The sequence below is a fragment of the Mytilus edulis genome, chromosome 1 (assembly GCF_963676685.1).
Source record: "Mytilus edulis chromosome 1, xbMytEdul2.2, whole genome shotgun sequence".
NCBI classification, from domain to species: Eukaryota; Metazoa; Mollusca; class Bivalvia; order Mytilida; family Mytilidae; genus Mytilus; species Mytilus edulis.
The window spans coordinates 69,391,997-69,464,085 of record NC_092344.1 but is presented as its reverse complement, the minus strand read 5'-3'; the positions used below and the strand labels follow the sequence as shown (position 1 = coordinate 69,464,085).

The following is a 72,089-nucleotide window of genomic DNA, read 5'->3' as shown; positions in this document are numbered from 1 at the left end:
TTTTCGTTCATTTTGTGTACAAATGATAATCTAGGCCATTAGTTTTCTCATCTGAATTATTTTACATTTGTCATTTCGGGACTTTTATAGCTGACTATATGCGGTATGGACTTTGCTCATTGTTAAAGGCTGTACGGTGACCTATAATTGTTAATTTCTGTGTCATTTTGTCTTTTGATGAGAGTTATCTCATTGGCAATCACACCACATATTCTTTTTTATGTGCCATGTTGATTTTCTAATAGGAATATTTTTTTTGTGTAAAAATAGACCCCTATCATCTTTTCTGATCCCGACAATCAATAGTCATCGGCTATTGTTGATTTCCTTACTTGACGGTATGTATAAGGTCTATATTCATATTTTTGTTTGTGTGGTGTGATTTGCTGTTACATCAATGTCCAAGGTTATATTGTTGTAAAATTCTTGTCAGAACCTTTTAGAGCCGACTTTACGGTGTTGTTTTTTTTTCATTTAAGAATTGAATGCTCTTTTTTTGTAAATTTATTGGGATGTAAAAGCGTTGACCGAAGTACATTTTGTATACTAAAAATGTGCACACTGTCAACTCTTTTACAACCCTATAAAGTTACAAAAAAAAGCATTCAATACTTATAATTACATTTTTTTACCTATAGGATCATGAAAACACGCCTTTTAGGTATCAAGTTTTTATTTCATTTACCTGTGCACTTTATTGTGGAACCTCCTGTCATCATGAATGAAAAGTTGCATTGTGTAATGCAATTGATTAAGGAATATCACGAGATTGCTAGTTATAGCCAATCAGAATAACGTATTATAATGAAACATACATCTAATGTAATTATTGCATGTTGAAGACCATACGGTGACCTATACATGCTGATATATCTTTGTCATAAGAACCATGGTCGATATTTGTCTCATTGGCAATCATACCACATATCCGTAATTCCATACGCTATTCAAACACTGTCAATGTTAGTGCTGCTTTATTTTTTGTACTACTTTTAAATTACCATTTAAATTCATAGACTTTTGTATTTGATTTAATACTTTAAGTTTTTTTTAACTTGTTTACTTTTTATAATATATTAGTAAATTTAGAAACTTCTAAGTACTCAATAACTTAAACTAATATTTTATTTTGATTTCACATCAATCTTATTCGAACTTAAAAACCTGTAAGACCTATTAATAATAACCTTATAATAAATATGTATGGTTTACCTTTATTTAATTAGGAACAACATGTACTTAATATTGAGACACATATTGATGAATTATTTCTTATAATGAAATTACATAAAATACAACATTTGAATATTTTTTCCGCTAACAAGCATGATACAAAATAATTGTTAATGCTTTTTGGACATTTTATATTTTTCTTTATCCAATCATTCCGATTGGTTCTTGTTAATTTGTTTTAACTTTGTGTGTGACCTCAGTGAAACTAAAGCTATCGAGCTGCATTTAAATTCCCTTGCACAAATTTGTGCATATATCGTATTAGATAATTTTACTGATCTTTACTATTTGATGAATTATCAACCCAAGGTAGTCAACCACTCTATAAAAATGAGGTAAAAGTCCTCGGAGAATCAAAACTGCCCCGGATTGGAAAGCAGGTCCTGCTCCAAATTAACATCATTGTTTTTTGTTCCAGAAAGACCTGATGGATGTTTTTTAAGCCTCGGTCACACCTTACCGGATAGCACGAACGGACGCCTAACGGATGAAAATAAAAGTTGTCCGTTGAAAATTGTTATCCGTTGGGAGTCAGTTGATGTACTGACCGAATAAAACGGACGTGTAACGGATACATAACGGACATACACCGGATATTCAACGTACGAGAAACGGACAGGTACCGGACAGAACGGATGTCAAACGTACATCCAACGGACGAGTACCGCATAAAACGGACACCTAACGGAAGCGTACCGGATAAAACGGATAAACAAGATATACGGAAAAATCAAAGGCGACAATAATAATACATGTAAATCGCATATATATTCAAAATGTTTCTGTGTAACTGGTTTTGGTTTATTATTCAAAATTCCGCCAAAGGGCAGTGTCTGGACTTAATAAGAACTGCTTGATTGTGAAGACGTGCCTATACTCTAAGATCGATTATGAATAACAAGAATTCATGAACCTTCATCATCCGTTTTATCCGTTATACGTCCGGTAGAAGTCCGTTTCTCATCCGTTTTATCCTTTAAACGTCCGGTAGAAGTCCGTTGGTGAATTTATCTTCCAGACCTCCAACGGGTGTATAACGGACACGTAACGGATACAAAACGGAAACGAAACGGACGAGTACCGTACAAAACGGACGCCTAACGTCCGTTCAACGGACATTTTATCCGTTGGACGTCCGTTCAAAGTTTTGAACATGATCAAAATTTTCCACCGGACAGAACGGACGCCGACGGATAAAACGTACGCCTAACGGACATGCAACGGATATGGACGGACGTCTAACGGATAAGAACGGACGTCTAACGGACATGAACGGATTGAAAAAAAGTTATCCGTCAGGCGTCCGTTCGAGCTATCCGGTAAGGTGTGACCGAAGCTTATACAATATAAAAAAGAAGATATGATATGATTGTCAATGAGACAACTGCCCCCAAGAGAACACAATGACACAGACATTAACAACTATAGGTCACCGTACGGCCTTCAACAATGAGCAAAGCCCATACCGCATATATATATATATAGTCAGCTATAAAAGGCCCCGATATGACTATGTAAAACAATTCAAACGAGAAAACTAACGGCCTTATTTATATAAAAAAAAAAACTAAAAAAAAAACAAATATGTAACACATACACAAACGACAACCACTGAATTACAGGCTCCTGACTTGGGACAGGCACATACATAAATAATGTGGCGGGGTTAAACATGTTAGCGGGATCCCAACCCTCCTCCTAACCTGGGACAGTGGTATAACAGAACAACATAAGAACGAACTATAAAAATCAGTTGAAAAAGGCTGAACTCATCAGATGGACACAAATACAAATGGACGTGGCTGGGTACTTATACATCCCGACAACAAAAAGCCACTAGGAACAGATCTGAGAGTACTCGCGGTTATATGACAGCTAGTTCAAAGCCACTGTCAGCATTTATTACTAAAATAAAGAAATGCACTACTTTATTAACTGTAGCCTCTGACCAATGGTGTTCCGGTCAAAATAAAGGTTAAGGGGGGGGGGGGGGGGGGGGGGGGGTATAATGGAGGTATAATGCCCTAATGATTAAAACAAGCAAAAAAAAAAAAAAAACACTAATTGTTCATAAAAAGACATAGTAAATTTCATTATGCTTAATGAATTTTCAATTATGGTCTCTTTGTAGACATAAATAAAATGAAATTAAACTGTGTCATATTTGATGAATTACTTGACATAATTTGAGACTTTAGTCTGGGTTTTTTATTCATTATATTGTTTATAATGCTTAATTATTTCCAGCTCAAAGCAGAATTAACTAAAATATCTGTTCTTTCAGTTGTACTAAATTGATGTCCAATAAATCAATTTCCGGTACGATTTTTTGTTTGTTTTTTCTTTTTAAATTATACCAGTTGCTCTAATTTAAACCGGTAGTTTGGTTGATGACACTATATTCCTATAAATCTTAAATCGTTGTCAGTTCAAGGTCAAGGTAGAGTAAATGGGCTATGTCATGTATTTTGGTAACATTTTGCATACAACTTTGGCTCGTTGAGCTATACAAATGTTACTGAAAAATGTTTGTTTATCTCTTTTGCCCTCAGAAATATATGATTGAATTCTTTCGAAGCGGATAGCAAGCACATACATTTGACGAAAAACATACTCAAATTTATTACTGTGTTTTTGTTAATCTTACATTGACTAAATGTATAGGGCAGGGTTGAGGTCCCACAAAACATACAACCCCCGCTGCATTGATGCGCATATCCAAAGTCAGGAACCTTTAGCCTTTGTTAGACTTGTATTAATCTTAGTGTATATGTTTCGGTAAGGCTTGTATGAGTTTTAGTCTTAGTGTATGTTTCGGAGTTTAGTGTGGCGTTCATTTCTCTGAACAAGCTTAGGTATTATACATTATTGTTTATGGGCCAGCTGTAGCTCGCCTCCGGTTTTCGAAATTTTCTCACTGTATTGAAAACCCATTAAAGGCTTTATGCTATTTTCTGCTCTTCAGTCGCGTTGTTGTCTCTTTGACACATTCTGCATTTTCATTCTCAATTTGATCATAAACGCTTAATACGCTATGAGTTCACAGGAATGTAGAAACGAGGTAATTTCTGGACTTTTCTAATGTTATGGGTGGTTGTATGTATTGTTTTTTCGATGTTGAGAATACCCAGGATAGACTGGTCAGAATTTGAACGTTAAATCAGATGCATTAAGGCATCTGTAGATGAAAATCAAACTTTTTTTAGTTAAGACTTTTTTGATAGGTTGCTTGATTACAAGGTAAATCTTCTGCTCCTTTCAAAAATACCCTAAGTTTTAATGGCAAGCTAAATATCCTCCTGGTTTACCTACTTTGCAGAACCAGCCATTTTGTTTATAATTTAGTTTCGTTCAACATGTGCATGAAATATTTGCTCCTGTACTTTTGTCAAACAACAAACCAATCATCAGTAACATTTATCTCCGTCAAGTGCTGTCCCCTCAGGGCTGTATGTATCGAAAACTACTAAACAAAATCATATAATTACTAGCAGGAAGAAACACAAAGTACACGACAACTTCAGTAAATAGTATATATTATACAGGCATTCATTTTTAAAGCAGTTTCCCTCTTTTTTTCCATGAGCAACCACCTGCTAATAGAATGAATCGCAATTATTATAGTACTATATTGTTTGTCAAAACAATAACAGAGTATGACTAAGTCAATCAATCATTATACAAATAAAAATGATCAACATTGCTGTAAACTATTTTTATCTTGTTTATTGTTAATTTGTTTGTTTTATTATGTTCATGATTATTCATGAGGACAATGATTGAGGTGTACTTTCATATATTTATTTTTAATGTAGCCAACATCTAGCTTCATAGCGATGGCTTTGATGATTGCGTCATCAGTTTTTTCTTATAGTGAAAAAAAAAAACCAGAAAGAAGCTTTGTTGTTTTCTTTCTGTTTTATTGAAACAACCTGTGCTTCGTTATAGACAGGATTACATTGGATCATGTTGTCTGTACTTCCTGTTCATTCAAATATTTAGTTGTGCATCGGCTAAGATTGAAATTCTCTCTCTCAAATTTGACTAAAATGATGTTTATTGCTTCCCAAGTTATTTTACTGACTTTTTTTCAATGCATCGATGGTATATGATAAAGACTTCTCCAAAAACATGTGTTGAGTATGTAGAAATCTACGACGGTTAATCAAGACAACCTTCATATAAACAATGTTTTATTCAGGGGCTGATCCAGGATTTTGAAAAACGTGGCCTCCCGACATAAGCCAATATTTGGAGTGATAATTGTAAAAAGTCTATGGATTTATCAAATGATACAAATGATGATATGTAGCGATATGAGGGAGGCGGTCTATTAGTACTCCATTAAATCAGCCTGTTAGCTTAAAGCACAAACTTGAACTGTCAATTTTGCGACAGTATTGTGAATATAATGGACTTTTCTTGTAGTAAATAAATTATAAATCATTAAATGGACAAATCATAGTGCCAGTAAGAGGCGAAAGATACCAAATAGATAGTCGTAGAAAAACTGACAAAACCAAGCGTGACAAATATTAAGAATAGCGACTGGTACTGACTGATAATTTAGTCTGAAATGCATGATTTTGTTTATTAGTTGTTGGTGGCTTTGAACTAGCTGTCAGTAACTTCGAGTACTCTCAGATCAGTACTTAGTGTCTTTTTGTTGTTGGCATATACAAGTACCCGGCCACGTCCACTTTGTGTTTTTGTTAGATGTATTTCTATTTGTATTCATCTGACGAGTTTAGCCTTTTTCCACTGATTTTTATAGTTCGTTCTTATGTTGTACTGTTACACCAGTTTCCCAGTTTCCTAGGAGAGGTTTGGATCCCGCTAACATGTTTAACCCTGTATGCATGTGCCTGTCCCAAGTCAGGAGCCTGTAATTCAGTGGTTGTCGTTTGTTGATGTGTTACATATTTGTTTTTCGTTCATTTATTGTACATAAATTAGGCCGATAGTTTTCTCGTTTGAATTGTTTTACATTTGTCATTTCGGGGCCTTTCAGAACTGATTTTGCTGTATGAACTTTGCTCAATTGTTGAAAGCCGTACAGTGACCTAAAGTTGTCAATGTCTGTGTCATTTGGTCTCTTGTGGAGAGTTGTCTCATTGGCAATCATACCCCGTTTCTTTTTTATATAGAGGATAAGCAGCAGAACGACAAAACACTACACAGAGAACCAATGGTTGAGCCACACGATTGACACGAACACACCAAAAAAAGGGGGGATGCAAAATCTTAGGAAGACAAGAAAGCCCAGCTCTACATGAGATAACATTCCTTCGTGCAACTCAATAAGTATATCAGGACGTTAGTTTTCTCTTTTGAATTGTTAACAAATGTCATTTCGGTGCCTTTTATAGGTTCCTATGCACATTCATTTGTTAAAAGCCTATGGTCCATAGGCTTTTAACAAATGAATGTGCATAGGATTGGTGATCTATTATAACAATAGTAACAGTTGTTAATTTCTGTGTCATTTGGTCACTAGCTTGTGGAGAGTTGTCCCATTGCAATCATACAACATCTTCTTATTTTATATTCACTGAGACCTATAGTAGTTTATCTTTACCGTCGTTTGGTCTCTGGCAAAGAGCTGTTGAATTCGCCATTTATTCACTTCTTCTTATTTTTATATATAATATTCAAAATAAAAGTTATTGACAAAAAAGTTAAAAGACCTATCACATGCTTAACTATTTGTATAGATATACACTATAAAAGGATTGTTTACTGGATTGGTAAGTTGACTTTTAAATCCAATCTTTGTTCACAACATATTTCATATAGATTGATGAATGATATCAAATAAAAAATCCAATTTATAATGGGTCATTATGGTCCATTTAATTACAATGAACCGTCATATTGATAATTTTGATATAGAAGCCACATGGAGTGCTTTTTAAATACTTCTTTTCCGTAAAACATTTTGGATCCTATCATACCATGTCAGTTATGTTTTAAAAAAAATCAAGAAGAGTGTAATTTTTTAAGCTATTCATAATGACCTTAATGAGTTGCTGAAACTCAAAACTAGAAATGGAAGCTGAATCCTTACCTCATCCCCAAAAATAAGAATACATTGATTCTAGTTACCATAGTTACTTTCTGAAAAAGCAGGATATAAAAAAATCGAAAATTCGCTTATCAAAAAACATATAGCTCATTTAAAAGTTTCCGAACTCGCATGAAATGATTGGTCAATTCATTTGTTTATGTTTAATGCCACTTTCAGCACTATAAGCTATTCTGTTGTGGTTAAGTTTTATTGTGGAGGAAGCCGGAGAAAGCTTACGCACTTTGACAGGAAAAATGACTATCTTAGTAAATTAAGATGGGAGTTGAAAGCACCTCCAGCATGCAAGATTAGAACTTATAATATCAGTATTGACAGTCTAGTGACATACGTGATACTGAAATTGAACTATTTTTGTTTCTTTTGACCACTCGAGCACAGAGGCTCCAGCACGAATTGAAACTATGTGTATCACGGTGAAGTACCTATAGGAAATGTAATGTTGAACTTGAATTCAACTTTTGGAATTTCAATTAATCATGAAAAATTAAAAAAAATAACTTAATCTTGAAAAATAAGTCGATCAAAAATGACTTAATTTATGCCATAATTTGTTCTAATTTCTGGCAAATACGACTTATTCACCGAGAAGTTTACATAGCGGTTACAGCATTGACTAAATATCCTAAGCCTCGACTTAGAAACATTCACTGGAGCGAAAGAAAAAGAGGTCAGTACACAAATATTTCAATCAGGCCAAATAAAATAAAAAAAGATGTGTTTCCTATTACGATACCCATCCTATGTTTAAAGCTAAAAATAACGTACCCCTTAAGTTTATTTTTGTCAATTTTCAATGAGCACTGTTAAAGTCGGAATGTCCCTTTCAAAGACTCAATGTGAAAAAAAAAGGGTAAAACAAAAACAAATTCTTACCTACCTACTCTATTTTTTATATATGTAATAAGGAACACACACATATTATATATATACAGTTTCTATGACTGTCAACAATTAACAACCCAGGTGCAAGATGCAATTAAAGAAACGGAGATAGAAAGTAAATAATTGAGATACAAGTATTATAAAAGAGAGAGTTGAAATAATTCAAACTCATAACTTGAAAATAGTCTGATATATTAAGGCCGTTAGTTTTCTTATTTGATTTTTTTTAACATTATCATTTCGAGGCCTTTTATAGCTGACTATGCGGTATGTGCTTTGCTCATTGTTGAAGGCCGTAAGGCGACCTATAGTTGTTAATATCTGTGTCATTTTGGTCACTTGTGGACAGTTGTCTCAATGGCAATTATACAACATCTTCAAATTTTATATTGACAACGCCATTGCAGAAAAGAAAAAAGACCAATGTCAAACAACAGTACACAAAACAGAGGTGATCTCCGGTGCTCCGGGAGGATAAGCAAAAAACTGCTTCACATGCGACATCCTTTGTATTCTCGTGCAAGTACAAACCCGGAAACAAGTCTAATTCGGTACGTCACATTCGGCAAAGAGTTCGGTATTGTAGTTACATGTAGTACGACAATCATACAATATTCTTCGTTATCTATTCCATTAAGGTAAACCAACTCGTGATGGTGTTGATAAAATTAACAAGGAATGAAACTTCTCCACTTGAAACTCTTGCATTAATAGATTCTTTTGAGAGCAGCAACCCTCTATCAAGGAAATTTTCCTGTCAAATGTAGAGCTGTAGTGACAGTATCAAAATTGTCTTCAACAACAATATATATAATGTTGAATTACATTTGAATTTCATAGAATTAAGTAAAATTATTGAAAGATCTTTAATTTATTATACTTAGACTTATTAGTCGTCAAATTAGGGGGTTTAAACAGCTGTAAATGATTATGACACGGCAAGCAGAAAAACATATGCAAGTAGTACTGTAAAAATACCGTTAATATTCGTATTTAATATTAAATATGTGCATGGTGCCAAATAGGACTCGAGACTATTGGTAGTTATAGATTATCGTTGATCATCTCAACGAGATTGATATTCTCGCTTGAGCCGGGACGGCGAAAGCGAGAAAGGCAATCGAGTTGAGATGATCAATGATAATCTATTTATCGTTATTTTACCTATGACGACGATGTCAATTTCATGTCAATTTCATGTCAATTTCATGTCAATTTCGTTAGCAACGCCACGTGCATGCTTATAGTTTCTAGCGATAACTTTCCATCTCAAGCGAGTAGCATGATATGAAAATTATCACAAAAAAAAAGATCACAGGAAAATGCACAAAATAGCGATAAATAAAAATACAGGAGATAAACCTTTATTATGACACTGGTTGAAATAACTGAATGATACTTGATATGTCGAATGTACATGTATATACTGATGACAAATTAATGGAATCCTGCTATTGAATGAGTTTGATATATAATACACCTGTACAGAAAAGCGAAAGATTACTGTATTCTAAAGATGCTTATGGATTTCTTATCATTAATTATCATCAGTTCGGATTTTTTTTGACTAATTGCCATTCCAGACGGCAATTTTAGTCCGTTGCTTTCTTTCAACACAATTTTATCTGTATTTCCATCATGTGTAATTTTATGAACGTTATTTGATTTATGTCCAATAACGAACACATCACCTTTTTTGTCAACTGAGACTCCCACGGGATCTTGTAAATCGGGACTTGCGAAAAAGAATCTCTCTGTTCCCATGGGATCTATATAATGTACTTCATCATTGTCCCAAGTAGTCCAGTATATGAACCCGTCTTGACTACCCGTCATTGTTAATGGACTGTGTGTTGTATTGAAACTTTTAACTGTTTCTCCATTTATTGTTAAGTAAGTAAGCTTGCAGTAGTCGTTAGCAACAACAATATTGTCCTTAGTACAGGCAACGGCTGTACAAATTCCACCTGGTTTAACAAGAGGCCCCGCTTTCAGTGTTTCAATGTCAATAATCTGGTACCCCTTTTCACCTGATACTACGGCGCGTTTCTCATCGAAAAGAGCAATGTCTGACGGAGTAAACTGAACTGAAATTCTATTTGACCGTTTTCCATCCGCATTACAAATGTACACATAATTGTCAACTCCACAAAGTATTAGTTTGTCATCGTGTAAAATGCATCCTCTTTTCACTTCAACATCCCTACCGAATAAAACTGTATCAAACTTGTTAACTAATGTCACTTTTTTCTTCAGTTGTAATCTGGGAGGTCCCGAACTTCTGCGTGCTGTTCCCGTAGTTAATGGCACTACAGGCGCCGAATGTCGCCGTCTACCCGAACTTATGCTCGCCATAATACTTTACTAACGTTTCATAATTCAGTTAGTAAAGTGAATGGGTTTTAAATTTTTCCAAAAGGTCGTATTGCAGAATATATGCAAAAAACAGTCTGAAATAAAACAAAAATTACAATGTTAAAGTTTATAAGTCAAAAATTGGTGTAGTGAAATGGTGGTAAAAACAACATACAATTACCTTAGGCTTCAAATATTTTGGCTCACAGTCATGCTTAAATAGCCTCAACAAAATCTCCCTATACAAAGTTACAGGAGTTCTGTATAATGTGTTTCAGATTTCAAATTTATCTATTACATAACGTTTGACAGAAAAAATGCATAAAGTGGAAACAATAGCTACTTACTCAAGTGTAAGGCTAAGTTATATATAACGATGCTATTTTCTAGTCAAGTGGCATTATGCTTATATCTACAATATCTTTCAAAATACTTCTATATAACCATCTTTCTATAGTGTTATAAAAAATAATAGTTATTCAAACTCTATTCTAACTATGCGAACTATTTCCGCGAATGATATTTCTCAACACTTCATTAGGTTCCTTAAAACTTTTGAAGCTGTACAGGAAATAAAAATGTATCTTACCACTTATGATGGTCACGCCTAACTAGTACTGTTGTTTGTTCAGTTGTATGAGCAAAATAACGTACAAGAAGACTGTGGAGAGGATGCCGTGGATTTAAAATAAAAAAAGATAAGTGGAAGACAAAAAGCACCATGGCAACCAACCACCCATTCGACGAAAAGGCAACAGTCCATGAAAAATGCATGTATTCAATTGAATCTTTACAGAGATCGTATAGTATCATATATTTATGTAGACATGTTTTTTTTATATATATTTCACATGTTTTGTACACTGCTAGTTATCTAGAAGATGGTTGATTGATTGCTAGTTACTTAACGTCCAGTGGTATCTAGTTGATGACCGATACACTGTTATATTTTTATACCACTTATACTAGTTTTAATACCAGCTGTCTTTTCTTTACTTATATATAATGTTTATTAATTTTGAATTAAAATTTAACAAATTTGTGATTTCAATTAACTTTTTATGCCCCACCTACGATAGTAGAGGGGCATTATGTTTTCTGGTCTGTGCCTCCGTTCGTCCGTCCGTTCGTTCGTCGTACCGTCTGTGCGTCCGTTCGTCCATCCGCTTCAGGTTAAAGTTTTTGGTCAAGGTAGTTTTTGAAGAAGTTGAAGTCTAATCAACTTGAAACTTAGTACACCTGTTCCCTATGATATGATCTTTCTAATTTTAATTCCAAATTAAAGTTTTGACCCTAATTTCACGGTCCACTGAACATAGAAAATGATAGTGCGAGTGGGGCATCCGTGTACTTGGGACACATTCTTGTTAGTCATATTTGTGTTTCGTTCTTTATTTCGTACATAAGTTAGATCGTTAGTTTTTTCGATTGAAATGCTTAAGATTTGTTATTTCGGAGCCTTTTAAGACTGACTATGTGGTATGGGTTTTATTCGTTGTTGAAGGCCGTATGGTGGCCTATAGTTGTTAACTTCTGTGTCATTACATATCTTCTTATTTTTATCTTAAGTTTTTACACACGTAAGAAACTCATCAGTGTTGTACACTATTTTGTTTAACACAGTAAGGTACACCATACCCACCTGTATCTATTTACTAAACAATTTAACAAAATTAGAACTTATTTCTACAATAGTCAATTTTGAAACGTGAAGATGACGTGCAAATAACTCAGAAGAGATGCAAGTAGGATTGCCTATCGGAGTTTACTTTAACCACCTGAGTCAGAAGGACGTTGATGTAAGCAACTATAGGCCACCTTCCGGCCTTCAAAAATGAGTAAAACCGTATAATAAGTAATAAAAGGCTCAGAAAAGACACAATGTGAAACAATTTAAACGAGAAAAACAATGGCCTATAAATTTAAGAAAACAAATTTGATACACAGCAACCCCCAATTAACATTGAATGACAGACTCTTTACTTAAGAAATAGAAATAAGAAGATGTGGTATGAGTGTCAATGAGACATCTCTCCATCCAAGTCACAATGTGTAAAAAGTAAACAATACGGTCTCCAACATTAAGCATTGTCTCACACCGAATATCAAGCTATAAATTGATTGGTGTAAAATAATTCAAACAGGAAAACTAACGGTCTAATCTATATAAAAACCGAGAATGACAAACAATTATGAACCACACCAACAAACGACAACCACAGAATAACAGGTTCCTCACTTAATAAGCGCAAACGGATCAAACATGTTTGTGAGCGCGCAATGCTTTACATAACCTATGTAGCTATTCATCTCATAAACACACTTTAAAATCAGTTTCAAATTGCTTGACTTTTCGGATCTGCAAGAAGTATTAAAAATAACTAACATAAACAAATGAGGTCCAAAGAAACGACATAAGAGTACTCGTAGACAAAAGTATCAATCGGTACACGTCCAACAGGTTTCATATATACCAAGACGTCATTAGCAGTATGGAAATTTCAAAATATAAGTATATACAGTATCAACAGGACATAGAACCATTAATTTGCACAATTGTATGATAACATTTTTTTTCAATTTATAAAAAAACTAAATCAATGTTAGCGCAGATAAAAACAACATTAATCTTGCTATGGTGTTAATTTGATAATCTTGTTATAAGAAGTTCATTCAAGGACCAATGAAATGAGAGGGATTGTTTCTAAATTTACGGGCTTTCATATGTATTTATACAGTTTGAAATAATATCGCCGTAAGACTTGGTTTAATATTCTGCGTGTTACAAGAATTTTCAGTCAGGTTAGAATATCCTGCCTCTGATATAACATACATTCAGGTTTACCTCAAACTTCTAGAAAATTCTTAACATGTTTTATTACAATAAATCTTGAGGCAAATTTGAAGACAAAAATCATATGTATTTATACAATTTGAGTATACCGACTTTTTGTTAGAACATAATCGTTTTTTTATTTCTGATTTTCAATTAGTATTAGAGAATAATGCATGTTCTTCTTTTAAAAACAGGCGCAACAATTTACCGGAAATCAAAGTTGCTTTATATGTTTCATGTGAAAAAAGAAATTTAACGAAAATCCAGAAGAGATGCGCTAACTGTTACAATAAACAAGCATGAATGAAAAGATAATTAGAACATAAATATAGAAAAGGTTATCTATTTGTATATCATTAAACTTTCGAATAAGAAGGTTAGATTGTATCAGATTTTAAGTTCAACGTTTTTAATTTAAAGTTTCACAGTGTACATATAAAACTTACATTTACCGAAATTTAATCCGCAAGAGTTCCAACCTTCACTGATATCAACAATAACTTTGTGTCATAAAAACTCGTCAATACAAATACAAGTAATACAAATTCATGATCTGTTTCAGTGATTTTCAGAAACAATGGGTGTAAAATGGCTGGATAACAACTATGGAAAGATTATTAATTTAATAAGCCCTATTGTTATTCAACGAGGCGATAGGAACGATTTTAGATCTTTAATTGATTGTTTGAATAGGAATTGTATTTACAACTTAATAAAAGATAATCCGCTGAAATAGTACTGCCTAAAATTTAAAATAAAACAAGTCAAGAACTGTTTTTAATTCGGCTAGTAAGAGAACCACTATAAGTAAATTTAAAAGAAAAACATGACCGGTCAAGTGTACAGGTGCCAACTATATACATTGTCTATATTATAAACAAGAACGTGTTGATGTATGTGTTTATAAAAAAAGGTTTTGAATAACCATAATAGGTCACATATATATATAAAGATAAAGAGTCTAATTACATAATTTAGTTAATATCAAACATATATAACCTTTCTTGATTCGATAAAAATCCAATTAAAATTGTTATCTAGAATCGGTCCCATAACAAAACTTGAGGTGTCAACTACACAATGTACCTCTTACAAGGTACCATGTACGGCATACTAATATCGGTCAAACATTTTAAATAAATAATAAATACGGGGGAAACATTGTATACATCCTTGCCCGACTTTGGCTTTATTTTTTGTTCCTTTTGATTTTATTAGTTCTCAATATTCCTTTAATAAGTGTTGATTTTTAAAAATTTTGGCATCGAACAACACTACAAAGTCAGACTTTAGTTGTTGAAATCTGGTGCGTTTTGAATTATTTACATATGAGTGTCATAGCCAAAATTTCAGATTTCGGCAATTGAACCATAAAAAGACAGACCGTACTGTAAGTAGTTATCAAATACCAGGATTATAATTTAGTACGCCAGACGCGCGTTTCGTCTACATAGATAGATACTTTATTATCTAAAAAACTAAATACAAGTTTGCAGAGAAACATACAATATAATTACAGATACAATAGTTGAGGTAAACAAAATTACACTTTAAAAACGTAAGGTTTGAAAACTTCTATTATGTTCAAAAACGCCCCCCCCCCCCCTCCCCCCCCCTTCAGAAGGCTCTGGATCCGCGCCTGTAACAGTTTACTAATATATTTTAAAAGTACAAAATTATGATGGCATACATGTTTAGTAACATGTATAATTAAAGGTTGAACTTAATAGAAAGGAAAACAAGATCAGTAAGATGCTTTTGCGATTAATACATCTACATGGAGGGACAAACTTTGTTATTAATACACTTAATAAATAAACACAGTTTTCTTTATACATGATTGTTTTTTACTATTAAATAGTGAGCAAAATGAAATTATAGTTGGGCTATTTGAAAATTTAGTTTGTAGAAATAATTGTCTTTCGTTCTTCAAATGCGAATAGCAAAACAAGTAATGAAATGCGTCGCCTATCAGGGCCGTAACTACCTATGAGGCAGGGGAGGCAACTGCCCTAAATTTTCTACACCAAATTTTTGTTTTGAAGTAATAAAATGAAAAGTTGACAATATGTTCACGAAGAACTTAAATTTATATTATAAACAACACAAAGGAGTAGGTCCGGTAAGGGCCGATTTTGGCCTCAATTTTCAAGTTCATCAACGAAATATTCAATTAGACACTTTTTAAACACTTAAGTGTCTATTTTATTTAAATTGATTCAATTAGTTTTAAGTCAATAAAAACGCTACAATTCAAGCTTAAATATGAAAAATCTATCGAATATGCCAAAAATCGTCACTTTTCAGATGGTTTTTGTCAAAAATGAAAGTGGCCGCAACCGTGTTCATCCACAACCTTTATATATATTATGTATTATCATCAAATACAATTTATATTTCAATATTATGAATGAACACGAATGCGGCCACTTTCATTTTTGACAAAAACCATCTGAAAAGTGACGATTTTTGGCATATTCGATAGATCGGAAACCGTCTAAAATTTAACTTAAATGCTAAAATTGTGAAGATTTCAGTAATTTAGCATAACTAAATACCCGATATATGTGCATTGTATTGTCAAAACAGCCCATTTCTATGTAGCAGAATCATTCTACTTTCCAATAAATAGCATAACGATTACATTTTCAAAATTTTGTAAAACTGCTATATTTTGAGGCCAAAAAGGGATCTTATTGAACCTACTCCTTTACAATTTTAACAGTGTTATCATGATACGTGATATATGTCATTTTCCGGATTTTGATCGATAGTGAAACGTTTCAGTATTTTTTTTAATTTTTTTTTCGTGTGGCCGTCCGTCTGTTATTCAGTATTCGTGCGTCAAGAACACATATGAAACTTTGCTTTCGACAATTTTGAATAAAACTTAAACTGTTCACATTTATTTAGGGGCTCAATTAAGCAGAGGAAGTTTCTTTGTATTGTGAATCTTTAATGATATCGGAAATTCGTTACCGGCTGAATCAGCTGTTGGATCATTTTTTTAACGTCTCCCGATCGTACGAGAACATTTTGATCAATGCCTTAGTAGTTAAACACTCCCATTCGTTGTAGCAGGGACTTTCTATACTAAGTATATACTAGTATAGAAACTTTAAAAGTCCCTGGTTGTAGTTATATATATGTTACAGTAAATAGGTGAAATTAGGAATTACATGTAACTACTAAAATTTAGGAATTACATGTAATTACTAAAATTTAGGAATTACATGTAATTACTAAAATTTAGGAATTACATGTAATTCCCGATGCACTTAGTAAATACATGTAATTCCTGAATCTGCCCAGTTATTACCAGTAATTATAATTTTTTAAATGAATTTTTACAGCTATTTACTAACTGTTAATACAATGTTGTAATATGGTCAGCGGAGATAAAAGATCAGTGAATATTATCAAAAAGTGATCATCCTAAAATATTACATACCTTTTTGCTATATTAAACATGTTAATGGGGCTTGCAGGTATCAAACCATATTTCTTTTTTAAATATAGGATTTCGCTATTTTTTTCTATAAATAAACTTTATCCTAGTACACTTTATAGATTTTGTTTTGTTAAAGTACTTTTTTTCTGTTGAACTAATAGGAGAAATAGAGGTAATATCGAAAAATAAAAAGATTTCCAATTTTGTAAATTTCTAAATTTTAGAATTATAAGTTTCAGTACAGCTTATTTGACAAATATTATAAAAGATATATGTCACTGAGGAGTTAACAAAGATATTTCAATTTTAATGCCAAAAAAATAAACATTTTTGAACCAAAAGGAGGTAAATACGATATTTGTTTGATGTGTTTGAGATTTTGATTGTCCAATTTGATTAGGACTTGTGCTTTGTCCTTAGTTTTCGATGCTGTGTCTCTTTACTAGACCAGACCAATTTGTATTGGACTATGGCCAATGTCAGGCGTACGTAGGAATGACTAATTTTGAGAGCTTTGTTTTGGTGGAGACTTCGTAGCAGCATCCTGTTACAAATATTACTTATATAAAGTTGGGTTTTTTTTAAGTAGGAAAAAAAGTTAACCACGCAATCTACACATTTATAATCTATTTGAAAAATTACAAATCTACCGTTGCAAACTTTCCACAGGTGCTATCCAGCACTTTGATTACAATTCTATTGATGAAGAATGTCAGCTTCATAGTAAAAGTCTGACAAGAGAAGTCGGAGTTAAACCTTATTTTACAGAGGAATTTAATCATTTCATATATAAGGTTGGTCTGATTGATATGCAAAGAATGCCTTAAATACAGAATTTAATTTTTCATTATGAAAAATCAAGATCTTTCAATCAAATTTGGCATAATAGAATGTCTATAATCAAAAAGAACTGGCGAAGTTGACTTTAAACTTCTTGCAAATGTATTTCTCATATTTGGATTATATCATTGCCTTGCAATGTGCTAATGATTTTTTATCGAGTTTCAAAAATTATAAAACAACCGTTTTCCAATCTCAATTCATAAACAAAACTATATAGAACATAAAGTCTTTGATTCCTTTAACTTTAAGTAATCCCTACAATCCCTAACCCGTTACTTTCTTACTTGGTTTCTTGAATTAGTCTCAAATTTAATACAAAATATCAAGTTAGTAAATAGCTGTAAATATGACCAAAAAAACCAGTAAATACCTGTAATTACTGAAACAATCAGTAAATACATGTAATTCCTAAATTGATAAGTAATTACAGGTATCTACTGAATTGTTTAGTAATTACGTGTAATTCCTAATTTCACCTATTTACTGTGACATATACATGTCTGTTCAGCTTTCAACAATATCGAAATTCAAGGTCCTCGATAAAAAAATATCTTGCATTCTATGATCTTGATATGTTTTTTTTAAACTTACCAGTTTGATTTTTAACAAAAATATCTTTAAAATAAAATACAGATAATAATTGTTTGCATAAAAATTGCTTCCAGGATCCAGCAATACTGATGTTTCTTAAAGTAAGGAAATCGAAGGAAAACGGGTCATTTTTAGCCACTGATTTTACTGATTGAGAGAAAAAAATCCGCGGTCACAATGTATTTAATGTTAATAATTATAGGTCAAAGTACGGCCTTCAAGACGGAGCGAAGTCGATGAAAGCGCAGTACAGTTCCCCCCCCCCCCCGATTTTTCATCATTTTAAAAAGACAATGTAATATGAATAAATTATGAGTGGTGGTGTATTTTTTCCTAAATCCGCTCTGGTTATTATGAAGAAGAGAAAAAGATTCAATAAAAGTGGATAATCTTTCACATAAGACTCATCAGTGACGCTCATATCAAAATATTTATAAAGCCAAACAAGTACAAAGTTGAAGAGCATTAAGGATATAAGCCATAAAAAAGCAGCGATTATGAAAACAGACACAATTAAGATTTCATTCCAAAAATAAACATCTTCCCAAAGTGTCACTGTATCTTGAAAATATGAGATAATGTCACTTTTTCTGTTTTTAAGAAATAACAAGGGAAAAAATTATATCTTAGGGAACAACAAAATCTATTACCAATCTAATTAAAATATTGATCTCTGATTACGTTATACTAATCATATGCAGTATATAACGTAATCAGAGATCAATTATTATATTTTGATTAGATTGAATTTATTACTTCTGTATGTAAATCAGATGAGTCGTATCTACGGTGGCAGAATGCGGCCATGAAAGAAAAAAAAATTATGTTGTTCCCTCAAGATACTATGTCGTTCCTTCAAGATGCTATGTTGTTCCCACAAGATAGTTATCTCGTTCCCTCAAGATACTATGTCGTTCCCTCAAGATAGTTATCTCGTTCCCTCAAGATAGTTATCTCGTTCCCTCAAGATACTATGTCGTTCCCTCAAGATGTTATGTTGTTCCCTCAAGATAGTTATCTCGTTCCCTCAAGATACTATGTCGTTCCCTCAAGATGTTATGTTGTTCCCTCAAGATAGTTATCTCGTTCCTTCAAGATACGATGTCGTTCCCTCAAGATGTTATGTTGTTCCCTCAAGATGCTATGTCGTTCCCTCAAGATACTATGTTGTTCTCTCAAGATAGTTATCTCGTTCCCTCAAGATTTTAAAATTGTATTGATATATGATTCATTTCGCCCTTCGAAGCGGAACTGTAGACGTGGCCAGATCCCAAAAGTAGAATATTTGCATAATAATAATGATATAATAATTCTGTATTTAAAGAGAATAACTGAGAGGGGATAGGAGAGGTCCTGATCCAGAAATCCCGGGCTTAAAAACACGAACTCTCGAAATCCCGAATTTAAATAAAGTAAATCCCTACGTCCCGTAATCCGAAAAAAAGAATTCCCGGATCCGAAAGGGTCAATCCCGAAATCCCAAGCTTAAAAATACCCGATCCCGGAGTCCCAGTAAAAGTAGCACTCCACAGTTAGATGTGTAGTTTCGCATTTTGGCCCCTGAGGATTTTTCAAATATAAGAGCTAGTGTGCAATAAAATTCATTTTTGGATAGCTGAGTATTAAAATAGCCTTCGTATTGGGTTTATATGAACATCAAGATCATATAATGTATGTAATATAGGCTGTTTTCTGTATGACAGTCCGTATTTGTATGTCCATACCATACATTGGTCCGGCAATTTTTGTAATGTTTTTTTCCAACTTTTTGTCGCACGAACTTTGTGATTAGATTTTCCGAAAAAAATTAGGCGAAAGACAGCCATTTTTTATTTGATCATTTGGAAGATTTATGAAAACTGTTTCTAAAAAGGTATCAATCAAAGGCATTGGAATTCTAGTTTGATCCAAATTTTGGGTGGGATATGTGACATGCATGTTTACCCCCTTTTTGCAATATTTTATGGTAAATAAATGCAGAATGTTGCCATGGATACACAGAAAAGGAATTATAATTTTTCACCCTTTTAACATTTGAAAATTAAATCTAAGGAAGATACTGATTACATACATATGCACATGTACAACACAAACAGTTAGGTTAATGTATTAGAAATCCAGGAATAGGAGATGATAAAACATTTTGTGGCTCATTTTTAATTTTATTTTCTAAGAGGGTGGTAAAGGGTTATTTTCGTGCAACGTTTTCGGCCTTTTCATTTTACGTGTTTTCGTGATTTGGTGTTTTATTTCTCGTTTTCTCGTGTTTGGTTCGATGTGCGTGCTTCGTATTTCCCCTTATTTATTTTCCGTGTTTCGTGTCGGTGGTCTAAATTTCTCGTTCTTGCTTTGTTCTGCATTTGATTAAAAAGTGAATTGGAAGTAACTCCACGTCTTTACTCCACCGTTTCGAAGTTGGAAATAAAGAATAAATCAATATAATTGTATTGCTATGTTGAGGGAACGAGATAACTATCTTGAGGGAACGACATAGTATCTTGAGGGAACGACATAGTATCTTGAGGGAACGAGATAACTATCTTGTGGGTACGACATATCATCTTGAGGGAACGACATAGTATCTTGAGGGAACAACATAACATCTTGAGGGCACGACATAGTATCTTGAGGGAACGAGATAATTATTTTGAGGAAACGACATAGTATCTTGAGGGAACGAGATAACTATCTTGAGGGAACGACATAGTATCTTGAGGGAACGAGATAACTATCTTGTGGGAACGACATAGCATTTTGAGGGAACGACATAGTATCTTGAGGGAACAACATAACATCTTGAGGGAACGACATAATATCTTGAGGGAACGAGATAATTATCTTGAGGGAACGACATAGTATCTTGAGGGAACGAGATAACTATCTTGAGGGAACGACATAGTATCTTGAGGGAACGAGATAACTATCTTGTGGGTACGACATATCATCTTGAGGGAACGACATAGTATCTTGAGGGAACGACATAGTATCTTGAGGGAACGAGATAATTATTTTGAGGAAACGACATAGTATCTTGAGGGAACGAGATAACTATCTTGAGGGAACGACATAGTATCTTGAGGGAACGAGATAACTTATAATCTTGTGGGAACGACATAGCATTTTGAGGGAACGACATAGTATCTTAAGGGAACAACATAACATCTTGAGGGAACGACATAATATCTTGAGGGAACGAGATAATTATCTTGAGGGAACGACATAGTATCTTGAGGGAACGAGATAACTATCTTGAGGGAACGACATAGTATCTTGAGGGAACGAGATAACTATCTTGTGGGTACGACATATCATCTTGAGGGAACGACATAGTATCTTGAGGGAACGACATAGTATCTTGAGGGAACAACATAACATCTTGAGGGCACGACATAGTATCTTGAGGGAACGAGATAATTATTTTGAGGAAACGACATAGTATCTTGAGGGAACGAGATAACTATCTTGAGGGAACGAGATAACTATCTTGAGGGAACGACATAGTATCTTGAGGGAACGAGATAACTATCTTGTGGGAACGACATAGCATTTTGAGGGAACGACATAGTATCTTGAGGGAACAACATAACATCTTGAGGGAACGACATAATATCTTGAGGGAACGAGATAATATCTTGAGGGAACGAGATAATTATCTTGAGGGAACGAGATAACTATCTTGAGGGAACGACATAGTATCTTGAGGGAACGATATAACTATCTTGAGGGAACGACATAGTATCTTGAGGGAACGAGATAACTATCTTGTGGGAACGACATAGTATCTTGAGGGAACAACATCTTTCATGGCCGCATTCTGCCACCGTAAGTGCCTGTGATTTATTACGAGAAATAGTCTTTTAAGTCTTTTAATTTCTGTTTCCATTTACACTTTTTTTTAGATGAACTGATCATTGTCATTTTACGATTGGATCAAGGATTTATCTAGTAAGATACAAATCCTAATTGGATGATGTTATTATTGCTTTACATTTACTCATTTGTCCTGCAAGCCAGTACGTGAATTGTTAATTATCAATAAGAGATCAGAAAGTATACAGAATATCCTAGACAGTGACAAGAATCAGAACATTGCTACGATTTTAATTCTGTCATCAAATAGTAACGCATGTAAAACGACTTAACTCTAGACAAAACCGACTGAGCCACGGGTCGCACCTAACTGTCGGGATTGCTTAGCCGACCTCTTCGGATTATTCCCGATCCATAAATTTATTTCAGCAGCCTAATTGCGTGAATTCCCTATCAGGTATTTTTGGTATGATGATCCCATTACAATATGCAAAAATATTTTATTGTATTATGCCAAGGATGAGATGTTTGTCGGTACGCACCAGTATCCTCATCATGTTTAAAAGTGGGGGAAATATTAGCTATCACATGGTAGGACTAAGAGGTCATTGCATAATAGCTTGACAGAACATGCCCAGTCAAATAAAAATATACGAGTTAATCATTTCAAAATTTTCTGTTTTCTGTTTTGTAAAAAAACGTCTTCATAATTCATTTATTCAACCTCTATAAAACAAGATCGCCTTGATCTAAAAGCAAAATCTGATAATTATGATACAATTCCAATTAAATTTAGCCCTCCATTTTTAACTTTTTGTTTTAGTGATCTCAACTGTTTACATTATAATGTTTTATTTGGTAACCTATATCAACTTTAACAAAGCCCGAGGTTGAACCGAATAAAAAGTCGTTTCCATATGTATAAAGCTGAAACAGTTTGATATAATTCCACAAAAGAAAGTAAAACTTTAACTTTAAAAGGTGTTAATTAAGCTTTTTTGTCTGATCATTACATCATAAAAACCAAAATTGCATAAATTTGTATTAATCCTTAATCCTAGGGAGTAAAAAGTAGAATGTAATCTCGGCATGTTTTTAAAAGTATAAAAACTATAACAAATAAATAATTCTGAATATTTGTTCCTTACCATTGTACTGAATTTTTTCAATAAAGTTTATTATTATTCTTATAATTATTATTTTAACTAAAAATTACAAAATATAGTAAACAAAATTATAAATTGGTCAATAAATTTGACACAAAAAAAAACCGCAACCCTTTTATCACTACGGGTAAAAAAGAGGTTTTTAGTATTTGTGAAATAAGTTCGGGATCTTACCAGAGAAGAATAACATTTAAAAAATAGATTATATAGAGTGTTTATGCACTTCGCATTGAAGACAATTTCGTCAGAATTAATTCTGTTCCGTTTTAGACTTTTCTGTTGTTTTGGTATCGTACTATTCAATACGTGAATATTAATGTGTCGGGTTGAGTTTAATAATGAACTTCAAGTCGTATTTTTTGTCCATCTGATGAGTTTTAAAAGCCTTTTTCAACTGATTTGTATAGTTCGTTCTTATGTTGTATATATATACTGTTATACCACTGTCCCAGGTTAGGGGGAGGGTTGGGATCCCGCTAACATGTTTAACCCCGCCACTTTATTTAAGTATGTGCCTGTCCCAAGTCAGGAGCCTGTAATTCAGTGGTTGTCGGTTGTCGTCCAAGAGAATTTGAATACTTAGTATCATTATTAAAGTCATCTGAGTCATTAACTCATCTGATCGGTAACAAAGAAAAACACCAAACAAAAAAAACAGACAGGACAGGACGTGGCAGGGTATAAATATCCCTCCTCCATCCACTTAAAATAACATGTATTTTATATTATCTGGTATTGCGATAGCTTTACTTTAACTTTATTTTTATTAAACAATTCGAGTACTAGTACTTCTTTTTTCTAGAATTTCCTGTATATATCAAACTCCGGCCTTACTACAATTGATTGTGAGTTTGTGTCCATTTTTATAGTGACATAGGTCAATGCGATAGTTTGGTAACCATTCGACACATTAGAATATTGTTCAGAGCTTCAATAAACCCCCCTCAATGGCTGGAAAACCTCCGATTAATTACACAAAAGAGTCACAACATCAAAAGTTAGATACAGATTTACAGCAGTTACATATATCACCAGAAGACAAAATAGTACAATTCAACATACCAAAAACAACCGTCTGATTCCAACAAGACACAGCAATTTCATTCGAATTTGATCAGTGGACCATTCCGCTACCACAATATTTACAATCTAAATCTTACTACCAGCACCGCAACTTGTACCTGTGTATAATCCATTTCTACCAACTGGTTTTTTTTTCAACTCCAATGTAGGAATCTTGCGTCAAACAACCTTAAAATCCGGCTTCTTTGCCGGCACATTGCGAATTTGTTTCAACTAAGGCACCAGCGCCGATTACGACCAACACATCCTTGGTAGTCATTCACTACCGGTTCCTGTTATACAAACGCCATCACACTTTTCTGCTTTAATTGAATCAAAAATTTAGCAAGGTACCGTACCAACAACAGCGGCAGTATCAGTTACTACACTGCATGAATACCATTAACAGTCACTGTTCCAACAGTGATGCCAATATCTACTATTGCAGTCTCGACTACCTCAGGCCCGTAGCCAGGAATTTCCAAGGGGGGGGGGGGGGGGGGGGGGTCGTTGGACTCACCAACTCGACTTTAACAGTCACAATTCGAACAGAACATTGATTTTAACAGTGCTTATTTGTTTTCAAGGGGGGGGGGGGGGGGGTCGTCCGAACCCCCTGGCTACGGGTATGTACCTACACAGCAACAACAGCGCAAGCGCCGACATCAACTGCAAGTTAAATGGGTAGGACAACAATACCTTCTATGAGCATTTTCAATATGTCTTCCGTTTTAAAAATGGCGAAATTATAACTGTTAAATGTTTGCTTGAAAATCAAACAGCAATTGTTAAAATACATATCTTAACTTCAACAAGCGAAATCATAAAATTCCCAGGTTTTTTTTTTAAATTAATAAAGCAACTGCAGGAAGACAGACTCGTGTCATGTTACACATATATTTCTTAAAGTATTGGTATTGGCGTTAACAACGAAGATATGATACGTACGGTGGCAGAATGCGGCCATGAAAGAAAAAAAAATTATGTTGTTCCCTCAAGATACTATGTCGTTCCCTCAAGATGCTATGTCGTTCCCACAAGATAGTTATCTCGTTCCCTCAAGATACTATGTCGTTCCCTCAAGATAGTTATCTCGTTCCCTCAAGATACTATGTCGTTCCCTCAAGATAGTTATCTCGTTCCCTCAAGATAATTATCTCGTTCCCTCAAGATACTATGTCGTTCCCTCAAGATGTTATGTTGTTCCCTCAAGATACTATGTCGTTCCCTCAAGATGATATGTCGTTCACACAAGATAGTTATCTCGTTCCCTCAAGATACTATGTCGTTCCCTCAAGATGTTATGTTGTTCCCTCAAGATAGTTATCTCGTTCCCTCAAGATACTATGTCGTTCCCTCAAGATAATTATCTCGTTCCCTCAAGATATTATGTCGTTCCCTCAAGATGTTATGTTGTTCCCTCAAGATACTATGTCGTTCCCTCAAAATGCTATGTCGTTCCCACAAGATAGTTATCTCGTTCCCTCAAGATACTATGTCGTTCCCTCAAGATAGTTATCTCGTTCCCTCAAGATACTATGTCGTTTCCTCAAAATAATTATCTCGTTCCCTCAAGATACTATGTCGTGCCCTCAAGATGTTATGTTGTTCCCTCAAGATACTATGTCGTTCCCTCAAGATGATATGTCGTACCCACAAGATAGTTATCTCGTTCCCTCAAGATACTATGTCGTTCCCTCAAGATACTATGTCGTTCCCTCAAGATACTATGTCGTTCCCTCAAGATAGTTATCTCGTTCCCTCAACATAGCAATACAATTATATTGATTTATTCTTTATTTCCAACTTCGAAACGGTGGAGTAAAGACGTGGAGTTACTTCCAATTCACTTTTTAATCAAATGCAGAACAAAGCAAGAACGAGAAATTTAGACCACCGACACGAAACACGGAAAATAAATAAGGGGAAATACGAAGCACGCACATCGAACCAAACACGAGAAAACGAGAAATAAAACACCAAATCACGAAAACACGTAAAATGAAAAGGCCGAAAACGTTGCACGAAAATAACCCTTTACCACCCTCTTAGAAAATAAAATTAAAAATGAGCCACAAAATGTTTTATCATCTCCTATTCCTGGATTTCTAATACATTAACCTAACTGTTTGTGTTGTACATGTGCATATGTATGTAATCAGTATCTTCCTTAGATTTAATTTTCAAATGTTAAAAGGGTGAAAAATTATAATTCCTTTTCTGTGTATCCATGGCAACATTCTGCATTTATTTACCATAAAATATTGCAAAAAGGGGGTAAACATGCATGTCACATATCCCACCCAAAATTTGGATCAAACTAGAATTCCAATGCCTTTGATTGATACCTTTTTAGAAACAGTTTTCATAAATCTTCCAAATGATCAAATAAAAAATGGCTGTCTTTCGCCTAATTTTTTTCGGAAAATCTAATCACAAAGTTCGTGCGACAAAAAGTTGGAAAAAAACATTACAAAAATTGCCGGACCAATGTATGGTATGGACATACAAATACGGACTGTCATACAGAAAACAGCCTATATTACATACATTATATGATCTTGATGTTCATATAAACCCAATACGAAGGCTATTTTAATACTCAGCTATCCAAAAATGAATTTTATTGCACACTAGCTCTTATATTTGAAAAATCCTCAGGGGCCAAAATGCGAAACTACACATCTAACTGTGGAGTGCTACTTTTACTGGGACTCCGGGATCGGGTGTTTTTAAGCTTGGGATTTCGGGATTGACCCTTTCGGATCCGGGAATTCTTTTTTTCGGATTACGGGACGTAGGGATTTACTTTATTTAAATTCGGGATTTCGAGAGTTCGTGTTTTTAAGCCCGGGATTTCTGGATCAGGACCTCTCCTATCCCCTCTCAGTTATTCTCTTTAAATACAGAATTATTATATCATTATTATTATGCAAATATTCTACTTTTGGGATCTGGCCACGTCTACAGTTCCGCTTCGAAGGGCGAAATGAATCATATATCAATACAATTTTAAAATCTTGAGGGAACGAGATAACTATCTTGAGAGAACAACATAGTATCTTGAGGGAACGACATAGCATCTTGAGGGAACAACATAACATCTTGAGGGAACGACATCGTATCTTGAAGGAACGAGATAACTATCTTGAGGGAACAACATAACATCTTGAGGGAACGACATAGTATCTTGAGGGAACGAGATAACTATCTTGAGGGAACAACATAACATCTTGAGGGAACGACATAGTATCTTGAGGGAACGAGATAACTATCTTGAGGGAACGAGATAACTATCTTGAGGGAACGACATAGTATCTTGAGGGAACGAGATAACTATCTTGTGGGAACAACATAGCATCTTGAAGGAACGACATAGTATCTTGAGGGAACAACATAAATTTTTTTTCTTTCATGGCCGCATTCTGCCACCGTAGGCTACGGTGGCAGAATGCGGCCATGAAAGAAAAAAAAATTATGTTGTTCCCTCAAGATACTATGTCGTTCCCTCAAGATGCTATGTCGTTCCCACAAGATAGTTATCTCGTTCCCTCAAGATACTATGTTGTTCCCTCAAGATAGTTATCTCGTTCCCACAAGATAGTTATCTCGTTCCCTCAAGATACTATGTTGTTCCCTCAAGATAGTTATCTCGTTCCCTCAAGATACTATGTCGTTCCCTCAAGATAGTTATCTCGTTCCCTCAAGATAATTATCTCGTTCCCTCAAGATGCTATGTCGTTCCCTCAAGATATTATGTTGTTCCCTCAAGATAGTTATCTCGTTCCCTCAAGATACTATGTCGTTCCCTCAAGATACTATGTCGTTCCCTCAAGATAGTTATCTCGTTCCCTCAAGATAATTATCTCGTTCCCTCAAGATACTATGTCGTTCCCTCAAGATGTTATGTTGTTCCCTCAAGATAGTTATCTCGTTCCCTCAAGATAGTTATCTCGTTCCCTCAAGATGCTATGTCGTTCCCTCAAGATACTATGTTGTTCCCTCAAGATAGTTATCTCGTTTCCTCAAGATTTTAAAATTGTATTGATATATGATTCATTTCGCCCTTCGAAGCGGAACTGTAGACGTGGCCAGATCCCAAAAGTAGAATATTTGCATAATAATAATGATATAATAATTCTGTATTTAAAGAGAATAACTTAGAGGGGATAGGAGGGGTCCTGATCCAGAAATCCCGGGCTTAAAAACACGAAATCTCGAAATCCCGAATTTAAATAAAGTAAATCCCGACGTCCCGTAATCCGAAAAAAAGAATTCCCGGATCCGAAAGTGTCAATCCCGAAATCCCGAGCTTAAAAACACCCGATCACGGAGTCCCAGTAAAGGTAGCACTCCACAGTTAGATGTGTAGTTTCGCATTTTTGCTCCTGAGGATTTTTCAAATATAAAAGCTAGTGTGCAATAAAATTCATTTTTGGATAGCTGAGTATTAAAATAGCCTTCGTATTGGGTTTATATGAACATCAAGATTATATAATGTATGTAATATAGGCTGTTTTCTGTATGACAGTCCGTATTTGTATGTCCATACCATACATTGGTCCGGCAATTTTTGTAATGTTTTTTTCCAACTTTTTGTCGCACGAACTTTGTGATTAGATTTTACGAAAAAATTAGGCGAAAGACACCCATTTTTTATTTGATCATTGGGAAGATTTATGAAAACAGTGTCTAAAAAGGTATCACTCAAAAGCATTGAAATTCTAGTTTGATCCAAATTTTGGGGGGAAATGTGACATGCATGTTTACCCCCTTTTTGCAATATTTTAGGGGAAATAAATGCAAAATGTTGCCATGGATACACAGAAAAGGAATTATTTTTCACCCTTTTAACATTTGAAAATTAAATCTAAGGAAGATACTGATTACATACATATGCACATGTAAAACACAAACAGTTAGGTTAATGTATTAGAAATCCAGGAATAGGAGACGATAAAACATTTTGTGGCTCATTTTTAATTTTATTTTCTAAGAGGGTGGTAAAGGGTTATTTTCGTGCAACGTTTTCGGCCTTTTCATTTTACGTGTTTTCATGATTTGGTGTTTTATTTCTAGTTTTCTCGTGTTTGGTTCGATGTGCGTGCTTCGTATTTCCCCTTATTTATTTTCCGTGTTTCGTGTCGGTGCTCTTAATTTCTCGTTCTTGCATTGTTCCGCATTTGATTAAAAAGTGAATTGGAAGTAACTCCACGTCTTTACTCCACCGTTTCGAAGTTGGAAATAAAGAATAAATCAATATAATTGTATTTGCTATGTTGAGGGAACGAGATAACTATCTTGAGGGAACGACATAGTATCTTGAGGGAACGAGATAATTATCTTGAGGGAACGACATAGTATCTTAAGGGAACGAGATAACTATCTTATGGGAACGACATAGAATCTTGAGGGAACGACATAGTATCTTGAGGGAACAACATAACATCTTGAGGGAACGACATAGTATCTTGAGGGAACGAGATAATTATTTTGAGGGAACGAGATAATTATCTTGAGGGAACGAGATAATTATCTTGAGGGAACGAGATAACTATCTTGAGGGAACGACATAGTACCTTGAGGGAACGAGATAACTATCTTGTGGGAACGACATAGGATCTTGAGGGAACAACATATTTTTTTTTTCTTTCATGGCCGCATTCTGCCACGTACGGTGGCAGAATGCGGCCATGAAAGAAAAAAAAATTATGTTGTTCCCTCAAGATACTATGTCGTTCCCTCAAGATGCAATGTCGTTCCCACAATATAGTTATCTCGTTCCCTCAAGATACTATGTCGTTCCCTCAAGATACTATGTCGTTCCCTCAAGATGCTATGTCGTTCCCACAAGATAGTTATCTCGTTCCCTCAAGATACTATGTCGTTCCCTCAAGATACTATGTCGTTCCCTCAAGATGCTATGTCGTTCCCACAAGATAGTTATCTCGTTCCCTCAAGATACTATGTCGTTCCCTCAAGATACTATGTCGTTCCCTCAAGATAGTTATCTCGTTCCCTCAAGATAGTTATCTCATTCCCTCAAGATAGTTATCTCGTTCCCTCAAGATAGTTATCTCATTCCCTCAAGATACTATGTCGTTCCCTCAAGATGTTACGTTGTTCCCTCAAGATAGTTATCTTGTTCCCTCAAGATGCTATGTCGTTCCCTCAAGATACTATGTCGTTCCCTCAAGATGTTATGTTGTTCCCTCAAGATAGTTATATCGTTCCCTCAAGATACTATGTCGTTCCCTCAAGATAGTTATCTCGTTCCCTCAAGATACTATGTCGTTCCCTCAAAATGTTATGTTGTTCCTTCAAGATAGTTATCTCGTTCCCTCAAGATACTATGTCGTTCCCTCAAGATGTTATGTTGTTCCCTCAAGATGCTATGTCGTTCCCTCAAGATACTATGTTGTTCCCTCAAGATAGTTATCTCGTTTCCTCAAGATTTTAAAATTGTATTGATATATGATTCATTTCGCCCTTCGAAGCGGAACTGTATACGTGGCCAGATCCCAAAAGTAGAATATTTGCATAATAATATTGATATAATAATTCTGTATTTAAAGAGAATAACTGAGAGGGGATAGGAGGGGTCCTGATCCAGAAATCCCGGGCTTAAAAACACGAAATCTCGAAATCCCGAATTTAAATAAAGTAAATCCCGACGTCCCGTTATCCGAAAAAAAGAATTCCCGGATCCGAAAGGGTCAATCCCGAAATTCCGAGCTTAAAAACACCCGATCCCGGAGTCCCAGTAAAGGTAGCACTCCACAGTTAGATGTGTTGTTTCGCATTTTGGCCCCTGAGGATTTTTCAAATATAAGAGCTAGTGTGCAATAAAATTCATTTTTGGATAGCTGAGTATTAAAATAGCCTTCGTATTGGGTTTATATGAACATCAAGATGATATAATGTATGTAATATAGGCTGTTTTCTGTATGACAGTCCGTATTTGTATGTCCATACCATACATTGGTCCGGCAATTTTTGTAATGTTTTTCCAACTTTTTGTCGCACGAACTTTGTGATTAGATTTTACGAAAAAGTTAGGCGAAAGACACCGTTTTTTATTTGATCATTAGGAAGATTTATGAAAACAGTGTCTAAAAAGGTATCACTCAAAAGCATTGAAATTCTAGTTTGATCCAAATTTTGGGGGGATATGTAACATGCATGTTTACCCCCTTTTTGCAATATTTTATGGTAAATAAATGCAGAATATTGCCATGGATACACAGAAAAGGAATTATTTTTTACCCTTTTAACATTTGAAAATTAAATCTAAGGAAGATACTGATTACATACATATGCACATGTACAACACAAACAGTTAGGTTAATGTATTAGAAATCCAGGAATAGGAGATGATAAAACATTTTGTGGCTCATTTTTAATTTTATTTTCTAAGAGGGTGGTAAAGGGTTATTTTCGTGCAACGTTTTCGGCCTTTTCATTTTACGTGTTTTCGTAATTTGGTGTTTTAATTCTCGTTTTCTCGTGTTTGGTTCGATGTGCGTGCTTCGTATTTCCCCTTATTTATTTTCCGTGTTTCGTGTCGGTGGTCTTAATTTCTCGTTCTTGCATTGTTCCGCATTTGATTAAAAAGTGAATTGGAAGTAACTCCACGTCTTTACTCCACCGTTTCGAAGTTGGAAATAAAAAATAAATCAATATAATTGTATTGCTATGTTGAGGGAACGAGATAACTATCTTGAGGGAACGACATAGTATCTTGAGGGAACGAGATAACTATCTTGAGGGAACGACATAGTATCTTGAGGGAACGAGATAACTATCTTGTGTGAACGACATATCATCTTGAGGGAACGACATAGTATCTTGAGGGAACAACATAACATCTTGAGGGAACGACATAGTATCTTGAGGGAACGAGATAATTATCTTGAGGGAACGAGATAACTATCTTGAGGGAACGACATAGTATCTTGAGGGAACGAGATAACTATCTTGAGGGAACGACATAGTATCTTGAGGGAACGAGATAACTATCTTGTGGGAACGACATAGCATCTTGAGGGAACGACATAGTATCTTGAGGGAACAACATAATTTTTTTTTCTTTCATGGCCGCATTCTGCCACCGTAGTAGGCACTTGTCTCAGAAAAAAATCCTCAATACCTTAATATAATACAAATGAAGAAAAAATATTCTGGGACAAGTACATGTGTAATAAATCTAAAACAAATGGCCACCAAACGGTTCGTTAGAATTACAAAATCCTACATGTAATATTGGCTTTTCGATCTTTTATTACCTTTTTAAAGCAATAGGAAGTTCACTTTTCAACAACATAATCAGTTTTATATAGACAATTTTCATTCTTAATAAAGCCTTAATTCGTCAATACATACCGTACTTTGACCTATACTGGTTTACTTTTACAAATTTGTTACTTGGATGAAGAGTTGTCTCATTGGCACTCAAACAACATCTCCTTATATCTATAGACATATCAACATCATTAAGCTTCAGAACAGAGCAACTGAATATTAAATACGTTGCATGTGAAAGATTTGAATAAAACGAAGCATGCACATTTCAAATTGCCATAACAGGTCTACCATATGACTAACGTCAAAGACATGAATATACATAGCAAAGAAACATACCAAAGATGATGTGAAACTGGAGGAAAAGGATATATATGGTTTAAAACATGCCACCTCGAGGAACAGACAAATATCAGTTTCGATATCATGCCTTAAACACCTAAAGAAAGAGACGACGAAATCAAAACTCACTTAACAATAGAAAGGCAAAGATGATGTGAAACTGGAGGAAAAGGATATATATGGTTTAAAACATGCCACCTCGAGGAACAGACAAATATCAGTTTCGATATTATGCTTGAAACACCTAAAATATAAAGAAACAGACGACGAAATCAAAACTCACTTAACAATAGAAAGGCAAAGATGATGTGAAACTGGAGGAAAAGGATATAACATGCCACCTCGAGGAACAGACAAATATCAGTTACAATATTATGCTCGAAACACCTAAAGAAACAGACGACGAAATAAAAACTCACTTAATAATAGAAAGGCAAAGTTATCTTCAAACATTCACGTGATGAAAGAGATAAAAGTCGTAAAATCGAACATAAAGTAAATGCTGACAGTGCAATTAATATTGATGATCATAATACATACAAAGAAAAGCATGCATTAAAAAAAATATTGAAGTTTGGATGTCTTTTTCGAGCGTTCTAAACCAAAGCTGACAAATATCCATAAAGAGCAGGAAAACGTAACAGAAAACCACGATAAAGAGGTCCCAAAAAGTAGACAAGAATGAAAAAAACAAAGCATAAGAAATCATACAAAACAACAGAGAGTCAACAGAGGTTCAATTTTCAAACAAATCAAAGAGAATTTTTTTAGGAAACTTTACAAATGACAATTTCACTAAGAGGAACGAAGACTATGATGTCAGGTTTAGTATGTAGACGAAATGCGCGTTGTTACCTTAGCCGTATTTGGCTCAAGTTTTTGGAATTTGGGGTCCTCAATGCCCTTCAACTTAGTATTGGTTTTGCTTTTAAACTATTTTGACTGAGCGTCACTGATGAGTCTTATGCAGACGAAACACTCATCTTATGTATTCAATTATAAGCCTTGTACCTTTGATAACTATTTACACCACTGGGTCGATTCCACTGCTGGTGGATGTTTCGTCCCCGATGATATCACCAGCCCAGTAGTCAGCACTTTGGTGTTGATATGAATATCAATTATATCTTTCATTTATATTTGAGTGTTTAATGTGGGACTTAGTTCTTTAATATCTACATCTGAAGCCAACAAAAAAAAGCCACATGTTTTTGTTGATTAGTGCTTCTCTTAGTGGGTTTTTGTGCGAGTTCCTATTGACACTCGATGTTGTTTACTGTGAACATGTCTTTACATGTATTCACAACTTATTTGTTATCAATAGAACAGTTGTGAAGAAATGCAAAAATGTATACTTTTTCTGCATTAAAATAAAATGGTCTTTTATTTTGGGCACAAAATAGTTAATTCCTTATGTTTTAATGACGTTTCTGTATCATATTTACTTTGATATACAGTCACTAATATTAGAGTTTATTATATCATTTATGACTTAAATCTTTTCTTTTCTCATTGGATTGGCTAAAGGCATTGAGAATCTTCTTTCATGTTAATGAATATCTCAACTTATAAAAATTAGCAACTGCAAAAAGCAGATTATATAATAAGTATAAAAACAAGCAACAGTTAAATATATTGAAATTGGGAATGGAAAAAAAGCACACAATAAAGACACTGTAATGGCTTTAGAAATCAGTTGACACATATAGATAGGATTTTCGACCTATTGATATCATTGAATATCAGCCATGAGCTACAATGTGATGAGCAGCTGATATTTTACAATATAATATGTAGAACAAAAATGTGTCCATAGTACACGAATGCCCCACTCGCACTATCATTTTCCATGTTCAGTGGACCCTGAAACTTGGGTCAAAACTTTAATTTGGCATTTAAATTAGAAAGATCATATCATAGTGTACATGAGTACTAAGTTTCAAGCTGATTGGATTTCAACTTCATCAAAAACTACCTTGACCATAAACTTTAACCTGAAGAGGAACAGACGGAGGAATGGATGAACGAAAGAGCGGAGGCACAGACAAGAAAACATAGTGCCCCTCTACTATCTTAGGTGGGGCATAAAAAACATAATACTCCTCTACTATTGTAGGTGGGGCATAAAAACTGATTATCTGTTTATCATTGTTCTTTTCCGCCTACTTAAATCATTGTACCAACCTCATCATAAGTCAACAATTTCATAATAGGAAGACTAGTTCAAATAGTTTTATCTTGTTACCAATACCGGTTGATAAATAGGATCATCAAACAAACTTTTGAAATAAAGAATCCTTAAAACAACTCATGAATGTAAAGTTTTGAACAAACATGCACGCTGGTTCAAAGGGAGATAATTTTAAAACTTATTAATAGAAAACAGTTAAATGGAGTATGGATGCAATGTATTGAAACACATCTAGCTCACACTGATAACCAATCTAAAGCTTCTTTTTACAAATATATATACAAAAGGCATAAAACTTCAACACTATCACAGTGGTCAAGATATAGCTTTACTGACATTAGCATATCCCACCCCAACACAAGTCAATATTAGTTTATCTCCTCCAAGTTGCAAAGCTTCATTTTCTTCTGTTTTTTTCTCTGTTTCTATTTTGAACATCACTTGGAAAAAGTCTCTTATGTGCTTTAAAAATTGAATCCTAAAAAACAGAAGTATTTCATTATAAAAATGTAATGTGCTATTAAAAATTGATAAATTTTCTATGGATTTCTTGGATTGAGGAAAAGTTTCGTTTTTGTGGAAATTTGTAATTCGTTGAACATTTAAATTGGTGGTTCATCTATTACCACAAAATACTAAAAATTGGTATCCAAATAACAATAATGAATCACAGCATGCACAGTAACCCTTAAAACGTTGCCTGAATGTGTCTGTCCCAAGTCTATAACCTTTAGTTCGCTGGTGTGCATTTGTTGATGAATATCATATTTTTTCGTTTATTGTTTTGTACATAAATTCTTGTTTTAATTGTTTGACATTTTTATTTCAGGACCTTTTAAGCTTGCTTTGCAGTATGGGTTTTGCTCATTGTTGAAGGTCGTACAGTGTCTTGTGGATGCTAAGTATAGATTTTCGGGTTTTCTACACATTGATATTGTAAAATATCAGCCGCGAGCCACAATGTGAACCTTTTTGGCGAGTGAGCGTAGCTAACGAGCTAAAAAGTTTCACATTGTGTCGAGCGGCTGATATTTTATAATATCTATAAGGAAGAAAACCTGATTATCAGTTTATCATTCTATTACTGGTGTTTTTCTTTCTACATACAACAGTTTTACGCTTGATGAAAGCAAGCTTGATAACGTCTCCTCTCGCATTCTGACGTTGCTGATAACTTCTCCTCTCACATTGTGATGTCACTGATAATGCCGGGTCTCCTTTCCAAGTCTTGATACAAGAATTACTGAGTGACAGAGCAGGGTGATATAGGCCTAGGGAAGGACGATAATTGTATGTGTCTTGTTGTCTCACTCTCATTGGCAATCATATCACATCTCCTTATTTGTAAATAGCCAAATTAAAACAAATTATTCTGAAGGCTTGACTTGAGCTATGATCATGATCATTGATGGTAGGACTGACCTATCTTCTGATTTTTCGCTTTGCTTCTACTTATGTAATTTATGCTTAATTGCAGATATAAACGATTTCTTAATATATTCTGGTCAATTATTTGAGTTCTTGTTTATCATCCTATCATAAACATTTGAAAATGTAATTAATGTTAAGCTTACATGTATGGGGACAATTCTCCTATCTGAACTTTAGACACATCTTGCTGGCCTAGCACCATAAATAAAGCTGTCAAAGCCTGGTTGTTGGAGTCAACACAGCCACCCTTAAATTATACAAAATATAATGCATTACCGACACAATGTATCTAAAATATTAAAAAGAATTTGCATTAAAGCATACACAGAACACTATCAAAGTTTTTAAAATGATTTTCAAAATTGATGTTTAAATTTCTAATCCTTTTGAACATTTTTTTCCAGATATTTGACACAGAAAAAAAACTTGCATCAGAAAATTTAAGAATTTCATTTTTATTTTTTCAAAATCACAAATAACAAAAATGAATAAGGCATATTAGATATGCTTTAACATTTTCCTGAAAGACATTTTCTGAAGGACACTTTAAAGAAGGAGATCTAGATATTTGTTTTTGGAAATTCTGTCTTATCTAACTCCAATCAAACTCAAAGACTTTTACATAATAAGTACACTTTTTTAGCACTTATTTTGAGTTAATCTACACTGCAATTGAAAATGTTTATAAAACACTTCCGGTTGCAGAACTAGTCAACATACCCTATATATTTCCTCTAGCAATAACTTGGCTCCATTTATGCCTACATCTTCAGGAACAGAAGGCCCTGAACCTTTAGGATTAGACACTATCTCTGCTGTAAGGAAGGTTCCATTTAATGTCTCAGCTACTAATGTTATACCATATCCTGGGGACCTGTAATAGAAAAGTTATGTTTGACATTTCATGAATAAATCATTTATCTGAACTTACACTCAATCACCATTTGTAGCTTCTTCGGAGGGTAGGAAATTTTAGAGAACTTATTGTGTTACCCAACACCTAGACTAATATTAATTTGGCTCGTTTTATTTTCATAAAATTTTGACAAAATGTTTACTTTGACCTTTTGACAAAAATTTAAAAATTAAAAAAAAAAATGAACCAACCACTTTATCATAAAAATTTCATAAGTTATATAGCAGTTTGACAAACACTTATTTTGATCATTGAGAAGCTTAAAATTTTCTTAACAATACAACGTGATTAAAACATTTAGCTGATTTTACAGAGTTATCTCCCTGTAGTGTTAGGTACCACCTTAATTCAAATAAATAATCATTTTTCAAACTTTTGATTTGGTTTTTTTTTCTAAATTTAAATTATGATCTTAGAGATCAAATTCCATAAAGTTAAGCTTATTGAATTTTTTTTTTTTATATTCAGTAGTTCAGAGAATAAAAAAATTGTTACTTACCAAATAAATGTACCTTGTAGTTGGGGTAAAATTCCTTATTTTTACAACATTACTGGTATATTTGTATAGATTAAAATTAATATGAATCAAAGAATATGTATTTTCACAGGAGTTTTGTTAAACATTTTCCTAATAAGTTGAACTGATTTGTTATACATGTATCATTTAAATGTATGTGTGACAAATTTTCATCATTTTTTTTAAATGGACAGAGCAAATATAAACATGAATACCTAAAACCAAAGGTTTTTGGTAAGATACCAAAATATTCCTTATTGCTATTCAATACTTGCTTGCAATTACTTACTTTCCAGAGTGGCTTCCCTTGTAATGATCTGTATAAATGTATATATCTGGTATAAATTTATTCAGTATACTTCTGGCTGCCTCAATTATTCTGTTATTTGTTACTGGTGAAACTCTTACAGACCATCTAGATAGTGTTAAGGTCAAATAAAACAAAAACTTATGTTTTTCTCACGTGCACTGATCAAATACATTATCATCCTAGGCAAATATTTTGTATGTTTTCGAATAAGGACCTTGTTTAATTGATTTTTTTGTTGTTCAATCTCTAGGTTTCCTTGTAAGGAGTGGACTATTATTTAATTTTCATTAATGTTTCTAATGGCCTTCAATTATTCTGCTATTCCTTACTATAAATTACTTTTTTCCTTCTTGGTATCTTTATATTCTAAGAATACAAAATAAATGTCTCCACATAAAATTGACTGTAATATCATTATAACAGATATCTTGTTCAAAATGATTCACCAAATTTCTAATTTACTCATAGAAAATATGAAGAAAACTGCTTAAAATGATAAAGTAAAACTTTGTTTAATAGGATAAATCTTTTAATTATTGGGATGACATTGTCAGTTGGCATTGTTAAGCCATAAATTTGTTGGCACATTTTGCATATTCAAACAGAAAGAATTTATCTAATGAATCAGAATGATTTCTAAGCAATGTAGTACGGATCAGAATACAAAATATTTTTCTAGAATGTACATTGCATACAGTCTATGTACATTTCACACAATTTTTTTTCTTCTTAATAAACAGTCACAATTATATTGTTCAAAATAAGGATACGCCACACCCCTGATACGTTTTATCTTCCCTGGGTCTGTATACTGTAATGGACGTAGTTTCTGTCGACATGGACATGTAAAAAAGATTTCACCACCACCCTCTGGGGCCGCTCCTCTCTTAACTATCTGTTAAAAAAAGATGCATAAATAATAACAATTGATGGCATTGATGAGATTGTATCAAGTTTTCTAATTCATGGTGTTATATCAATTTTTGTTGTCTGTTCATATATAATTTTAAACATCAATCATATAAAGTGATGTACCAATAATCAATATAATCAACAATCTTTATATTTCTAAATTTTCTGTGAAAATGGTTCATAAATTTTCAAAATCAACAATTACTAAACATTTCTGCAGATGTTTTGTCAATAGAAATTATGTTAGGCAAAATTTTCTATATAACATGTATAAGAAAATGTCTGTTCAAAGTCAGGAATATGACAGTTGATGTGTTTGGACTTTTCATTTTGCCATTTGTTTGGAGACTTTCCCTTTAGATATATTTTTATCCATATTTAACCTGACAAATACATGGTACATAAGTTATTTCACTGACCTTTAATTCCAGGAATTCATCTGTACCTAAGAATCTCTTTAATACAGGTAGTGTTGACAGTTTTATCAGGTCTACCTGTAAATATAATACCATGACACATTGGTCAAATTTACCCATAGATATGATATAATATGTCATGTTTACCATACAGAATAAAGAAACATTAAAGAAACAATTTCTACCCTTGAACTTTTCAAAGCCATGATATTTAGATAATTTTATATAAAAGGGTAAAAACTTTTGATTTATTTCTACATAAATTCCTTAATTTGATATAATTTTACAGTAAAAGAGCAACTAATAAATGGAATTTTGCAATCTTATAAATTTCAACAATATACGAATATCAGCGTGTCTATCAAATTAACATTTTCAACATGTTCAACATTTGATCAAATATATATCCAAAATTTCTTGGAATCATCATTCGTTAGAAACTAGCAACTCATTTGATAAAATCCTTATTTAAATTTATCCAAACATTGTTTTTAATATTATAAATTAAACACCCAAGTGCTGTTAGTTTGATGGTGTTAAACAAACCCCCACCCCATCTTAGTGAGGTAAATTGGAAGTAAGTCCATGAAGTTTAGCATTGATCCTCTAGCGTAATTTTTACTTTATATAATATTTAATATCTGAATTCAAGATTTTCATTGGTTCAATAGAAATAATTAATTTTTTGTAATAGTTACAAATGTGCCTTGGCCTTTGACTTAATTGCACAAAACTAATATGAATCCTCCTCTTCCTTATATCTTCCTTCTTAATCAGTGTTTTTCAAATTAAGTAAGGAAACTCAAATTACAATCCTTAAACCACAAATGTGTCTACCATTAATGACAGGGACCTTGACCGTTGCTTGATCAAAAAGCATCTGTGTAGGTTTTATTCAAACTAAACAAAAAAATATTAAAGGTATCATCTGGAAACTTTATGTTTTAAACATTAACAGATGGCATACATAGATTGACAGACAAAATATTACCATGTGCTCCCAAAATATTTTCTGAGAGCAAACCAAATATTAAAGATGTGAGGGTGATAGAGGAGATTGTGACCCCTCTGCCTTGCCTGTGTTGACAATGATTTTTTTCCAGATTAACAACAAACTCTATCACCCTCTAATATACGTTTTATTCATAAAATATTATCTAATCCTAGGCCAACTTACTGATGGATCTGTCTGGTCATTAGTTACACCTCTAAGTGTAGCTCTCAATGGTGTCTTAGTAAAAGGTGCCAAACATATCAAACCTTCCAGGAAATAACCAATGCCTCTTTGTGGATTACAATCATGTTCTATTTTCCCTCCAATTAATATGCCAGGTTGGTATAATAAACTGGTTCCTAAAAAATTGAAAACAAAACAATAATTTACCTTTATTTAATTTTGATACATTGTAGCTTAATGCAAATTTAAATGTAGAAAATTAAAATGGCAATAATTTCCAAGGAACCATGATAGCAATGGACCATGATGAAGGGTCAGGTTGTAAATTCTTCATGGTCATGATGGAAATAAAAAATGTTAATGGCATAACAAATCAACTGCATACACCAAATATCCCTATTTTCCCTCAAACTAACCCATGTTTTCATTTTTAAACCAAATACCTAAAACATTATCAAGAATAAACAACGTAACATATATTTACATAGCATTAAGTATACCTGTTTCACTTATTACAACTTTTGAACCATTTGTCACTTTATCCACCAATCTTATGAAACTTGCTTCAAATTCTGAAATAAAAAGAACATACATGCATGACATGTGAGAATTGCAAAGAATTAAACACAATCTGCTATATTTTGCTATATAAATACTTACTGAAGGGTTGACATCTTTTCTTCTCATATTACATGTACATGTATTACTATATTTCAGTGAATATTAAAAGTCTGCAACTGTTTGTAAAAATTTTCATTTTGAAATGCTTAATGCTGAAAATCAATTAACTAGAGGCTCTAAAGAGCCTGTGTCGCTCACCTTGGTCTATGTGCATATTAAACAAAGGACACAAATGGATTCATGACAAAATTGTATTTTGGTGATGGTGATGTGTTTGAAGTTCTTACTTTACTGAACGATTTTGCTTCTTACAATTATATCTATCATGAACTTTGCCCATTAGTAACAGAGAACTATATTTGGTAAAAATTTACATAAATTTACCAAATTAATGAAAATTGTTAAAAATTGACTATAAAGGGCAATAACTCCTTAAGGGGTCAATTGACCATTTAGGTCATGTTGACTTATTTGTAGATCTTACTTTGCTGAACATTATTGCTGTTTACAGTTTATCGCTATCTATAATAGTATTCAAGATAACCAAAAACGGCAAAATTTCTTTAAAAATTACCAATTGGAGGGCAGCAACCCAACAACCAGTTGTCCAATTCATCAGAAAAATTCAGGGCAGATAGATATTGACTTGATTAACAATTTAACTTCTTGTCAGATTTGCTCTAGATGCTTTGGTTTCATAGTTATAAGCCAAAAACTGCATTTTACCCCTATGTTCTATTTTTAGCCGTGGCGGCCATCTTGGTTGAATGGCAGGTCATCGGACACATTTTTCAAACTAGATACCCCAAAGATGATTGTGGCCTAGTAGTTCCAGTGGAGATTTTGTAAAAGATTACTTAGATTTATGAAAAATGGTTAAAGATTGACTATAAAGGGCAATAACTCCTAAAGGCGTCAACTGACCATTTTGGTCATGTTGACTTTAATATTTGTAGATCTTACTTTGCTGAACATTATTGCTGTTTACAATTTATCTCTATCTATAATAATATTCAAGATAATAACCAAAAACAGCAAAATTTCCTCAAAATTACCAATTCAGGGGCAGCAACCCAACAACCGATTGACCGATTCATCTGAAAATTTCAGGGCAGATAGATCTTGACCTGATAAACATTTTTATCCCATGTCAGATTTCCTCAAAATGCTTTGGTTTTTGAGTTATAAGCCAAAAACTGCATTTTACCCCTATGTTCTATTTTTAGCGGTGGCGGCCATCTTGGTTGGTTGACCAGGTCACGCCACACATTTTTTAAACTAGATACCCCAAAGATGATTGTGGCCAAGTTTGGATTAATTTGGTCCAGTAGTTTCAGAGGAGAAGATTTTTGTAAAAGATTACTTTAATTTACGAAAAATGGTTAAAAATTGACTATAAAGGGCAATAACTCCTAAACGGGTCAACTGACCATTTTGGTCATGTTGACTTATTTGTAGATCTTACTTTGCTGAACATTATTGCTGTTTACAGTTTATCTCTATCTATAATAATATTCAAGATAATAACCAAAAACAGCAAAATTTCCTCAAAATTACCAATTCAGGGGCAGCAACCCAACAACCGATTGACCGATTCATCTGAAAATTTCAGGGCAGATAGATCTTGACCTAATAAACATTTTTATCCCATGTCAGATTTCCTCAAAATGCTTTGGTTTTTGAGTTATAAGCCAAAAACTGCATTTTACCCCTTTGTTCTATTTTTAGCCGTGGCGGCCATCTTGGTTGGTTGACCAGGTCACGCCACACATTTTTTAAACTAGATACCCCAAAGATGATTGTGGCCAAGTTTGGATTAATTTGGCCAAGTAGTTTCAGAGGAGAAGATTTTTGTAAAAGATTACTTTAATTAACGAAAAATGGTTAAAAATTGACTATAAAGGGCAATAACTCCTAAACGGGTCAACTGACCATTTTGGTCATGTTGACTTATTTGTAGATCTTACTTTGCTGAACATTATTGCTGTTTACAATTTATCTCTATCTATAATAATATTCAAGATAATAACCAAAAACAGCAAAATTTCCTCAAAATTACCAATTCAGGGGCAGCAACCCAACAACCGATTGACCGATTCATCTGAAAATTTCAGGGCAGATAGATCTTGACCTAATAAACATTTTTATCCCTGTCAGATTTGCTCTAAATGCTTTGGTTTTTGAGTTATAAGCCAAAAACTGCATTTTACCCCTATGTTCTATTTTTAGCCGTGGCGGCCATCTTGGTTGGTTGACCGGGTCACACCACACATTTTTTAAACTAGATACCCCAATGATGATTGTGGCCAAGTTTGGTTTGATTTGGCCCAGTAGTTTCAGAGGAGAAGATTTTTGTAAAAGTTAATGACAACGGACGACGACGACGACGGACGCCGGACGCAAAGTGATGGGAATAGCTCACTGGCCCTTCGGGCCAGGTGAGCTAAAAAGGGGATTCTCAAATCCCTTATATAAACACAAAACACAAATGGGTTACTACCCCTGACTTATCAACATATCATTGATGTTGATAGAAACATGTACATGTATCTAGGATGTCTGAATTAAAAATAGAATGTACAAGAATAATACAAATGACTCTGCTTAGAAGTGATCAGAAAAAATTCTGAATAACTATTATTTTAATGAAATTTTCAAAATCAACATCCCATAATTTTGAAGCCTTTTAAATCTCAGGGGTGGATCCAGCCATTTTCAAAAACAATAACTCACCTTCATTTAATTTTGATAGCTTAATGCAAGTGTAGAAATTAAAATGGAAAAACTTTCCAAGGAACCATGATTGAAGATGAAATGCCGCTGAGTCTGTATAATGTACTTGTTGCAGAACAATATAATGTCATAACAGATAAGATTTTGACTAAATCATCATGATCATGTATAATATATTGAAGTATTTCTTGTTAGCTAATATATGATTCTTACTCAGCACTGTTGTGCATCACAAATGAAATATATTTGTTTATATGTGTATAACATTAGGAAAGTAGGAAATGGGTTGACATCAATGGGGCAGAAACCTAACAGCAAACCAACCAATGAAATGACATGTAAAGGACAATTTTGCAGCAGTTTTTGAATAAAAATTGTAGCCAGTAGGTACAATTTGAGGACACTGATTGAAGAAATGTAAACTAAATAATAGATAAACTATTGATTTTGTGGTGTTTCTCTAAACTGACACACTTGTTTTTTTCCTTTATTATTTATCATTGTCTTGATGGGCAATCAATGCGTCCTTTTTATTTTCCACTTTGACAACAAATAATGTTGACATTTCATCTATACATAAGACTTCATCTATAAATAGGACAAAAACTTAATTTATTTTCCGAATTTCCATAGATAGCCAGGGGCAATCTGATATCCACAATGTCTGAAATTCTCGCTTTTGTTTTTTTTTAAAATACTCTGTGTCCCCCATTTGCATTTAAGGTTTTCTACTCGACTCATGACTCTTTTTGTCTTGTTTGCCCACCTTTTTTAAAATTTTATTAAGTATTTATCAATCTGAATCTCGATACAAAATTTAAAGAAATGACACTTCCGTTAAATGATGGATAAAACCTAATCGACGATCCATGGTCAATGGACAAAGCCAATGCAATGTTACGCGACTCGGGTTCGCATACTTATTTTTATTTATTTTGGTAATCGATCTATTTCCGGTATCATGTAAATTTATCGTCATGAACATTGATGTTTTTACTTCCTGAACATTGGTTTCTTTTACATAAATTAAACATCTTTATACGTTTTGAAATTAATTTTTTTTTTTTGGGGGGATTTGAACTTTGTCTTATATATTTTTTTACTTGTCCACGGGCAACCAAGACAAAAATAATTACTTGTCCGGTTGTTCAAATGTACAAGTCGGGCGAGTCGGGCATAGCATTTCCACACCCCTGGACATGACAGCCCAGGCTTTCAAATTTCCTTTAAGCCCTGAAAAATCCTCTCCTCAAGCAAACAGAATCTAACTTAAACTTTTCAAAGAGTGAGCTACGGGCCTGTAGATTTTACATGTACAGTGAACCAAGAATAGTACTGTATATAGCCTGACAACTTTGTGGCTGTGCTATATAAAGTGGAGAAACTTTCTAATTGCTCACAACATACATACTTATGATCAAACATCCTTTGTGTCAGTTTCAAAAGATCATACGAGCAATATTTATGTTTTACAAATGTACAAAAATTATCTACACATGTACAAATAATAACAATAACAATTGTTTTATGTTGTGACATTTAATATGTTATATATATATTCTATGATATTATATTCTCTTCATGTGAATTGAAATTTTAATTTTATCTTCATTATAAGTTTATGTGTTAAGAATCAGAATGTATTGTGTATTGTTGTCATTATGTCCCGTCAGTGGCCCTTAATTGGAAAATACAGAACTTTGAACTTTGTATACACACAAGGCAGTTGGTAATCATAAATAATCTGATGGATAACCATGATAACTGGCCATAAATTCAAAAAAGACAAAATTGAGTGATTGTTATATGCATAAGCATTATATTGGAACGAAGTCCCCAATGACGTTAGAGAAATCACTAAAAAAAAAAAAAAAATCGGGGAAAATTTCCAGAATTTCTCATTCTACTAATCATGCTAATGAACTCAAAATCGTTAAGTTTTTTTTTCAGATCTACTTCCGTTTCCGTCTTGTTTGCATGAGACTTTGAATAAAATGTATATTTATCAACATATCAACAAATAGGGACTCCCCTTTAAGCACCGACTCTTGGTGCTTTCTGCAGATAAGTCATATTAAATATCCTTTATTAAATAAACTTTGTTATTTGCAGTATACCTCATAGTCAAATGTGGGAGTGCTTAATTGCTTTGTTTTTTATTGGGTTCTTTTTGTATTTTTTTGTATTTCTTTTTTTTTTTTATATATTGACATTTCTCTGCACAAACTACTAATGCCTCATGTTTGTCTTCTCAAAGTGAAGATACACTTACCGGGTGCACTTGAGTCAAATTCAACATAGTATTCATTGAATAATAATACATTGCTACTATTTTGTTGAGTGTATTTTCTGTGTTATATTATTTTATTTTATTATTTTTATAACACTTGTTACATATCTTTACTGTGTGTGTATTGCATATGTTATTGTTTATAATAATATTGTTTGTATCATATGCCCTCCTGGGGCCCTAATTTGGTAAATAAAAATATTCTATTCTATTCTATTCTATAGGAAGGAATTCAACACCCAATCATTTTTAACAATTGTTTGATATGAAAAAAACGTTACTTGGATATCAGTGTTTCTTTGATTACATTGAATATGATGTCCTAACTTAAATAACGTGACAACTAAATCCCTAACAACAGAACCAATATAGGAAACCTTACAGTATTTCTGTTTCTTTTATCAACATGTTTGAATTTTTATTAAAATAATACAGACTTCGTCCCCATTCAGTAATGCCTGCCTCTTATTATAATTTCTAACAATTAAGATAAGTTTTACTAGTTTTGTAGCTGCTACATTGTACATGTCTATTTGTACAAAAGGGGGGAGGGTATTTAGAAAAGTGTGTAAAATTGTTAACCTTTCAAACCAGGATCATCATCTCTTGCACGGATTTTCTTTATTTTAACAGATTTTCCACTTAATGTTGCTAGAATAATTCTTTGTCGCATATAATTGCAACCTTCATATGTTAATGTATTCTTTGCCATGTGGATTTTTTGCCTTTTTATTTTTCTTCGGTGTCAAATATTACTTTCCACATTTATCTTAAAATATCTACTTTTAAAGCGTAATTGCGACGCAATAATATAACATAAATTATGTCAAACGTTACCGGTAAAACATTTATTCATACTTTTTTCAATAAAAACATTATATAACTATAAATTTAAATCTAATATATTTTTTCTGAAATTTCAAACTATATTCAAAACAACAATTTCAGTCGAAGAGGTAAATATTATTACTAGCAATAAGTTACAGACTGAAACTACCTAAAACCCAGGGTCGGGGTATTAATTCATAATTTATAACAAAGTATTGAATGTAAACAAAATGCACTGTCAACAAAATCATTTGAAATCATCATCAAGAAACAGTGAGGGTCATGTTTTCTGTTAGCTTTTTCACAAGAACTGTCTGATGACGAGAAACTTTAGAAAAGATAAAGAAGTGAACTACTTAAAATTAAAAAAATGTTGAAATTTCTGTTTGAAAGAGAGCAAGGTTTACTTGATCCACTGAACTTGAGAAGAGCTGAATCAACAAGAAGGACATTTGCCTTAGAATTAAGTAGACATAGAGATGTAAAAATGACCAGTCAGGGCGCTGTTAATTCCATAGATATTGATTTGATAGAATCAAGATAGTAGGTGACCGTGTTAAAAACATTTACTCATTTCCATTTACAATTTACTAGTCCGAGATAACTCTGAGTTCAACGGCTGTTTTGCCAGACAAGCTGAGAGGTCCCACAGCCCCAGCTTGTCTAGCAAAACAGCTGTTGGACGTCAGCATAATTTTGACTAATGATTTACCAGCTGTTAGCTTTCATTTCGATCTGGCCCCAAGTCGATCCAGCCCCATATTTAAAGTTGATCCAATCCTAATTTAAAAAGTACATGAGAAAGTGATAATTATAATAACAGATTAGAAATAAATATTATCGAACATGAATTATTGTACATGAAGTACTAGTGCATAAACATGTAGTCCAAATAATTATGATGTCTGGGAAGGCAATGCGGCTATTTCAATTCTATATGCATGATATGTACATGTAGCTATAGGAAGCGGTCTCACTAATTAGCGACAACAAGAATTTTAGCGACAACAAGCGTCAACAAGCGACAAGAAGCGACAACAAGAATTATTTTAGCGACAACAAGCGACAAGAAACTATTTAGCGACAAGAAAACATTATTTTTTAATTAAAATTAATTATTGTAATAAATATTAAAAGAATATGCAAAAGAAAATAATTTTAGCGACAAGAAAGTTAAAATTGATAGAAAAAATGAAACATTATTTACCATGTTTACATAATATTTTATCATCTATTATGAATAACAGCCAGTATTACGTTTAATTATTGTATTATGAGATTACTTTTCCTTGTGTTTTAGAACATATTATTTATCTTATAATTTGTTTTTTAAAACTCTTTTCGTGCAATATATATTAAGCTCGCAAAATGAATTATTTGTGCATCATTGTCCTGCAAGTATTGACACAAATTGTGAAATACAAAGAACTGAAATCAAACAGGAGGAAAAGAAAATTGAAATGTGAATGTTTTCGTCTTTTTATTTGTTTATTGCCTCATTAAACGATATTTATCATGTTTATGCATATTGATTGAAGATGAAAGGAAATTAATGACAATCTTGAGTTTTCAACAGGTGTTCACTATTTACAATGATTGTATATTCTGGCTCGTGTAATTGTATAGTCTGATCGACGCGTGTACAAAGTTGAAGGTGTTAATTGGATGTTATTATAGCAATAAAACAGGGGACACGCGACTCGTTAATCTCATTTGTGTGTACTGTTATTACCTTAGGGTGAAGCCACATCTAATGTTGTTCCTATCAAGAACAATGAATTATACTGTATGAAAGGAAATAATATTTCATGTTTTTGTTTCAATAAATCCTTCAAAGGAAAGTTGACATTTTTTTGTTTTTGTTTCAATTTTATAGCGTGTGCATTTCCTTTGCTCTACCAAACTGACTGAAGCCATTCAACTTTTATGTTTAGTATAAAGTAAATTGTCAACATTTCAGTATTATTCTCGCAAAAGTACGTGCTCTGTGCAATGCTAGAATCTAAAACGCAACTCGGTTTACCTTTGATTAATAAATCAGTTACTTTGTACGTCTTTGATACTGCACGGTATCAAACGAACCCTTTGGTACAGGGTTTCAATTTTATATTCCATTATGCCCGCTCCATATATATCTCCATTCGTTTATTCATACTTTGACTTTGATGAAAACAGATACATACATTATCTTATACATATTCTTCATATTTAAAAATTAAAAAAAAAGAAGCTCAATCTCTTTCTTCATCACAAATGTTAAATTTCTCCATCTATACCAATATACACAATCTCTTTCTTCCTCACAAATGTTTCATTTCTTCGTCTATCTATATAATAAAACATTTTAATTAGACATATCTGCTCTTATATTTTAAAAAAAAACATTAAATACAAATTTATTTATATCTAATAAAAAAAAAATGTTTTCTTGTCGCTAAATAGTCTTCTTGTCGCTTGTTGTCGCTAAAATAATTCTTGTTGTCGCTTCTTGTCGCTTGTTGACGCTTGTTGTCGCTTCTTGACGCTTGTTGTCGCTAATTAGTGAGACCCATAGGAAGGCATCCCAGAAAAAAATAAAATAGCCTTGCCAGATTGTAAGGTGTCCCAGAAAAAGATAAAAATAGCCTTGCCAGACGTCATAATTATTTTAGACTAATACATTGTAATAAACATGATAAAAATTTCTGAATTTTATAATAATCTAAAAAATTGGACGGTAAAACCGCTCAACAGAATATACACTGATATATACATGTATATGTGACTAATATTTTCACATTGAATTTTTATTTATTAGATAAAACATTTGTTGGAATATATGAAGATTTCATTTTTTTGAGTATGGATGACTATAAAAAATAAATCCATTTGGGGATCCATGGATCAATCTGGGGCCAGAAATACATTCAGTAATATTTAAAGTCCAAGTGTTCTGAATAGACTATTTTTTATACGATAACATTTGGACTGCCAATTCAAGTATACAATTTTTTTAAAAGGTTATGCAGTATTTTGTGGTAGGACATTTGGTTAAGTAAGTTAGAACAACTGAAAGAAGAAAAATCAAACTTATATTAGCTGAAATGGTGTAAAGAAAAAATATTTTGAAACATCTGTTTGCATTAAAAATATCGCTGAATGTAAGTCAACGTGATATTTTTTGTTGTGATGCAAGAAATTCTCTTCTGACACAACCTACATTCATGACAATATACATGTATATTGAAACATATTTTTTTTTTTTTTTTTTTTTTTTTTTTAAATTTTATCATACTTTATTGATAGTTTGACATTTGTTAGTGGATACATCAAATACCGGTACCTTATCCCGGCCTCGTTAACTGTTAGTAGCATATACAAAATATAGTCAATTTGGTTAGTATTTGTTAGTTTTTTTTAACTGTAATATATACATTTATAAATCATTGTAAATTATAATATATCCAACTAAAACATTATCAATACAGAATGATCAATAAATCTGAATAGATAAAAAAAAATAAAATATAAAGAATAAATAAATAAAAATCACAGAAATTTGGAATTTTGGAAAAAGGAAAAAAAAAAAAAAAAAAATATATTTTACTTCCAGCATTCATAATGTATCTTGCAGGATTTATTTATTCAAATATTTGCGTACAGGCAATAACTTAGAGGTAGATGATACATGTAGTTATAAACATCGACTAAAACATCAAGCATATATATATATATAAACCAACATATAACAGTATCAAATCATTAAACATAGGTGGTGATGTGGATAAGGAAAGAAATGTACATAAAAATAATTCTGGTACATGATGTACCAATTTTTTGATAATCAACCTAGTCTTCTAAAATTGGAAGCCAGGGGTCCCAGCAGATATTGGCCATATGAAAAGGTTTTCTTTTAAAAAATAAATTCTTTTCTAATGCCAGAGATTCTTTGAGGTAGTTTTTAAGTCCTGTAAAATTTACCTTTTTTTCACATAGTTTTGTTCTGTAAATATAGAATTTTGTCAGGAGTATTATTAAGTTTTTTATCATATTATTTCCGTTGTTACCTAAATTTCCAAATAAAATAATATCTATATTAAATGGAATCAATATTTGTGTTTGGTTATAAATCCAATCACCAAGTTCAATCCATAAATCTGAAATTTTATGGCATGTCCAAAATATGTGCTCAATATCTTCAATAGCTTCATTACAGAAAGTACATTTATCTGATTGTTTTATCTTAATTTTAAATAAAAATTCATTTGTGCCAATGATTCTGTGCACTATTCTGTACTGGAACCAATGAAGTTTAGAGCTTTTTGTGGTGTAGAAAGACATATTATGCACTTTTTTCCAATCAAAATTTTTATTTAATCTTAGAGACCATTTATCTTCACAACTAGGCCTTGTACTACTTTTTTCTAAGAAAACATTATACATATCTTTTGACCCTTTATTTGACAAAAAAAATGTTCTAATATTATTTGGTAGAATTGGTCAATGAACTTTATTAAGATTTTCTATAGAGATATTATGTTTAAGAGAATTTTGATATGATTTTATTGCTGATATAACTCCATTATAAACTAGAAAGTTAGATTTAATTTCATAAATATTTTTGCATTGCTCAAACGACATTAATTTACCCTCATTATCTACCAGATCATTAATCAATAAAATACCGTTATCAGCCCAGTCTTTATAGAACACACTTCTGCTACCTATTTTAATATTTCCATTATTCCAAAGTGAATCTGTTAAAAATTCTTCTTCATTTTTTGGTTTAAGTTTATTTAGCATTTCTGTCCATGCTTCAAAAATCTCTTTCCAAAAGGGGTTTTTACATTTGTTTGGTGGGCCTAGAAATACTTAAGTTTTTCAATATCAATATTTTCTGTGCTTTCTATAAGCTTTTTGAGTTTTGTATTGTTTTTTAGCAACCGTCGGACCCACGTTAATTTTAACCCTTTTATATATTCTTCAATATCTAACATTTTCAGCCCCCCCAAATTTATGTTCCAGACATAATATTTCTCTTTTAATCTTGTCAGGCTTGTTTTCCCAAATAAATGAATAGATTGTACGAATAAGTTGTTTAAGAGTAGTATTGCATGGTGTTGGTAATGTTAAAAACAGATGATTTAATTTTGAAATAATTAGTGTCTTGATAATTGTTATCTTTCCCACTGGAGTAAGTGTTTGTCTAGACCAAATATTGATTATATTTTCAATTTCTTTTATTTTAGGATAATAATTCAAAGATTCCATTTCTTGCAAATTGACAGAAAAGTTTATTCCTAATAGTGTAAACCTACTGGAACCCCATTCCAATCCCCACTTTACACACATGGTGTCTTGACTATATTTTTTCTTTCCTATCCACACCACCTTTGTCTTGTCTAAGTTCATATGGAGACCAGACATTTCAGCATATTTATGTAATAAGCGGAGAGTTGCGTCAAGGCACTCTGGTGAACCGTCAAGAATAATTGATGTGTCATCAGCATATTGAGAGATCAAATATTCAGTATCATCTATTTTAATTCCCTTTATATCTTTATTTTTTCTAATTAATATTCCAAGTATTTCTGCACATAAAAGAAATATATAAGGTGATAAAGGATCCCCTTGTCGACAACCTCTTTGAATTTCAAAGAATTCAGATAAAAAACAATTTTGAGAAACTGCAGAACTTATATTTTTGTAAAAGGTTCTTACCCATTGTTTTATGGAGGGGCCAAAATTGAAAAAGTCTAAAACGTCTTCAATGAAATTCCATGATACAGAATCAAAAGCTTTTTCAAAACCTATGAGAAGGAGCAGTCCTGGTAAATCATTTAGTTCTGTATGAAATAATATATCGTAAATAAGACGAGTATTCTCCCTTATAAATCTACCCGGAATAAAGCCAGTCTGATCACTGTTAATAATTTGAGGTAGAACTAATTTTATAGGCTCAGCTATGCAGCTTGATGCTAATTTATATGTGGTATTTAGTAAACTTATTGGTCGCCAGTTTTTCATGAATTGTCTCGGTTTATCTCCCTTTGGTATACAGGTTATAATACCTTGTCTTTGAGTAATTGATAATTCCCCTTTTTCGTAACCATTTATTATAGAACGAAATACAAATTTTCCTATATCTATCCAAAAAAACTTGAAAAATTCATTTGTGAAACCATCTGACCCAGGGCTTTTTTCATTTTTCATTTTTCGCAAAGCAGTTGTCAATTCACCATAAGTAATTTCACCCTCCAAAGATTCTCTAATGGTATTATTTATTTTTTTAATATCAGTATCAGGGATTTCATTGTTTAGGTTAACATTATTCAAACTTTCTGTTTTAGTATATAGCCTTTTGTAATAATTGTTTGCTTCTTTTAATATTTTATCTTGCTCACTGATAGTGTCCCCTTTTTCATTGACTAATTTTGGAATAGTTTTATTTATAAAATGTTTAGTTTCTAAATTTAGAAAAAAGTTTGAAACATATTTAATATTCTCAGAAAAATTTATGAATGATCAACTTAGATTCTACATTTGATCAAAATTGGACATCATAATTTATTACATGTAAGAATGTAAGATATAAAAATTATTGAGATTCCAATGATCAGAACTACATGTATGAGGTTTTTCTTTCTGTAGCACATGCATACATTAATTACATTTACCATGTTTACATGTTAGATTGATTCCAGTCAGGCCAATGCCTCGTGCCAATAGGATTTTTTCTAGAATTCCTGCAAAAAATAAATTTTTTAGAGTGAGTGTTGAGCAATGACAAATAACGCTAAAATTTTTTTTTACACAAAGCATTAGATGAAATTTATTAAACAGATAACTTGAAGGAAACTGATCAGCACATCAATGGATTTTTTTTGCTATAAAGATTTTCCCAAACTGAAATGATTTCTCTTTGTTTTTTTCAGTCTTTTATCAGGATTTTCTGATGGTACAGCAGCTATTCATGACGTAGTAAATCAGACAGGGAATGTAAAATACACCTGTAAAGTGGTTTGTAAAATAGACAGACATAATCGTTATAAACACAAGACAAGTATACAGTCAGTATGTTGGTACCCACTAGATACTGGAATCTTTACAACCAGTGGAACAGACAAACTTCTCAAAGTCTGGGACACAAATAATCTGATAGTAAGTATAAACATGATAAATGAAAATTACAAGACATTGAATCTTATTAGGAACACACATCTTCTGACATGTACATGTACAATGTTTGCACACTTTGAAAATTTTATTTATTGTCAAAGACTCAATGTTTGAAAATCAAATTTTCAATTCCTTTCAAACATTCTTATGATTATTGTTCAGTACTAAACATGCTAAACAAATTAATCAATTATCTCTACAGAGACTCATATTCAATAAATAACCATGAATATTTGTATGACAATACATGTTACAGTGTATATTTTTTACTTGTAGAACTAAATGACATGAGATCCTATTTGACATGTAGAAGTTTGCTTTTTAATTGATGGGAGATAACTCATGAAACCAAATATTCTGACTTCCATTAAAACAAAGAAACAAACCTGTCTTGTTTATATCAGAGCTCTGACTGATATTGATCAACAAATCATGTTACTCTATTTGATGATTAATATATATATATATAAAACTATAGTGCTTGTGATGTTAATTATATAATTATCTCTCTTTTTGTTTCAACCAGTGAATGCATGTTGTGTTGGTTTGTAATTTATGAATATCACCCTTTTTTTGTTTCAGCCAGTGGATGAATATGAGTTCAGTGGAATTGTATATCAACATGACCTCTCCCCTGTTGCCACAAAACATTGCCTTATAGCAGTTGGTTGTCAGAGTTCAAGGCTGAAGCTAGTTGATTTAAAGTCAGGGGCAAGTTCACACATGTTAAAAGGTCACCAAAGTTCTATATACTGTGTTAAATGGTCTCCGAAAGATGAATTTATCTTAGCCTCTGGTGGGTAAGTGAATATACAATGTTTAGAGAATTTTCCTCCTTGGGAGTTCAGTTTTTTTGTGATTAAAATTAATAGAATAGAATTTTTGTATATATCTGTATTAAAATAGATATAAGAAGATATGGTATGAGTTCCAATGAGACAACTCTCCATCCCAGTCACAATTTTTAAAAGAAAAACCATTAAAGGTGAAAGTACGGTCTTCAGCACAGAGCTTCAAGATGCATGTATATATAGTTCAGGAAAAAGTTTGATATTTGGCTGTTTTAACATTAGCTGCTTCCATTACAACATAAAGATTAACATACACATAATTTAATTGAATACATTGGCGGATCCAGGGGGGGGGGGTTCCAACCGCCACCCTTATTTTTGGCCGATCAATGCATTTGAATGGGGACATATAGTTGGAACTCCACCCCTTTGTCCTGGGTTGGGAACCCCCCTTTTTAAAATGGCTGGATCCGCCCCTGGAATACAGATAATTCAACTGTAGAAATGTCTATTAACAAATTACAAAGAAGTGCAATCATTTATTCTTTTTTGCAGAAAATTTTGAAAAATAAAAAAGGACATAATTAATATAAGAAGAGAAGCATAAGTCCATCCACACGTTGTATGTACAGTGATGTATGAAGAAGGTAAATTATTCAAGTCAAACATCATGTACATTTTAAAAAAAACCACTTAATTGAAATCAACAGTATGCATCTGTGTAACATTATTTATATGACCAGTAGTTTACAATTTCTCTCTTATTTTCAGAGCTGATAACCGTGTATTATTATGGGATGTGAGAAGTGCCAAAGGTGCTATGAAGGTGTTAGATCAGTATAATGGTAAAGCACCATCAGATAATACTACTGGTTAGTAAATATAAACGTGTAAAAAATCTAGTTCAGCCTATCATTTGTACAAAGCAGGGTTCAAAATTTCAAAAAGAAAGTAAGCAAATCATATAACATTTTTGTCGAGCCTTCGACTTTAGTCAAAAAAGCGAGACTAAGCGATCCTACATTCCGTCGGCGGCGGCGTCCACAAATATTCACTCTGTGGTTAAAGTTTTTGAAATTTTAATAACTTACTGGATATCTACCAAACTTGGACAGAAGCTTGTTTATGATCATAAGATAGTATCCAGCAGTAAATTTTGTGAAAATAAAATTCCATTCTTTCCGTATCTTACTTAAAATGGACTTAGTTTTTCTGCGGGAAAACATTACATACACTCTGTGGTTAAAGTTTTTGAAATTTTAATAACTTTCTTAAACCATACTGGATATCTACCAAACTTGGACAGAAGCTTGTTTATGATCATAAGATAGTATCCAGAAGTAAATTTTGTGAAAATAAAATTCCATTTTTTTTGTATTTTACTTTAAATGGACTTAGTTTTCCTGCGGGAAAACATTACATACACTCTGTGGTTAAAGTTTTTAAAATTTAAATAACTTTCTTAAACTATCCTGGATTTCTACCAAACTTGGACAGAAGCTTATTTATGATCATAAGATAGTATCCAGAAGTAAATTTTGTGAAAAAAGTATTCCATTTTTTCCATATTTTACTTATAAATGCACTTAGTTTTTCTGCGGGAAAACATTACATCACTCTGTGGTTGTAGTTTTTGTCGAGCCTGCAACTTTTGTTGCAGAAAGCTCGACATAGGAATAGTGATCCGGCGGCGGTGTTAGCTCACTTCTTAAAAGCTATATATTTTAGAAGGGGGAAGACCTGGATGCTTCATATTTTGTATATAGATGCCTCATGTTACCAAGTTTCCGTCAGTCACATGTCCATTGTCCTTGACCTCATTTTCATGGTTCAGTGACCACTTGAAAAAAAAGTTCAGATTTTTTGCAATGTTAAATTCTCTCTTACTGTAAGTAATAGGATAACTATATTTAGTATGTGCGTACTTTGCAAGGTCCTCATGCCCGTCAGACAGTTTTCACTTGACCTCAACCTCATTTCATGGATCAGTGAACAAGGTTAAGTTTTGGTGGTCAAGTCCATATCTCAGATACTATAAGCAATAGGTCTAGTATATTCTGTGTATGGAAGGACTGTAAGATGTACATGTCCAACTGGCAGATGTCATCTGACCTTGACCTCATTTCTAGCGGGCAGGTGTCATCTGACCTTGACCTCATTTTCATGGTTCAGTGGTTATAGTTAAGTTTTTGTGTTTTGGTCTGTTTTTCTCATACTTTATGCAATAGGTTTACTATATTTGTTGTATGGAATGATTGTAAGGTGTACATGTCTAGCGGGCAGATGTCATCTGACCTTGACCTCATTTTCATGGTTCAGTGGTCAAAGTTAAGTTTTTGAGTTTTGGTCTTTTTATCTAATACTATATGTCATAGGTCAACTGTATTTTGTGTATGGAAATATTTTATGATCTTTATGTCAGTCGTGCAGGTTTTATTTGACCTTGACCTGGTTTTCAAGGTTCATTGCTCAGTGTTAAGTTTTTGTGTTTTGGTCTATTTTCTTAAACTATAAGCAATAGGTCAACTATATTTGTTGTATGGAAGCATTGTTAGCTGTACATGTCTGCCTGGCATATGGTTCAACTGACCTTGACCTCATTTTCATGGTTCATGTTAAGTCTATGTGACAGTTGTAATAAAGCTTTAGATTTAGGAGTATCAACATAATATCAATGATTAGTAAAGAAGGCGAGACATTTCTGTGTGTGCACTCTTGTTAAAATTTTAATAACTTTCTTAAACAATCCTTGGTTTGTACCAAACTTGGACAGAAGCTTGTTTATGATCATAAGATAGTATGCAGAAGTAAATTTTGTAAAATGACAAATCCATTTTTTCCATATTTTACTTAAAATGGACTTTTTTTCTGCCAGGAAACAACACATTCACTCTGTGGTTAAATTTTGATAACTTTCTTATACTTTTTTTTATTTGTACCAAACTAAGACAGAAGCTTGTTAATGATCAAAAGCTAGTATCTAGAAGGAAATTTTGTTAATATTTTGTACCTGTGTATCTGTATTTTACTTATAAATGGACGTTTATATATCTTAACTTGTACGATTCGCTCGTGTATGTAACAATGTTTTAGATTTTAACGAGAGAAATTTATGTATTACTGAAAAATTATTACACCAGGGTTTTTGATATCACAAACTAGTCAAAACATTTACTAAATTTTATCATCGGTATAAAGACATCATTCGTAAATATAGCTCAACATGCAGACTTCTAATACATTCAGGTATTTCACATCCAATTTTTTATGGAAATATTCTTTATAAAGCACAAAGGTGTCAGTATTCACCTCAGAAACTTACAAAACCTTTGAATAGACTTATTAAGAAGGGATATAATTACGATACTGTTGTCAAGTCATTAAAGATTGCATATTTTGGCGTTAATATTGAGTCACTGATAAGGTCTTTGCATCGGAACTAAACACATTTATTCTAAAAACAGTTGTTGGCATGACACGGGTTATGTTCTTCTCATATATGTTATGATGGTATGATACTAAACCCCTAACGGGAAGGATTGTGCCTGATGTTCATATGATGAAATCATAATCTTTCAGTCAGTTTAATTGAAGTCTGGAGCTGGCATGTCAGTTAACTGCTAGTAGTTTGTTGTTATTTATGTATTATTGTCATTTTGTTTATTTTCTTTGGTTACATCTTCTGACATCAGACTCGGACTTCTCTTGAACTGAGTTTTAATGTGCGTATTGTTATGCGTTTACTTTTCTACATTGGTTAGAGGTATAGGGGGAGGGTTTAGATCTCACAAACATGTTTAACCCCGCCGCATTTTTGCGCCTGTCCCAAGTCAGGAGCCTCTGGCCTTTGTTAGTCTTGTATTATTTTAATTTTAGTTTCTAGTGTACAATTTGGAAATTAGTATGGCGTTCATTATCACTGGACTAGTATATATTTGTTTAGGGGCCAGCTGAAGGACGCCTCTGGGTGCGGGAATTTCTCGCTACATTGAAGACCTGTTGGTGACCCTCTGCTGTTGTTTTTTATTTGGTCGGGTTGTTGTCTCTTTGACACATTCCCCATTTCCTTTCTCAATTTTATTAGTTTTTCTTCCAGTTAACATTACATCCAGTCTGCAGTAAAAGTTTCTAAAACATTTATTAGATTCCTAAACTATCCAGGATTTTTTACCAAACTTGGACAGAAGCTTCCTACAATCCAAACATGGCATCAAGTGGAATATTTTTATTGATTTTTTCCCTCATTTTTGTTGATCCTGCAATTTACAGCAAAAGTAGGCGAGACACTGGGTTCCGCGCCCTTACAAATTTTTTATTATGCTACAACTATGAAATTTAGTCAATGTTTTGTATGTTTTAAATGAATTGTTTAATTTTGATTGACAATTCACAATGCAATTGGAATCTCTTGTTTTCATGAATGTAACATTTTATTGGGAAATAAAATATTTTTTTGGAATGCCTGGCAAAATAATTGTCTTTAAATTAATTTATCCTTGATTTTATATTATTTAGCATTTGTTGTAGTATTGAAGACATTAGTTAAGATTCTATCAATCAAAAATGTTTTATTTAGTACTGAGTTATTAACCACAATTTTATACAGTTGATTTTTTTTATCTAGATGTTTTTTCTTTATTACTTTTCTCAATGTCAACATATTTCTTTCATTGTTGAATACTATATTTATTAATTTGATATATGAGCTGAGTCAGATATAAATTGACCTTATGCAAGTGTACGTATATATGTACATATATTAAACCCTGATTGATTTCAGAAACATTCATATACGAAATACAATGAAAGAATAGATGAAGTTTGTTCCGTTTTGTAGCATTTAATTAACAATTCAATATGTTTAATTTTTTTTCAAACCCAAAATAGGTTAAAAGATGGTAAGATGTTGATAGCTTAAGGTTGATCCGACGCAGCTCATATAATTTCTTTACTTTTAGGTAACACAGCACATCATGGTGCCATAAATGGACTTACATTTACATCAGATGGTCTACATCTTATTTCCTATGGTACAGATAACTGTATCAGACTATGGGATGCTAACTCAGGGAAAAATTGTCTCATAAACTATGGAAACGTTCCAAATGATACGAAAAAACTAGTGCAATTGAGTGTCAGTAATGGATGCTCACCAGATGTCTTATTTATTCCAAACCAATCAAATATTGACATGTTTGACGTTTATTCCGGTGAAAAAATTGACAGGTTAAAAGGTCATTACAATTCTGTGAACTGTTGTAAATTTCATTCTCCTACGCAAGATGTTTACAGTGGCGGTAATGACAGAAATATATTGATATGGACACCAGATACAGACTCATCATATGATGAGCACTTAAAAACTCAAAGTGAATTACATGTGAAAGAGAACTCTGCTGATGAAGTATGGTCAGCCAGACCTACTGTTATGATTGACACTTGGAGTAGCGATGAAGATGATTAACTTTTATTTTTCATAACTGTTGTATAATCTTTGACAAGTATAAGTTTGTTGATGGTGTGAAAACGATGAGATAGATAAAAATATGTTAAAGGAATATTCAAATGCATAATATAGTAAAAAAAAAACTGTGCCATAAACTGCCATTGCAAAACCATCGAAGGACAAATAACAGTTTACAAAACTCAATACTAAGCAACACAAACCCCACCATAAACCTGAAGGTGATCTTAAGGTGGTACCCAACACTTTCACTAAAATTAATTTGGCTCGTTTAATTTTAATAAAATTTTGACAATGTATTTACTTTGACCCTTTGACAAAAATATAAAAATTTCAAAAATTTTGAACCAACCGTTTTGTCAGAAAAATTACACTGGTTATATAGCAGTTTGACAAACACCAATTTTGATCATTGAGAATCTTGATATTTCCTTTACAACACAACATAATCAAAACGTTTAGCTGACTTTACAGAGTTATCTCCCTGTAGTGTTAGGTACCACCTTAAATGCTCTGGAAGGGTTAGAAAATCCTAAATCCCATCTGACATCTGTCTTGTTACTACTTTACATTTACACTAAATGTAATGATGTATTATATATTATAGATCACTGTAGATGAGACTTAAATAAAATATTGAATTGAATACAATAAGTTACAAATGTACTACATCAAGCATGTTAAGAGATCAAGCATTACACAATATCTGAATGTGGTAATTGACTCTTATTTTAATAAGCCTAATACATTACCAAATTAACTAACCATTGGTCATGTAAATGTTCTAACCCCAAGACTTGGACCTACACATGTACTGTGAAATTTTGTAATTGAAACACTTTTTTTCTAATCTGAGATAAGAGTAGTTTGTTGACGATTTGATATAGGTATTACTTTATGGCAATGGTGCAAACAAATGGTGTAAACCATTGATTTTCTTGGTAAGGTTGATATATTTCTTTCATTAGATGATTCATCATTTTATGTGTTACTTGATCTTAATTTTGTGCTTTTAAAATTGATTATGCAATATATGTGTACTTGTATGAATTATTTATAAGTAGACTTTGTTATTTCTGAAATAAAAAATGCAGCAATTTTACTGAATTTGTTAAACTCAAGATTGTTGTCATTGATTTACTTACTAGTATTCAGGATCACTCATAGTCAAATTAAGGGAGTTAAAGCAATATAATGGTATTTGTAGCAGAAATAGGATATTTAACAAAACCACCTACACTCAACTCTGAGAAGTGAAAGTGGCTGGTCAGTATAGTTGATTGCTATCATTTCTGCAACTAGATAATACCCTTTACTCTAACCTGATATTATATAGGAAGTCATTTACAGGTATAAAACTGTTTGAATGGGCCAACTCTATTCCTGCCTCTTTGAACTGAATAGGTCATTCTGCACACATGAACTATATAAAATCATGATCTTAGAATTTTCTACATGTAAATGTACATGTATATCTAATTATAAATATTATCCAATGCTATCTAGAGTAGATAAATGAAAATATGTTAATTTTATCATTTAATACATTTATCTTTATAAATAAAAGAAGATAACATTGAGAAAGGAAATGGGGAATGTGTCAAAGCGACAACAACCCGACCATCGATGCAGACAACAGCCGAAGGCCACCAATGAGTCTTCAATGTAGCAAGAATTCCCGCACCCATAGGTGTCCTCCAGCTGGCCCCTAAAAATATGTATACTAGTACAGTGATAATGGACGTCATACTAAACTCCGAATTATACTCAAGAAACTAAAATTTAAAATCATACAAGACTAACAAAGGCCAGAGGCTCCTGACTTGGGACAGGTGCAAAATTATGGCGGGGTTAAACATGTTTATGAGATCTCAACCTTCCCCCTATACCTCTTGCCAATGTAGAAAAGTAAACGCATAACAATACGCACATTAAAATTCAGTTCAAGAGAAGTCCAAGTCCGATGTCAAAAGATGTAACAAAAGAAAATAAATAAAATGACAATAATACATAAATAACAACAGACTACTAGCAGTTAACTGACATGCCAGCTCCAGACCTCAATTAAACTGATTGAAAGATTATGTCTTCATCATATGAATATCAGGCACAATCCCTCCTGTTAGGGGTTTAGTATCATACTATCATAAAATATATGAGAAGAACATAACCCGTGTCATGCCAATAACTGTTTTTTTTTAAATAAATATGTTTAGTTCAGATGCAAAGACCCTATAAGTGAATCAATATTAAAGCCAAAATATGCAATCTTTAATGACCTGACAACAGTATCGTAACTATATCCCTTCTTAATAAGTCTGTTTAAAGGTTTTGTAAGCTTTTGAGGTGAATACTGACATTTTTGTGCTTTGTAAAGAATATTACCATAAAAGATTGGATGTGAAATACCTGAACATATAAGATGTCTGCATGTTGAGTTATATTTACGAATTATTTCTTATACCGGTGATAAAATTTAGTAAATGTTTTGACCAGTTTGTGATATCGAAAATCCTGGTGTAATAATTTTTCAGTAATACACAAATTTCTCTCGCTAAAATCTAATGATGAATGACTGCCATGAGACAACCCTCAAACAGAGAAAAAATGACAAAGGTGCCTATCTGAAACTTTTAACTTTACCCTCTCCTTGCTCAACTAACTAATTTTAAAGGTTAATATAGTGATAAATTATTCAACTTAAACGTTCTTCTCACTGATTGTAATTCAAGTATTTTACTCTGCTTACTAATTGTTTTTATAATATTTACTAAATATTAAATATTACTGTTGATAAACTATAATATTTATAAACTAGTCTATACATTTGCTGTGTTGTATGATTGATTGAAAGAAGCTAAGTCACTCAATCCTGACTTCACAGATCGATTTTCATTCAGCATAAGTGAAATGTTGTGACTATTTGGTTATAAGTGGTTTAGTGTAGTCACAAAGGTGTTATCTGACCGTGTCTTAACATTTCAAATGCGATTGACAATGAGACAACTTTTCATTAGAGTCCAAATGACATGGATGTAAATTGCTTTAGATCACCATACGACTTTCAACAATGAGCAAAACCCATACCATGCTGTCAGCTATAAAAAGGTAACATGACAAAACATATAACTATAACCAATGAAAAAACCGACGGGTTAATTTATGACAAAACAATAAAAGAAATCAAATATAATGAACAGCAACCAAGGACAACCACTCAATTACAGGCTTTTAACTTGGGACTGGTCCATAAATAATGTGGGAGGTAAACATATGACAATAGGTTTGTGAGTTCTAAACCCTCTCCTAACCTGTCACAGTAGTGTAACTGCACAAAATAAGAATAAACTAAGAATTTTTTTGAGTTGGTTTGACTCATCAGATTGGCACATGCACGAAGCAGCAAAAAAAAAAAAACCCAATGATTACGAAAGAAACCTTTCCCCAGATTGAGCTCCTCTTTGTCAAGGTATTTAAATTTTTGCAAGTTCACCTCTCCTACTGTATAGATATAATAGCTATTTTTCACTATGGAGTTTATTCAATGTAACCATTTTTCCTTTGAAAACAAATCATTCATTTATGTAGCTGAAATTTTTATTTCATGAGTAGAGAAATTATATCATTACCATTTTTTAAGCTTTACATTGAAGTGCTGGGTGTTGGCTATGTTTGGCACGAAGTGATCGGGGCTTTTAAAACAAGAGTGCACACACAGAAATGTCTATAGCTAGCCTTTTTTACTAACCATTGACATTATATAGACAGTTCTGAATATAAAGCTTTACTACACTTATCTAGACAAATAAAGCTTTAATATTTTGAGAATATGCTTATTTATTTAGGATGAACATAACATCAAATTTTATTTTTTTTGCTAATTTTCCCTTTAACTTAATATGATCCAAGAAAATGATGTCAAGGTCAGATAAACCAAACTGGAAATACATGTACACCTTACAATCATTCCGTACACCAAATATGCCTTAAGCAAAGTGACCTATTGCACATCTAAGAAACAAACGTAACCGCGAAAACTTACTATTGGTCTATTAACTATGAACATGAGGTCAAGGTCAGATGAACCACGCGAGATATACATGTACACCTTGCAATCATTTATACATCATGATGCTTTAAATATAGTTGACCTTTTGCATATAGTATCTAAGAAACAAGTTTAACCAGGAAAACTTAATACAGTATAAGCAATAGGTGAATTAAATTTTGTGTGTGAAAAGCAGACCAAATTAAAACAAAAAACAAAAAAAAAACCCTCAATTTTATCCACTGAACTAAAAATATTAGGGTAAGGTCAGATTACACCTGCCTGTTGGAACATGTACACCCTACAATCATTCCATACACCAAATATAGTAGATCTATTGTATAAAGTATTAGAAAAACAGACGAAAACACAAAAACTTAACTATAACGCGACTAAACCAGGAATATGAGGTTAAAGTCAGATGACACCTGCCATTTGTACATGTACAACTCACAATCATCCCATACACCAAATATTGCTTATAGTATCTGAGATATGGACTTGACCACGCGAAAACTTAACCTTGATTACTGATCCATGAAATTATGTCCTTGCAAGGTATATATGCACATGCTAAATATAGTTATCCTATTACTCCTAATAAAAGAGAAATTGACATTTCAAAATATATTTACTTTTTTTCCCAGTAATCCCTAAATCATGAAAAAGAGGCCATGGACAATGGACATATATGACATACGGAAACTTCATAACATAAGGCATCTATATACAAAGTATGAAGGATCCAGGTATTCTTCCTTCTGAAATATTTAGCTTTAAAAAAGTGAGTTAACGCGGTTGACGACGACGGTTCACTATCCCGATGTCGAGCTTTCTGCGACAGAAGTTGCACGAAGTCGAAGGCTCGCCAACAAAGAAAAGAAGATCAAAGTAAGTAAAAGTACTAAAATAAAGGCAATAGTAGTATACCGCTGTTCAAACTCATAAATCCATGGACAAAAAACAAAATCGGGGTAACAAACTAAAACTGACGGAAACGCATAAATATGAAAGGAGAACAACGACACATCACTACAATGTAACTAACACACACAGAACTAAATAAAATAAAACTTTGGTTTATATTTGTTAGCACCAAAAATGTATTCAATACAATAATTGCACGGGAGGTGCCGAGCCATAATTTATTTCCATCAAGCAGATGGTAACTGATTTGGAGACTTCAAATGCAAGTTCTGCATTTAATAGAAATATTTCTTTTCGGCGGCCTTTTTCTGAATGTCGTTTTATTTTATATAGAAATGAATTCATATCATAGAAGTAACTAATGCCATCTTCTCTGTCAAAATTTTAAGGTTTTAAAGTTATGTTTTTATCGAAATGTAATGTGGTGCACAGGATGGCATTGCTTTTCGTTCATTGTTTTTGCATATTTAAATCAAGCCGTTAGTGTTCTCGTTTGAATTAGCACATGTATTCTTCAATATTGAAGCGTTGTTGATCCAACAGAAGAAGAAAAATTGGTTTAAATTTGTCATTTCGTGGTCTTTTGTATCCAACTTTTCCAGAGTTTTGTTCATTGTTGAAGGCCTTACGGCGATCTTTACATTGAAGAAAAAAGCTAAACAACAAAAATAATATAGAACAATGAAGTGCTTACATATAAACACTAGAGAAGAACGACCTATAAAATTAAAGAATATAGCAATGATATACCCCATCCAGACCCTATGACTAAAGTTTTTATTTCATGGTATACGAGTTCTGATTTCGATTTAAATTATGGGGAAACAGCTCGCTGTAAACGTGTAAGAAAAGTTCTTAAAGTCTGTGAAATGTATTTACCAATAGATGTCATAACTTAGATTTAACTGAGTAGTGGTGTTTGAAATAAACAAAAAATTGCATCTGCTTGCTTCTAATGCTGATGATTTAACCACTTTTGTGGTGTCAAAATTTATTTACATTAATTTTTATAAAATTTTCAGTACTGAATTTTCAGTCATTCATTTTTCAGTCATTACAATTACTGCTTTGAAACATTATCATTTAATATGCAAGGAATTTAATCAGAGAGGTTTAATATGAGATTTGCAATAACATTTTTTTGTGTCTATTATTTCAAATTTCATATTTGTTTTGTAATAATTTCACAAAAAAGTATTTTATATGTTAATATATAACTATAAACTTAGTTTTTTTTATTTTTAAAGGCAAATACAAATTTTGGTTAAAAGTATACATTTCAGGGGAGATAACAAGGTTTCATTTAAATTAGTACAGTATAGATCAGTAGAAAGTTCCTGTGAGTATCTGAGGTTAATATAGAAAGCCGTCTCTAGCTGAGTGGTGATAAGGTGATAATCTGAGGTGATAATATTTGTGATATGAATATCCTGCTCCAGCCAGTGCAAAAATCATGAAAGAATTAAACGTGATTTTCGTATTAACAAAGAATTCCGTATCTAGAATAAAACGAGAATAAAACTGAATATTTTTATTTCTCAAATTACAGGGCCCATAAAGGGCATAAAATCAGTTACAATTAATGGGCATACTCGATAATTTATACACTGAACAATAAACCATCACAGTGTACATGTAAATGTATATTTAGTATATACAAGGATTTGTATAGTAGCATAATATACAAATCCTTGGTGTTTCTTGTTTCTTGTTTTTTCATGTAGATTAGACCATTGGTATTCCTGTTTGAATGGTTTTACACTCGTTTTTTTGGGTCCTTTATACATGTAGCTTACTGTTTTGTGTAAGCCAAGGCTCCGCGTTGAAGGACGGTACTTTGACATATAATGTTTTACTTTTACAAATTGTGACTTAGATTGAGAGTTGTCTCATAAACATACCATACAAATTGTGACTTAGATTGAGAGTTGTCTCATAAACATACCACATCTTCTTATATCTAATTAGTATTACTATTCGATCTCCTTAATTCAAAACACTCTCTAATATAACAGGCCATTTTTTTCCATAAAAGATACATATTTTTGGGTCAAGAGCGGCATACAAATTTTGAGTATTTACTTCAGTTTTTTAAAATTATTGTTGGAATAGTATTGAGAAACAAATCTTCTCTTTTGATATCGTAAATCGAATTTCTCATATTCATATTTCTCCAACAGATTACAAGTACGCCCATACGTGCACGTGTGTCAAATACAATATCTGGAAATTCAATCATAATAAAATTCACCAAAACATAGAGTCCTGCAACACAGCAAAATGATGGATTCAAAGCTCAAGCTATTCATACCTTACTTAGCACGATGGATATTAAAATGAAACATTTCGTAGAAAAACTAAAACAGCCAAAATTAGCGAGATGTTAAACAATCATAAAACAACAATAACTGAATCATTATCCACAATAGAATCAAAAATCAAACATTGTGCCACTGGAATCGATTCTCTTAAAACAAAAGCAAACGTTGCCGACAATCTTGTAAAAGACTTAAAAGCTAATCAAGTAGAACACAAACTCACTATAGATAAAATGTCTACATTAATTATAAAATTAGTTGATCGTATCGAATCAAGTACTTGAACACTGTCACTGTATCATAATGAATCCACACAAAATTGAAGAATCAGATGCGGATATTACTTTGAGGCCAACAACTGACAATGATAAAAATATGTTCACTAAAAGTGTGTGCCATGATTCAAACATATTATCTGACATCTCAACTGATTAAATTGAAACTGACAATGAATGGACAGAAGTTACGGGAAAGAAAAGGCAACTCGAACCTACAAATAATGAATCGACAGAAGTTGTAAGAAAGAAAAAGCAACCCGAACCTAAAAAAAAACCGCCGCAAAAAAATCCATATAATTATGACCATTTGATCCTGAGCGATTCAGTCATTCGAAGGATTCAAACAGAACGCTTTACACCTGGCACCAGGTGTGTCAAGCGGTTTATTCGAGGAGGTGCCTTTACATGTAACAACTTTATAGAAAAGAAGGGGACAGAATTTAATACCAAAAACGTACTTCTACACATTGGAACTAGAGACCTACAAAATACTGGTATTAATAAAGATGATGAATTTGTTAAACTTCTCGATATGTGTACAAAAACCTGGATACATGCCAAGTATATGTGTCTCTTATTACAAGCCGAAGATACTTTTCCGATAAAATGGTAACCGAAGCAAATCAAATCATATGCAGTGTATGCACGAACTATCCAAATGTTACTGTTATTGAGCAATTTAAACCATCTGATAACATGTTCCATGACCAAGTTCATCTCAACAATCTTGGACTATCGATCAGAATAATAACATGGACATGACAAGACTATCATCCAATCCGTCCGCTTTCGAAAGTCCTCAAATGACCAACCATATTTCACCTATGAACATGATGAGTCCGCCGCCAGCAAATCCTTTTATGCAATTGGTTCCTCCGCAAATCCCTATGAACATGTGTGCTCCATGGCGTCAATCATGGAATGTACCATCCTATACATCTTGGCCACCAAATATTGCAACATTTCATCCTGATGCTCAACAAAACATTCACAACTAACCAATGATAAACAAATTATGAATCTAATCTAGTTATGATAGAAAGTATTTTGTTGTTGTAACTGTTTATTTTTATTAGTTTTTATTTTTTCATTTTTTTCATTTTTTTATAATTATTATTCCTTTTTACATCACATACATACCTCATGTAGCTTGTTATTTTATTTTTATGTTTATTATCAAATGATGAAGTAGAAAACAAAAAATCATCAGCGTCCGCTATCATATATGTACATGTATCATACAATAGTCCCAACATCCTAAAATAACCCAACCACATTTATTATTGAATCTAGAACGATTAACAGATTTGACCAAAAGTCGCTCCTCAATATAGCCATGTGGAATATTGAAGGGCTTATTAGTTCAAAAATAAATGACAGTCACTTTTTACAAGTTATTTCAAATTTTCATATCCTTGGCTTGGTAGAAACATGGCTAGAAGATGTCAATGCCTGTACTAATTTACCGGGGTTTGATCTAATTGTTGCAAAAACAAGAAAAAGAAGAAAAAAAGCCAGAAGAAACTCGGGGGGAGTAAGCAGTTATGCCAAAACATCCGTCTCTTAAGGTATATAAAAATTGGCAAACAAACATTCAGATATAGTTTGGACAAAATTAGAACACACATTTTTCAACCTTCCTAAAGACATTTACGTAGCTTTTGTTAGTGCTACCCATAGTGCAGACGATATTCATTCTATGTATACTCACTTATTAGAAGGAATTGTAAAATATAGTAAACTTGGTGATATCCTTATCCAAGGGAACTTTAATGCTTACACCAACACTATGCCTGACTTTATTGTAAATGATGAAAAAGTCATTCTAGTAATGATGATGTTTTTTACAAGTTTGATATTAGTTTGCCAAGAAATAATCTTGACAATAAAAGAGTAAATAATAGTGGTAAACATTTACTTAATATGTGTAAAGAATCAGGACTTAGGATCCCGAATTGTCGAACCACATGTGATTTATTTGGCAGACCAACCTGTATTACTTATAATGGATGTAGTCTTGTAGACTTCTCAATTGTATCAAATGAACTTTTTCATGAATTCCGTGGGTTTTTTCCAAGTACATAAATTTACTGCTTTATCAAACCATTGTCCTATTGTATGTTGTATTTTGTCTAACATTGTCAACAGCTGTAATTTTTCTTCAAAACTTTATGGTTTACCTGGTAAATTCATTGGTCAGATGAAGCTATACATGTATAGAGCTCTACAAAACAAATATTAAAAGTAAAAATATTAAAGATAAATTTAACAACTTCATACAAAAAGCTTTTGGTGAAGTCAACGAAATGGTTGGCGAATTCAATTCAATTTTAATAGAAACAGCTAATATGTCCACAACATTCATTAAAAGGGGTAAACCTAAAAGAAACAAATCTAATAAAACACAGAAAAACCATGGTTTTCGGAATCGTGTGAAGATCTGAGGATCTCTGTTAAAAACTACGAAAAATTGGTCAACAAATTTCCCTTCAATGCTGAAAATAGAAAATCTTTTTATACTTTTCGCTCTCGCCTCAGACGTAGATGTAAATATGAAGAGAAACAGTACAAAGAAAAGATTTGTAATGAGTTGGATATGTGTAGAATCCAACCCTAAAGTTTTCTGGAAATGAATTAACAAACTCGATCAGTCATCAACTTGTAAAACAAATGAATCATTGCCTTATTTCTTAATTCTTTTAAGGAAAACTTTGAAAAACTAACTCTTGAACACCCCGAAATGAATTGTTTTCAGGAAAATGTCACAAAAATCTTTGAAAAAAAAAGCTTAATGGTGTAATCACACCAAGTGAAGTCGTAAAGGCCATCAAATCACTGAAACATTTGTAAGGGTTCCACGGAACCCGGTGTCTCGCATACTTTTGCTGTAAATCTCAGGCTCAACAAAAGTGAGGAAAAAAATCAATAAAAATATTCCTCTTGATACTATCTTTTGATTGTAAGAAGCTTCTGTCCAAGTTTGGTAAAATTCCAGGATAGTTTTAGAATCTAATAAATGTTTTAAAAACTTTAACTGCAGACTGTATGTAATGTTAACTGGAAGAAAATCTTAGTCCATTTATAAGTAAAATACGGGAAAATGGACTTATTTTTTTTACAAAATTTACTTCTGGATACTATCTTATGATTATAAACAAGCTTCTGTCCAAGTTTGATACAAACCAAGGATAGTTTAAGAAAGTTATTAAGATTTTAAAAACTTTAACCACAGAGTGAATGTAATGTTTCCCCGCAGAAAAACTAAGTCCATTTAAAAGTAAAATACGGAAAAAATGGATTTATTTTTTTACAAAATTTACTTCTGGATACTATCTTATGATCGTAAACAAGCTTCTGTCTAAGTTTGGTTCAAACCCAGGATAGTTTAAGAAAGTTATTAAAATTATAAAAACTTTAACCACAGAGTGAATGTAATGTTTCCCCGCAGAAAAACTAAGTCCATTTATAAGTAAAATACGGGAAAAATGGAATTCTATTTTTACAAAATTTACTTCTGGATACTATCTTATGATCATAAACAAGCTTCTTTCCAAGCTTGGTAGAAATCCGGTATAGTTTAAGAAAGTTATTAAAATTTCAAAAACTTTAACCACAGAGTGAATATTTGTGGACGCCGCCGCCGCCGACGACGACGACGGATCGCTTAGTCTCGCTTTTTTGACTAAAGTCGAAGGCTCGACAAAAATGGTAAAAGTCCATCCATTGATTTTATATCTAATGAGATGACAAAAAACTCCACCATGGAATCTCTTGTTAAACTTTTCAATATTGTCTTTAATGAA

General features: G+C 32.8%; 2 protein-coding genes and 1 long non-coding RNA gene across 3 annotated transcripts; 1 reads left to right on the top strand and 2 right to left on the bottom strand.

Annotated features, from left to right (window-relative positions):
- Positions 1–9,551: 9,551 nt before the first annotated feature.
- LOC139488114 (uncharacterized) lies at positions 9,552–13,956 on the bottom strand. The gene is made up of 2 exons (XR_011655929.1): positions 13,841–13,956; positions 9,552–10,653 (listed from the first exon to the last, which is right to left on the bottom strand). It is a non-coding gene; the product is annotated as an uncharacterized lncRNA (long non-coding RNA).
- A 21,504-nt stretch (positions 13,957–35,460) lies between these two features.
- Positions 35,461–47,256, bottom strand: LOC139488105 (RNA 3'-terminal phosphate cyclase-like protein). Its single transcript, XM_071273498.1, has 9 exons — positions 47,057–47,256; positions 41,331–41,402; positions 40,831–41,006; positions 39,657–39,731; positions 39,096–39,220; positions 38,305–38,430; positions 37,303–37,456; positions 36,726–36,829; positions 35,461–35,629 (listed from the first exon to the last, which is right to left on the bottom strand). Exons 1-9 carry the CDS (start codon positions 47,184–47,186, stop codon positions 35,467–35,469), a joined length of 1,125 nt encoding a protein of 374 aa, XP_071129599.1. The 5' UTR covers positions 47,187–47,256; the 3' UTR covers positions 35,461–35,466.
- Positions 47,257–47,494: 238 nt separating this feature from the next.
- Positions 47,495–61,835, top strand: LOC139488099 (DNA excision repair protein ERCC-8-like). The gene is made up of 5 exons (XM_071273485.1): positions 47,495–47,845; positions 54,217–54,442; positions 55,043–55,260; positions 56,023–56,123; positions 60,210–61,835. Exons 1-5 carry the CDS (start codon positions 47,673–47,675, stop codon positions 60,713–60,715), a joined length of 1,224 nt encoding a protein of 407 aa, XP_071129586.1. The 5' UTR covers positions 47,495–47,672; the 3' UTR covers positions 60,716–61,835.
- The last annotated feature ends 10,254 nt before the right edge of the window (positions 61,836–72,089 follow it).

What these genes read in the sequence shown, in the direction of transcription:
- LOC139488105 (XM_071273498.1), bottom strand. Translation starts at nt 47,186, where the DNA reads ATGGCAAAGAATACATTAACATATGAAGGTTGCAATTATATGCGACAA. An exon ending in TGCTAGAGGAAATATATAGG is followed by an intron (nt 36,830 to 37,302) that starts GTATGTTGACTA and finishes GTATAATTTAAG; the next exon opens with GGTGGCTGTGTTGACTCCAA. An exon ending in GGAGAATTGTCCCCATACAT is followed by an intron (nt 35,630 to 36,725) that starts GTAAGCTTAACA and finishes TCTGTTTTTTAG; the next exon opens with GATTCAATTTTTAAAGCACA.
- LOC139488099 (XM_071273485.1), top strand. Translation starts at nt 47,673, where the DNA reads ATGTTGAAATTTCTGTTTGAAAGAGAGCAAGGTTTACTTGATCCACTG. An exon ending in GATTTGATAGAATCAAGATA is followed by an intron (nt 47,846 to 54,216) that starts GTAGGTGACCGT and finishes TGTTTTTTTCAG; the next exon opens with TCTTTTATCAGGATTTTCTG. An exon ending in ACCATCAGATAATACTACTG is followed by an intron (nt 56,124 to 60,209) that starts GTTAGTAAATAT and finishes CTTTACTTTTAG; the next exon opens with GTAACACAGCACATCATGGT.